Below are 72,089 nucleotides of genomic sequence, written 5' to 3'. Positions count from 1 at the left end.
AAGAAATACGCTTGTAAGTTCCAAGCCGCAGCTGCGATTGGACCTGGATAGCCTCCGGGAAGAAGTAGTGGACTACCAAGTGCTTGGCAGTGAAGATATTCCTCAAGAAGCAAAGATTGACCGGTTTTGGGCCATGTTAGGGAGAGATGGAAGATTCCAGACTCTAGTGCATTTCATGAAAGCACTTTTGTGCGTGCCACACAGCAATGCATCATCAGAGAGGGTGTTCAGCAAGGTTAGAAAAATAGTGACAGAGAATAGAACAAGGATGGACAATTCAACCCTTAACTCAACAATGAGTAGATGAGTGTTATGTGTGTGTATATGTGTAAATAAATGAACACTGAAAGTCTAGTATTTATTTTATATATATATATATATATATATATATATATATATATATATATATATATATATATATATATATATATATAAAATAAAATAAATATATATATATATATATTGTTGCGTTTTGGACCAGTTGTTCCTCCCAGGGAATTCAAGTCACAAATCGCTCCCAAGCTCTTTACGACACTTAAAGCTGAGTTGAAAAACCACCAGAGACAGAATAGGTATTTTGTAATATATTGGCAAAGCTTTGCAAATATACTTTCACAGAAACAGCATAGAACATTCGGATCGCCCCGCTAAAATGGTCTGTCTTCCCAACGCCAAAAACCCCTCTTTTCTTCCCCCTCCCTAGCCATAATACATTCCAAAGAACTCAAGGTTAACACACACAGTTTACTTGCTAGAGTAAAGAAAGACATTGTAATGGAAAACACGAGCTGTTTTCAAATATGACTATGAAAGAAAAGAAGTAACACTAAAATTCGGATATATGTAAATATCTGCCTCCGACAATTCCCCCTTCAGATCTTCTAAAAAGATCTTTATCACTAGTACAACACTTTTCAGAGGAAAATACGCCCCTCTCTGAGCAAGTTAGTAAAAAATTAAAAGCATAGTTACATGGGAGATAAACGGATGGAATCTATGTCAATGTCGTCACCCTCAGGGAAGGAAACTAGCATTTCTCGAAAGTCACCACTTTGCGTGACCCCCTTCAGTGACATAGCAAACCCAGAAATAGGGTGAGGTTGTCCTTCTACAGCTCTAACAATGATGCGGGTGCACAAAGACCTAGCACAAGGGGCGATAAAGCAACCGCATGAGGCTATGATGGCCAAGAAAACTCCAACGGAGATCAGGGCAGACTTAATTAGGTCAGACCACCTTCCAAAGGTGCTCTGGAGCCAATCTTTGAAGGGGTCAGAGACACCGGAAACTTCAGTAAGTTCCTTAGACAGGGCATGGAGGCCCTCCAGGGCCCTCTGGACCGGTGTTGTTAGGAATGAAGGTACAGCATTGGTCACCAAACATTGCACACACACCTTCTTCCTTGGCTAGGATACGGTCAAGGGCTATGCGGTTCTGGACGGCCATGAGGGAAGTTGGGGCAAGTTGTTCAGCAAGTCCTTCAACAGCGTAACGAGTCAGGTTAGTCAGTCTCAACAGATTATAAAAAACATAGTTAATGCGTTCTACATTTTTAGTAGCAGTCACAGGGAAAATAGCACCAATTATAGGAAGGTTCTCGAAACCTGCACAGGATTCACACCACAATTTATGTTGTGGTGGGCCCCCCTTGGTTGTCCAATTGCATCAAAGTAAACACCATCAGGGTTTCTCATCAAATCAAAGGAGCCCGTTACACTCCTCCTAGATAAAACATGGCGTCTTCTGCGGGAAGTTAGAGAGGCCGCTGAAACAGGAGTTCCAAGGGGTGTTAATTTGGTACCCACTAGGGTGACTGGGGTCACCAGTCTAACCATAGCACAAAGTCCAATGGCTGACGTCGGGATTCTAATGTACAATCTGTGCTCCCCACAATACCAGAATAAGTCAGCTCGTGCCCAAGGGCCTATCCTTGAGCCATCTATCAGGGTGGTGCACCAGGAGGGGGTAATGTCACCCAATTTGTAGGGGGATGAAGGGGGTCCTGTAAATTGAAAACACGTGTATTTCAGCTTTTAGGCCACAAAGGGAAAAAGTCGGGTGAAATTGTCAACAGGAGGGTACACACTAACCAACAAATCACAACCTGGCGGTGTGGGTTCAGAAAACAAGGAGATAAGACAGTTTGAGCCATTAGTGTCAGTCTACTTAAAAGGGGCGGGGTAAGTGTGGGGAAAGGGACGTCCAGCGGAACAAGCAACACAGTCACCCAGGTCTTGGCTCTTAGCCATGCTAGTCATCCACCTAAGCCACAGGTTGCCTGCACCTGCTCCTAAGGTCAAAGCTACCAGGTCTTCAATGGTGATGTCATTAGTATACACAGATGTGAGTGTCAATGTAACGTCACCCAGGTGGAGTGGCACTTTAGGCGCTACAGAGGGGGCAGAGGTAGTTAACGCCCTCTCAAGGACATTAATTTTAATAATTCCTTTAGGGTCTGTACCTGTCTGGTCAACCCCCAAAACAACATAAAAGGGACTAGGTATAACACCTGTTCTGGCAATTGTGAGGGAAAGGGGGTTCTGGGACCGATCAAAGTTCCTCTGAAAGGTCATCCCTCTCAGAATAACTTTAAATTGTGGAGGTATGTTGGCATATGAAGGGCCCTGTGTAGTGGGTTACCTGCTTCCAAAAAGGCCTCCACTTACCAGAGTATGTTGTCCGCATCCGACACCAATAGTTCAGATTTGAGTCGTAACAAAGATAGAGGTTACTAGCACGGTAAGAACTATTTTTTTCCTCGCACTTAATCACACTGCATAGGTCAAAAAAGTAAGTCTTGCTGTCCCCCTTGACCCAGTCTATTTCAAGTCCGCCGTACGTTCTAAGACACTTGTCAGTCACTGTCGTCGGGAAGGAAGAATTGAGACACAAGGTCAGTAGAGCAAGCCCAAACACCAGAAATTTCAGAAATCAAAATCAGAGTAATTCAGGTAACGAGACGGGGATAAACATCAAACTTTTCACTTAATGTAACGACACAAATCCTTATGCTGAAAACAAGCAAGAAAAACTAAGAAACATCGAGCACATGGACTGGTCTCAATCAATGGTATACAATATAGAAGTTGATCAGAGTAGTGTAGGTAGAAAATCTGGAAGATCTACACGACGGTAGACGGCAGCTCAACGGAGAGAGGTGTCTCTCAGCGTCGTCTTCTGGGCCCCTTCCGTGGCAGGCTCCTCCGCGGGAGTGCGGAGGTAGAGGTGGTACCAGGTGTCCCCTGTACCAGCTAGTCGAAGGGCGTGGGACGTCCGTACCACGACCTTGAAGGGACCATTCCACCTGGGCTCCGTACACTTGCGTTTGATGACCTTGATCTTGACCCTCTCAGTGGACGGAAGGGAATCTGGAGTGGCGGGCTGTCATCCCCGAATCTGTACAGAAGAACTGGCACACAAATTCTGCATTTTGTGTAAAATACCATTTTGGTTTTACGCTGATTCCTTCTTCCAGGGGGGTGTTGATCCTGGGAAGGGGCTGACCTGTATGCAGTTCATAGGGTGAAAAACTCAAAGGGCGGTAAAACTGTTTTATTCACGGACATTCGAATGTTCATTAACGCTAATTGCAACATGTCAATCCAATTCAATTTGGTCTGTGCACAGATTTTAGCCAATTTGTTTTTGATATTCTGGTTCATCCTTTCAACCTTACCTTGGGACTGAAGATGGTACCCCCAAACCGAACCTGTGTTCTAGTCCAAGAGCATTTTCGACCAAGGCTAAGTGAGTAATTTTAAAATGGGTGTTTTGTCTGACCTAATCTTTTTGGGGAAACCATGTCGGGGAATTAGGTCATTCACAAGCCATTTAATTACTGATTTTGCATCCTCTTTTGAGGTTGGGGTTGCTTCCGGCCAACCACTGTGATTGTCAACACAAGTCAGCAAGTATCTTTTCCCTTTCACCGGATTGATCATATCAATGAAGTCAAAAACTATACACGGTTCACCCTCACCTCCTCCATATTCCAAATTGATTTACTAAACTACTATCGATGTGCAAAATGGCTATTTTCAAGTTAAATTTACAAACTTACAACAATTTAGTTATAACTTCTTACCCACAGGAATATTGTTAAAGCTAGTTTGTTGTACGGAGTCTGAATCCAAGAGTCTGAATCCACCCTCACCTCCTCCCCCTTCTGTTTCTGAAAAAGGGACTGTGTCAGTAATACTATCACTTTCAGAAACATCTAAGAAAAAGGTCAGCTAATAGTCAAGTACAGCAAGAGCAGGGGCGGAGGACAGGTCATGTTTGAGGTCAATGAAAGTCATTTCAGTCTCTGTGGACCACTGGAGGATGGTATTAGGGTAGGGGACCCCTTAGCGAAATCAGAAATAACTCAAACTCAACTAAATCCTAAATTTTATGTACCTTATCCAATATGGTGAAAGCTTCAAAATATGCCTATATTTATATCGACACAAATACTAGAAAAATACTAACCTTATGGCGGATGCTTTCGCAATAGTAATTTGAAATTTCACCACGCCTGGTGGCCACAATAACAAATTAAGTCAAGCTCATGTTGTAGAAAGTCGAATGATGCGGACACGTTTGTTACTGAATACTTTCTGTCAGACTTCTGTCATGGTGACTGTGTGTATGTAATAAGCAACTATAATTTTTTGATATGCTTAAATGTAATGTGTCGTTTTAGCTCAGCTGTTGTGTAGCTGCTAGCTCCTCGTAGCCTACAGCCGGGGTGTCCAAAGTGCAGCCCATAGCTATGTGTTTAACAGAAAACTTAAACAAGAGGAAAATGTGGTTTTGGGTGTCGGTGCAATGAGTGGCAGCTACGACGTGTTTTATCATTGGACCTAAGTCTTTGGTTTTGTAGGCGGGGCAAAGAGCAAGGGAACAATGTGGGACAGCAATTGTGTCCATCTTATACTATGCGAGTTGTAGCAAAGATATGTCAACATGAGCAGCCACACCTTGAGTTCCAACATATATAAATATAAAGGAGTCAAAGGCCTCCTGGCATGAACATGAGGCGAGTCGGGTGGCGGTACACACGGAAGCATCTCAGTCAGCCAGGGTTTTCACTGATAGAGCAGTTGGAGATGTCAGCCATTTCTGGTGTTTCAGGCTGTGGTATGAGCTCATGGAGGAGCTTTGGTAGTGGTGTCGCAGCTTGGTGGTTGAGCCGTCAGGTAACACCAGGAAGGTTCCTTCTGTGCGATATTGAATGTCAGGGTACAGTCTGTAAAGGAGGTCATTACCAATTAGGCAAGGTGTGTGCAGGTCAACCACGAAGGGGTGCTTCAGTGTGTGTCCAGCAATCTGAACCGGAAGAGGTTTGGTGACCGGTAACATTCTTGTGACCTCAGCAAAGCCTTCGACCTTCAAAAAGGAAGCACACAGTTTCTTTGGTACCTCTGCATTCAGAAATGAGTGGGTGGCACCAGTGTCAATCACAAACTGATAACATTGTCCGTTGACACTTATGTCCAGCAGGGGGCCTGTCTGTATTTCCTGCTGGGGCTTCTGCCTTGGGCGTCCTTTGCCATGCCTGTATGATGTTTTGGCTGCAATTGGGAGCCTGTCTCGTTCAGAGGAGTTAGGACATTCACGTTGCCAGTGACCCGGCTGGTCACAGATGAAACAGTTTTCACCCTGTCTTGGCCTTAAAGCACCGTGTCCACCACCCGAGTCCAACCGTCTGGTCGCACGTCTGTTGAGGATTCTTTCCTCCACCTGCTGGGACTCAAAAGCAAGGTCACCCACTGCTGAATATACGCTAGCTGATCTTTGACCTTTTGGTTCTTTTAACTTTTCATCTTCAGCGATCTGTAATTTAAGTAGTTGTTTCCTTGTTACTCTACCACCATCCTGCTTTGTCCAATTTTGCATGTGATGAATAAGATGTCCCTGCCATGTGTTGTTTTTGGCACCGTGCATATCAGGGTTATCATCCATCCTGCGTCTCACCACAGTTGGCATTGCGTCAAGTACTGATCGTCTAAAAAACTGTCGGTGTTCCCCTTCTTTACTGGGATGCACACCTGTAGCACGTGACCACTGCTCTTTAGCTTGGTCTATAAATACATAAGGTGACTCACCATCTTTCCACCGATATGTAGGAGTGGCATTTTGACACGGAAGAGGAAACAGACTGCGCATAGCAGTAGCTATGCCTCTTATGTACGGTGTTACCGGTGAAGTCGAAGATTCAGCCAATAATCCTGCTTGTTGTTCCATATTTTGGCCATCTTGTGTGGAAACACAACGATACAAAATGCCTCTAAAGTCTGCTACGGAGAGAGTGTATCCCGCTGTTAGTTTGTCTAACGTGTTAAGCCAAAGACTCCCTCCTTCAGACACAGGTGGGAGTTTGTCAACAATGGATTGCATGTCTGCAACAGCAAAAGTCTTATATTTTGAAATTGGCCACTAATTTCAGGAAAAAGTGGATATGCATGTCCTTCTACCTTTTTGGAGCGTGTGTTGTATGCATGTGGGTCATGTGGTTGTTTGTCAATGTAGCCTTCCAGCGAGCCTTTAGCGGTTACAGAGACCACAAAGTCTGCCTCTGTTGTGTAATAATTTCGCCACACCTAGTGTGTGTGTGACAATCATTGGTACTTTAACTTTTACTTTAACTTTATTATTCAAGAATGTCTGTTGTGCACGTGAGAGGTTGTTATCTACTGGGGGAAAATGGTCAGACGTGCAAAGGAAGGGGTTAAGAATTTGAGCCGATGGCTTAGAGAGGGCGTGTGAGTACCTCCCTCTCTTGGCACTTGAGTAGGGGGCGTTGGCTTAGTCAAAGTCTGGGCGGGTCGTTTGAATAGTGTCGTGCATACGCTACAGCCCGTCCATTTTATCTTATTTTTCTCTAACTTTCTTTTCTCTTCGGTCAAACTCTTAAATTCTCGAGCACATATCTATAAGCCTTCTTTTAAACCGTTAGGTTCCTCACCCTGTGCTCGAGCCATATCCTTATCTAATTTATCTTGTTCCCCCCCTCCGTCTCTCCCCGCGGACTCCACCGTCACCAATAGCAACACACACACACACAAGCACGCGCACACTCACACACAAGCACGCTTATGCTCTCAGTAGACACACACAAGCACACGTACACACACACACACACACACACACACACACACACACACTCCCACGCAACCAGCAACACACACACACACAAGGAAAAAGCTGCACGAAAGCTCTTTCTCTGTGTTTCACTTTACCATAAAACTTCCAGTTACTTTTCTTTATTTACCAAACGTTTGAGTTCACGACTTTACGAGTGTTGTAAACTCCCTCTTAACCCTTTCATGAAACGTTCTCCTTTTTGTCTCTTCCCGCTGATTCCATTGTCACCAAAAGCACATTCAATTGATCATTAAACGGTAGCCATTCATCACATTTCCCCCATCCGCCATCACATTCCTGTCTGTCACACTCCGTAGCCATTGTGTCTTTTATCTCAGAATTTATCGTGCCAGACGAAGGGTCTCGAACCCCTTACTTCAGAATTTTTCGTCCCAGACGAAAGGCCTCGAACCTGTTACTCGTTTAGGCGACGACCAATGACCCAGGGTGAGCTACACCCAACTATTAGTTTATTCGTCAATGAAACTGCCCGTCACAATAGTCGAGACACAATGACGCGAGTTGACCACTTATTTACAGCTTTTTATGTAATGGCGGACAAAGGAAAAATGCAATCAATCCATCAAAATGTCCACTCTGTGTCTGGGGTACAAACAGTGTTTGACTTACATACTTCAAGACAGACTCCTAAAGCAGATTTTAGAAAAAGGCTCTGCTTACCTTGTTTTATGTTTGGCCACTCGTGAGTCTGTCCAGAAGAGTGTAAGAGGTGTCCAATTCTCAGCGTGTCGCCCGGACAAGGCCCCCAAATTGTTGCGTTTGGGACCAGTTGTTCCTCCCAGGGAATTCAAGTCACAAATCGCTCCCAAGCTCTTTACGACACTTAAAGCTGAGTTGAAAAACCACCAGAGACAGAATAGGTATTTTGTAATATATTGGCAAAGCTTTGCAAATATACTTTCACAGAAACAGCATAGAACATTCGGATCGCCCCGCTAAAATGGTCTGTCTTCCCAACGCCAAAAACCCCTCTTTTCTTCCCCCTCCCTAGCCATAATACATGCACAACGTCTCCCTAGTCATAATACATTCCAAAGAACTCAAGGTTAACACACACAGTTTACTTGCTAGAGTAAAGAAAGACATTGTAATGGAAAACACGAGCTGTTTTCAAATATGACTATGAAAGAAAAGAAGTAACACTAAAATTCGGATATATGTAAATATCTGCCTCCGACAATATATATATATATATATATATATATATATATATATGGGGATAAGTTGATTGGCAACACTAAATTGGCCCTAGTGTGTGGATGTGAGTGTGAATGTTGTCTGTCTATCTGTGTTGGCCCTGCGATGAGGAGGCGACTTGTCCAGGGTGTACGCCGCCTTCTGCCCGATTGTAGCTGAGATAGGCTCCAGCGCCCCCCGCGACCCCAAAGGGAATAAGCGGTAGAAAATGGATGGATGGATATATATATATATATATATATATATATATATATATATATATATATATATATATATATATATAGCTAGAATTCACTGAAAGTCAAGTATTTCACATATATATATATATATATATATATATATATGAAATACCTGACTTGGTGAATTCTAGCTGTAAATATACTCCTCCCCTCTTAACCACGCCCCAACCACGCCCCCCCACCCCACCCACGAACTCCCCCCCCCCCCCACCCCCCACGCCCCACCTCCCGAAATCGGAGGTCTCAAGGTTGGCAAGTATGGCCTATGGCTTTGTACTTTGTTTATTATATATATATATATATTTTTTTTTTTTTTTTGTATTCTATTTTAGTTGCTTTGAATTTACAACCACCTGGCGCTGTTTTGTACTGTTTTCTACTGTTTTTGTACTTATTTTGATTATTGTTTCTCGTCTGTTTGTAATTGTTGAAATTTATAAATAAAGTAAAAAAAAAAAAAAAGACTCCAACACTTGAAGCCGTAATACAACGTAAACCTTTTGGTTGGCCAAGCGGACGTGACGACAGGCTGTCCTCACTCAGGTCCGCACGGACCTGGAGGGGGCGTGCCTTAAGTCCGGCTTGAAATCAGGAGAAATTTGAGAGAATGGTTGTCCCGGGAGATTTTCGGGAGAGGCACTGAAATTCGTGAGTCTCCCGGAAAATTTCGGGAGGGTTGGCAAGTATGGGTGGGAAACAAACGGCCCGCCACTGCATAATTCCCAGCTCCGACTTCCAACATCCAAGGTAAATGGAACGCAGCCTATACGTCGTGGTACTAACTACTCTAAGTGTTTCCTTTACGTCATTTATGGCCACAAGGTTGCATAGGACATGTTTTACTGCATTTAAAGTGTTGCTGACGGTGTCATCATGGCTTCTCACGGGTTAAAACCTTCATTTAAAGCCTGAGTGTGTTTTTAAGTTGCTTCATTATTTAGAAGAGGCGGGAAGAAACAACAGAGGATATGTGAGTGTTATTTCATTATTAGTAGTGGAGGCTGTAGGAACGAAGTACAGGAATTGTCCAAAGACTTTTAATTGGATTTCTAAAGCACTTTCTTAATTGACTTTTGTATTCCTGGCAATATAAAATGCGCAGACGGAAATTGAACCCAGGGGGTCAGGGTTAGCAAGAGAAGATGGGAGTTGATGAGTTGCACACCGGACGCTTCAGCGAAAAATTCAATTTAGACAACCTTAGATTGACTGGTTAATTTCTAACAACTTACCTGTAATAGCTTTCCTTACTGTCGCCTTAATTAAGTTCTCACATTAATGCATTAGCTGGGGAGCGGCACTAAAAAAAACCTGCCGTGTTTCCCCGGTGGTCAGAACACACACCAATAAGAGGTAAATGGAGACATGGAGAAGACAATGACCACGCTCAAAATGAATCCACACGCACTATAATTAGATTTTCTTTTCAATAGATAGTTGATTTAACTTACTATTCAAATCACCTACATAGTGGCGCTTTGCATTATTAGAAGTGTTGAGATGTTTTTATTTCAACCTACTGCAAGTTAATACATTTAGCAAATTCATATACTATTATTATTAGTGTGTGTGTGTCTATATACAGTATATATATATATATATATATATATATATATATATATATATATATATATATATATATATATATATATATATATATATATATATATATATATATATATTAGGGTTGTACGGTATACCGGTATTAGTATAGTACCGCAATACTAATGAATCATATTCGGTACTATACCGCCTCTGAAAAGTACCGAGTAAAGTATCAAACAGCAGAAGAATAAGTGATTATTACATTTTAACAGAAGTGTAGATAGAACATGTTAAAAGAGAAAGTAAGCAGATATTAACAGTAAATGAACAAGTAGATTATTAATTCATTTTCTACCACTTGACAAAATAATAGAATGATAAATGACACAATATGTTACTGCATATGTCAGCAGACTAAATTAGTGGCCTTTGTTTGCTTACTTACTAATAAAAGACAAGTTGTCTTGTATGTTTACTATTTTATTTAACGACCAAATTGTTCTTCGATTGCAATGTTCCCTAACATTTTTTGTTAAAATAAAGCCAATAATGCAATTTTTTGTGGTCCCCTTTACTTAGAAAAGTACCGAAAAGTATATATATATATATATATATATATATATATATATATATATATATATATATATATATATATATATACATACATATATAGATAGTAGTATTACTGCTGTCAAGTGTATTTTAAAAATGACCATTTAATTGGTATCTGTAATTATTTTCATTTTTTATTTTTAGCAGACTTAAACGTCTGTTTTATTTGAGAAAATAAAACGCAAGCTCCATATAAAGTGTTGAAGTCAACACACCAATAATGCAATTTTTTGCGGTCCCCTTTACTTAGAAAAGTACCAAAAAGTATATATATATATATATATATATATATATATATATATATATATATATATACATATACATATATATATATATATATATATATATATATATATATATATATATATATATATATATATATATATATATATATATATATATATATACATACATATATAGATAGTAGTATTACTGCTGTCAAGTGTATTTTAAAAATGACCATTTATTGGTATCTGTAATTATTTTCATTTTTTATTTTTAGCAGACTTAAACGTCTGTTTTATTTGAGAAAATAAAACGCAAGGTCCATATAAAGTGTTGAAGTCAACACACCAATAATGCAATTTTTTGTGGTCCCCTTTACTTAGAAAAGTACCGAAAAGTATATATATATATATATATATATATATATATATATATATATATATATATATATATATATATATATATATATATATATACATACATATATAGATAGTAGTATTACTGCTGTCAAGTGTATTTTAAAAATGACCATTTAATTGGTGTCTGTAATTATTTTCATTCAACTATAATGATTAAATTATTAAATAATATATATATATATATATATACACATATATATTATTGCTTTTCCTCTGCTTCGGTTAATATAAGATAAATAAAACAGACATCAATCACAATGCTAGCATAGGTTACTAATATTCTTTTAAGAAAACAGATCCAACCAATAAATGTCTATATTTGTCAAAAACACATGCTACATTTTGTAAAACAGATGAGAGAAAATGTTGGCTTGTTTCCTGGCTGTCAATCACATATGTCTCACATATGTTTCCTACAAGGGAAATTGTTCCACACAGTAGCTCAGTTACAAAGGCTGGAAAGGATAAGGATGGAAAGGATAATGCAGGTCTAAAGTAGACTAAAAATGTATGTAAGACTAGTAAGTGTGAAATATTGTATTACGGATTATTAGTAGTGAAATAAAAAACAACTGTATTAATGATATGTTATTTGATTTACAGCTGGAAATATTGTATTACACATAATATTACAATATTACTATACAGTACGTCATAAAAAAGAGTATTTATTCAACATCCATAATGATGAATAATTATTTGTGCATGGAGGACCACTTCGTTGTCTGTAAATTAAAACCTTGTGGCCTATGGACACAGTTTTGCAAGTCACAAGGCTGTGATAAGCTACTTAAGAAGCCATTTATATTTAATTTCAATCAAAGCAAATCCACCTCCAATTAAAAAAAAATCATTGTAAATTACTCAACCTTCACGGACAACTTTCCACTCCAAATAATCAGGTGAAGTCATTAATGAGCGGCAGTGCTTCATTTTCCTTCCCTTTGTTTTTTTTTTCTTCTTCTTCTTTGATAAGAGCAACGTAATAAAGCAATAAGTAAAGTGGCATGAGACAAAACCTTTAACACTTGGAGTAATTACTTCAATTTGTGTTTTATTTAAATTAATTTTAATTAGAAGCATCGAGCATCGCCAGTAATTGTCCACTGTCTGCTAATTTAAAATAATGTGACTGCTAATGAAAAGGGAGTTCAATGTGCAGATACACAACCTTCTGACAGTTACACATAAAATGCACACACAAAAAGTGCACACACATGCGGACGCATCAGAAAGTTTCCGAGACATACAATCGGGGGGGAAAAACCCAGAGGCATGCTATAGATTTGTAGTCATCTACTGTAGAGATGTTTCCTATGCAGTTTAATTTGGATTTGTCATAACGATTCTGTGCGTTTGTTTGTGTCCAGCTTTGGCTTTCTCCTCGTGCCCATGTTTGAAATTCTGGGTGTGGAGCCACCTTAGCACAAGTCCTGCGGCAAAAAGAAAAGTTTTGTCATTTTTGCTACTCCTTTTCTTTAGTGCTTCTCTTATTCCAGTTTTAGTTTATTGTGATCATTATGTATGCTTTTTGCTCCTAAGGCCATATTTGTAATCTTCTTATTAGTCTTTTTACAACATCTTTCTCCCTTGCTACTCTTTTCTAGTTTTCTCTTTTTCTTCTATTTTTTTACCGATGCGTGACACTATTGAAACATTGTTTGTAGCAGTGCTTGAGATTTCAATATGATGTGCTTCAACATAGGAGTATTATTATGGTGTGTGTATAAGGTAAGACATATTATCTGGTGTTTTGTTTCGCAATATTATGCAAAAATAACTTTTCTTACCTTCTGGTACCTGCTGATCTGTATTTGGGATCTGCATAAGTCCTGTAAATGTGCGCGGTCCGCCTTTGTAGTCCATGGCGACGCCGTAGTCCAGTGTTTTTCAACCTTTTTTTGAGCCAAGTCACATGTTTTTCATTGAAAAAATCAAGAGGCACACCACCAGCAGAAAACATAAACAAAATTAAACTCAGCAGCATTGACAGTAAAAAGTCGTTCTTGCAATTGTTGGATATAAATTCAAACCATAACCAAGCATGCATCACTATAGCTCTTGTCTCAAAGTAGATGTACTGTCACGACCTGTCACGTCCCGCTGTGACTTATTTGGAGTTTGTTGGTGTTTTCTTGTGTGTAGTGTTTTAGTTTTTGTCTTGCGCTCCTATTTTAATGGCTTTTCCTGTAGCAGTTCCATGTCTTCCTTTAAGTGCCTGCTTTTTTTTTTTTTTTTAGCAATCAAGACTATTTAAGTTGTTGCTATCCTTCTTTGTTGATTGTCATGTCATGTACAGATGTACTTTGTGGATGCCGTCTGCTGGACTCGCTGTAAGTTTTTGCTGTCGTCCAGCATTCGTTTTTTATTTACTTTGCAGCCAGTTCAGTTTGAGTTTCGTTTTGCATAGCCATCCCTAAGCTTCAATGCCTTTTCTTAGTGGCATTCCCCTTTTGTTTATTTTTGGTTTAAGCATTATATACCTTTTTACCTGCACGCTGCCTCCCACTGTCGTCTGCATATTGTGGTCACGACAAACCATGTTTCCGACATCTACACAGCAATTAGCTACCTGCTGCCACCTACTGATATGGAAGAGTATTACACGGTTACTCTGCTGAGCTCTAGACAGCACCGACACTCAACAACGGCACATTATTTGCGGATTATGGTTACTGGTTTGTGGTACTGGCTGCAAAGCATTGCACTTTCAAATACAACAATGAGTAGAGGAATGTTATGTGTGTGTATATGTGTAAATAAATGAACACTGAAATTCAAGTATTTATTTTATTTATATGTATATATATATATATGTATATGTATATATATATATATATATATATATATATATATATATATATATATATATAGATGTAAGCACAAGTTAACACTTGCAGGGCATTACTGCCTGACGCACCTCCGACAGTGCCATGTGGTGCTGGCTGCAGGGTCATCAGCCGGGAGCCACCTTTCACGGATGTTTCGCTCCTTTAATCCCGGAACATCTCTGGGTGGTGGAGCAGCGACAGGGACGTCTCCCTTCCTCCCCCTGCAGCCAGCTGAAGGATCCATACTGTACCCACATTCTAACCCCGGTATTATTGCTGTTGTGTATATGGAATGAGTCCCAAGGGACTATGCATGGCAGGGACGTCCATCTCCCTGAGTCAAGTGTGGGCCTGACCGCATACCATAACATGGCAGCAGGGAAGTCTCCCTACTGCCCCCTGTCTACGCGCCTTGCTTTCCCCACGCCTTATCGTTTCTTCTGAGCCACAACCAGAAGCTCCCTTGTTCTGCCTCCTCTGCCAGGGCTTTGAGGGCCTTCTTTAGATTGGAGCCTTTAATCCCGAGGGACTTTAGGAGCCGCTGGGTGGACGCTCCAGTGTAGCCTCTACAGCCAACTTCTACTGGATAGGTGAAGGGCCTCCATCCTGCTTGTGCACACTCACTTGCCAGCTCTAAGTATTTGTCCCTCTTTCTTTCAAAGGCAGCCTCCATTCCCTCTTCCCATGGTACCGTTAATTCTACCATGATGACAGTTTTAGTAGAGGTGGACCACAGGACAATGTCTGGGCGTAACAAGGTTGTTGTGATTTCTTGAGGGAACTTCAACCGACGATCTAGATCAGCCTTCATGTTCCATTCTCCGCCAGCTGACAGGAGGGACTGGATGCTCTTGCTGCTGCTCTGAGGCTGGCCACCTTGCTTGACAAACTTAATCAACCGCTGAGCTGTTCCTGGACTGGCCCCATTTGCTTCCACTCTGCGTGCCTCCAGGATTTCAGCTAGCTTCCGCAGGACGCGGTCGTGCCGCCATCCATACCGGCCCTGCGACAAAGCTACCTTGCAGCCAGAAAGAATGTGATGCAAGCTTGGGTTCTGGGAGTCACAGAGCTGGCAGGTCACCTCTGCCCCATACCACACATGCAAGTTCCCGGGACTGGGGAGGGTATCGTACGTGGCCCTGATGAGAAAACTTAGCCTCGCCTGGGGCATCTTCCACATGTCTGCCCACGTAACAACTCTGTTGACAACGGCCTCCCAATTGGTCCATCTCCCTTGCTGCTGTTGGCCCACAGCCTTGATCATGTAGCTCTCCTCTTCCATCTTGACCACTTCTGAGATCACCAGATCTTTTCTTTCCTTCCTTGAGGCTTTGGACCACATCTTGGATGCTGTTACCCATCCGAAGCCGGCTCTGCCAGACTGTATCTGTCCTACCATCTCCTGGTGTTTCAGTCGGACGATGGCCTGGTCTACTGTCTGCGTCGCATTCCACTTACGCCCTGTACAGACTTGGGTCTTGGTGTTACGGACAGACGGATCAGGTGAGTCTCTGAGCTCAAACACGAGCCTCACCTTCTCCTGTTTGTAGCCCAAACTGATGGATTTCAGTGGCAGCTTCAGGATGGTTCTTCCAAACAGCGCCGTGTTGGAAAGACATCTGGGAAGGCCCAGCCACTTGCGAATGTAGTTGTTGGCTTTTGAGTCCATCTTGAGGACTGTTGTGGAGGTGATGTCGCACAACTTCAAGGGCCACATCAGGCGATGGTATAAGGTAAACTGGTAACACCAGACCTTGAATTTCCCTGGAAGATAGCTTTGGTCAATTTTGTTCAGGCCATCCTTCAGCTGAGAAGTGACAGAGGCAGCCATGTTCTTATCAGACATGTCAGCAGTGTAACGCCTTCCGAGGCTCCGCACAGGTTGGTCGACCACACGTGGGATTAATTCACCATCCACTGAGAATGAGATTTTGTCATTCCTGGCTCCTTTCCGGATAGAGAGGCTGCGGGACTTGGCAGGTTTTATTTTCATCCGTGCCCATGCTAGGAGCTCCCCGAGCCTTTTCAGGAGTCTGGTGGTACATGCAGCCGTCTGGAGGAGGGTGGTAACATCATCTATATAGCCCCGCAGCGCCGGGAGTCGCTGGCCTGACTCAGATCTCACTCCTCGGACCATATGTCTTCCACCGATAAGGATGATCTCGAAGGCTGTTATGAACAGTATTGGGGAGATAGAGCAACCCATTGCTATTCCCTTCTCTAACTGGTGCCAACCAGTTGAGATCTCCTGGGTCGTTCTCCTTTGAAGTTGTTAAAGTAGTTTACTACCAGGCTTTGGATGCATGATGGAATGTGGAAGAAGTTGAGTGCAAAGCTGATGAGTTAATGTGGAACCGATCCATAGGCATTTGCCAGATCCAACCAAACCACATGCAGGTCCGCTTTGTTGCGCTTTGCTGACTGGATTTGCTCCCAGATCGTGGCCGAGTGCTCCACGCAGCCAGGGAAGCCTGGAACGCCTGCCTTCTGACAACTGGTGTCGATGTAATTGTTTGCCAGAAGGTAGCTGGTCATCCGTTTCGCCACCACGGTGAAGAAAAGCTTCCCTTCCACATTCAGTAGGGCAATGCCTCTGAACTGGTCGATGTTACAGGAGTTACTCTCTTTTGGGATAAAAGTTGTTATTGCTCTGCTCCACGATGATGGTATTGACTGGGTTTTCCAGGCAACGCCCATCAGCTTCCACAACAGCTTCAGGAGTCCAGGACAGTTTTTGAAAACCTTGTAAGGTACCCCGTTCGGTCCAGGTGCTGAAGCAGTTCTTGCACGCTCAACCACTTGCTTAACCTCAGCCCATCTCGGGGGTGTGGTGTCAAACTGCGAGGAAGGCTCAGGTGGGCGAGGTACGTGCCCCGGTGATCCGAGGGGGAGGTCCTTTTGGCTATCACTGAGCTGGACTGTGATGTGTTCTCCAACTCCAGCTCACTGGTCTGGAGTGTCCCGTTCTTCTTTTCCTCTAGCAGGCTTCGAGCATACTTGAAGGGGTCCCGGAAGAAGCTTGCCCTTGCTTTCTCCTTGCGGCTTCTGCGTTTCCTGATCCTTTCAGCTCACCTCAGTTGTGTGAGTCTTAGCTTGATCTGGTCCCACAAGTTCTTCAGGCCGACTTTCTCCTGGTCATTGGCTTTCCTCCACTGCTTGCGTAAGAGGCGGCGTTCCTTTACGAGCTGGAGGATTTCCCTCTCCCGTCTCCCGCTCTGTTTGGGAACGATCTTCCTCTGTGGCATCAATCCAAAACGCTCTTTCCCTTCTTCGTAGATGATGTCTCCCATAATGTTTAGTTTGGAAGTTACACTGCCTCTTAGCGCACTTTGGAGAGTGGTGCATAAGTTAAAATCGAAGCTGCTCCAGGAGTCTTTGTCGTTGGCTTTTGGCCACTTCACTTTGGCTTTCCGGATAAGCTTCACTGATGTTCCTCTTGTGGGTTCTCTACTTGGTGTTTCACTGTGCTGCGGGCTGTGCTGTTGTTGCTGCACGTCCTGCTGGGAAGGCTGGTCCTCCTCTCCCTCACCAGTTGCAATGGTGGGATCAATAGCACTGTGGTGCTCAACCTGGCTAAGATTCCTCCTTGTCTGATCTGCTTCTGCAGTGCAAGCTTGCATCTGGTTGCGGCCACCGCCGCATTTTGCCTTTCCCTGGTGTATTCGCAGGCCCCGGTAGGTTGTTTCCTTGGCCCACCCACAGCCACATTCTCTGAGGATCCTCTGCTCGTTCGTCATTGTCGTGCCAGTCGTTTCCGTGTTATCCGTCCTGATTGGTCCATCTTTCATCCCGCCTCTCGGTGGACCGCCGGGCTGTTTCTTCCTTATATTGCTTGTAGTTAGGTTAGGGAGTCCATGGAGCTTGCTTCACAGACATGTGGAAAATGGTAACTAGCCCCTCCACCCCTGGTGCAGTCTTTCCTGCTGCCAGCCAGTCTTCCCTGGCAGCCCACCAGTCTTTTCCTGGATGCCAACTGCTCTGTTCACAGTAGTCACTGGAAGGCCAGTTAAGATAGATGTAAGCACAAGTTAACACTTGCAGGGCATTACTGCCTGACGCACCTCCGACAGTGCCATGTGGTGCTAGCTGCAGGGTCATCAGCCGGGAGCCACCTTTCACGGATGTTTCGCTCCTTTAATCCCGGAACATCTCTGGGTGGTGGAGCAGCGACAGGGACGTCTCCCTTCCGCCCCCTGCAGCCAGCTGAAGGATCCATACTGTACCCACATTCTAACCCCGGTATTATTGCTGTTGTGTATATGGAATGAGTCCCAAGGGACTATGCATGGCAGGGACGTCCATCTCCCTGAGTCAAGTGTGGGCCTGACCGCATACCATAACATATATAATAAAGTACATATATATGTAACTAGAATTCACTGAAATTCAAGTATTTCTTATATATATATATATATATATATATATATATATATATATATATATATATATATATATATATATAAGAAATACTTGAATTTCAAGTATTTCTTATATAAATATATATATATATATATATATATATATATATATATAAGAAATACTTGAATTTCAGTGAATTCTAGCTATAAATATACTCATCCCCTTAACCCCGCCCCCGGCCCCGCCCACCCTGACCCCGCCCATCTCAAACATCCCCCCACCCCCCCCATTCTCCCGAATTCGGAGGTCTCAAGGTTGGCAAGTATGATTCTAAATAATAAATAAATGCAATCAAAAGTCTATGGGAGTCGCTGTATTCTGCCTGTAAAAACCCTTAAAAACGTCCAAACGCCTTCTTTAAAGGGTAACTGCACTTTTTTTTGGAATATTGTTCACAATCCCCGAAAGGGAGAAGCGGTAGAAAATGGATGGATGGATGGAATCATTATAATAGACATTTAACATCAAGATTTAGTTTAATACCTTTAAAGTATTATATAAACATAAATAAAATTAGCGGAGTCAATGGGAGGTCCTTTATTCCGCCCATAAAACCCAATAAATAACCATTCAAAAAGCTCAGACAATACTCCATGCGGGTGTTGTGGATCCCCAAAAAATGCAGCGGCAGAGAATGTGCAAGCAATAACTCTTCCTCTTTATTTGCAAGGGCACTCAAAATAAGACAACAAAAGGCGATGGTGGTGAAAACAAGCACACCATGAAAATAGAAAAACGTAAACAAGGGCGCTAGGCGAAGCTCTCGTAAAAATGACAACCTCCTTGTTGCTTCGGACAAAGTTCTTGTTTCTTTACTGGTACTGCTAGATTTTGGTGTGGCGTTTGTCGGAGGATTAATTGTATCGCCTGTGAAGATAATATGTTTTCCGACTTTGTAAGCATGTTCGACATACACTACTGCTGCCATTATTTTAATACAGAAATTAAAACATCTATTGGCATTTTAGAAACTGCCTTAAACTGGTTTAAATCATTTCTGTTTGACTGCTTACAGTTTTTAAATATTGATATTAGGGTTGTACGGTATACCGGTACTAGTATAGTACCGCGATACTAATGAATCATATTCGGTACTATACCGCCTCTAAAAAGTACCAGTTTTTTAACGGGCATAACGGTGCGTCATCGTCACGTCGTGTCGTTGCTAGTTTTACGAGCAGAGGAGCATGTTCGGCAACGCACAATCACGGAGTACTTACAAGCAGACACAGTGTGTAGACAGAAAAGGGAGAACGGACACATTTTGGTTTAAAAACTAACGATAAAGGTGAATATATAACACTGAAACGCCCTCAGTATGAGGTGCTTTAAGACATGGCTGTTACAGCTCTGATTCCTGCCGCCTTTCATTCATCTGTGCGCGCCTCTGGACACGCCCACGGGCGTTCCCCTCCTGCCGCTTCTACACCTCCGCGCTGCTGCAGGCAATCTGAAATCAACACACCTGACGCTGATGAAGACTCTACTCCAGTGGTTCTTAACCTGGGTTTGATCGAACCCTAGAGGTTCGGTGAGTCAGCCTCAGGGGTTCGGCGGAGGTCAAGACGCACCCGACTCATTGTATAAATAAAAACTTCTCCCTATCGGCGTTTTATGGATACAACAACAGCAGAAGTCAGACTGATTTGCAGGTGTGTAATTTGTTGTGAGTTTATGCACTGTGTTGGTTTTGTTCTTTGAACAAGGTGATGTTCATGCACGGTTCATTTTGTGCACCAGTAAAAAAACATGGTAACACTTTAGTATGGGGAACATATTCACCATTAATTAGTTGCTTATTAACATGCAAATTTGTAACATTTTGGCTCTTAACTAGTCATTATTAAGTACTTATTAATGCCTTATTCGGCATGGCCTTTTTATAACCCTAACCCTCTAACCCTGACTCTAACCCTCTAACCCTAACCTTAACCAAATGACTCTAAATTAAGTCTTTGTTACTTAGAATATGTTCCCTATACTAAAGTGTTACCAAAAACATATAACTTTGTCTTGAATTTGAAAAAAAATATTTTTTTTATTTTTCACTAAAGAAGGGTTCGGTGAATGTGCATATGAAACTGATGGGGTTCGGTACCTCCAACAAGGTTAAGAACCACTGCTCTACTCCCTTCATAAGCCAACGCGTCCTGCGTTATAGTGCCAGAACGTAGCTACCTGTCTCAGTACTGTAAGCCTATACGTCTGTAGCTCTCTCTATGTGCATTCACTCTCTGTGTTTCCCCTCCTCTGTGTTCATCGTCTTGTGTCCTGTGTCGTCATCCCGCAGCGTTCCCCCATTTCCTGGTTCCGAGTTGTGTGTCCCGGCTCCCTGGATCCCCTCTGGGCTCCCTGCGACCTTCCTGGATTTCGACCTCACGCCTGGACATGGACCTTGACGCCCTGTTCCTGCCTTTGACCTCTCGCTTGCCGACGGACCTCCGAGCTTGCCTTGCCCTCCCTGGACTTCCGCCTCTTGCTCAAAACGCACCTTCAACAACTCCTGGTAACACTCAGTGTTACTGGGGACGGCGTGGCGCAGTTGGGAGAGTGGCTGTGCCAGCAACCTTAGGATTCCTAATTTGATCCCCACCTTCTACCAACCTCGTCATGTCCGTTGTGTCCTTGAGCAAGACACTTCACTCTTGCTCCTGATGGGTTGTGGTTAGGGCATGGCAGCTCCCGCCATCAGTGTGTGAATGGCTGAATATGGAAATAGTGTCAAAGCGCTTTGAGTACCTTGAAGGTAGAAAAGCGCTATACAAGTATAACCCATTTACCATTTACTGTCACAGTACGTTCTGGCCATGCCAGAGCCAGACGGCAGTGGCAGAGCGAGATCCATGCCCCCACGATCCCCGACATCGCAGCAATGCGCACGGTACTCCAGCACCACCAAGAGCATTTTTCTTCACTGGAGAACAAACTGGAGGTCGCCTTCGACTTCCCCCGCACCACAACCGGCAGTTTCTGCTGCAGCTACTCCTTGGAACCCCCTTTATACCCGGGAACTGAAGATTGCTATCCCCAGACCCTTTGAAGGCGATTTCGATTTGTGCCGGGGATTTTTGGTCCAATGCGAGATGACCTTCCAACATCAACCGTCTTGCTACGCATCTGACGGGGCCAAGATTGCGTTTATTTTTTCCCTCCTGGCTGGAAGAGTGCTCAAGTGGACCAGAACACTGGGCTGAGCACCAGCTATTCCGCCTTCCGCTCGGAATTCCGGGCCGTATTCGATCACCCGGTGGACGGGGGAGACGCCGCCTCCCGCCTCCATTCCATTCAGCAGGGATCCCGCTCCGTGGCTGACTACATGCTCGAATTCCGCACTCTCATGAACGACAGTGGATGGGGCGACAAGGCACTCCTGAGTGCGTACCGGCGAGGACTAAGTGAGGACTTCAAGGACGGCTTATTATAGGACCGTCCAGCCTCTTATCAGGACCTCATCGTGGTCCCCTTCCAGGGTCCTCAAGAGCAGTGACCCGTTCTGGACCGTCAAGGAAATCCTTAGGGTTCGTCGACAGGGGAGGGGTTTAGTTTATTTGGTGGACTGGGAGAGGACCATAACCCTTATGGTCCTGAGGACCGATCCTGGGTTACTCCTACTTTGCTGACCCATCGCTTTTGGAGGACATCTACAGGACTCACTCAGTGAAGGAATGACTTGCTGTATAATTACTATTCAGGACAATTGCTATGTATTACAGGTGGAACGCATCTCAAGCTCCACGGTTTGTATCTTACCACGGTTTTGGGACACGGTTGGGTGTACATTGGTGTTCTTTTTAACATCCCAGCATACCTTTTGTACAAATTAGACATGGGATCGGGATCAGGGCCGATGTTTGCCTTTGGAAGCTCCTCGGCCAATCTTTACCACAGCTGTGTCACGGTGTTTTACGTACTCGCACGTAAGATTCCTTCAAAAGGAATGCACACTCAGCGAGACACAATTGCGTCTCCATATTCCTTTGTCGTTCATTTGAGTGTAAGTTGTAATGAGCGTGTCGTCTAGAAGCCGCTTCTAAGGTACTTATCCTCACCGTGGCGGAAATTGAGTTTTTTCCAAGTACATTATCACTGGAAGACGAGGGAAAAGCTAGCATACATATATGTGACATGTTAGCATTCATGTAATACGTATATAAGACATGCTAGCATACATGTAATACATATAGAAGACATGCTAGCATACATGTAATACATATAGAAGACATGCTAGCATACATGCAATACATATATAAGACATGTTAGCATACATGTAACTTAAAAGTTTTTTAAAGTATTTCTGATTCTGATTCTGATTAATCTTTAGACAAATGATCAACAATGTTTTTTCTACCAAGCTTGACCAAATTCGACACACACTTGTTTGTCAGTCCTCTAAAGATGTTTACTAGATTTGGTGGTCGAAAATAACCTAAAGTCACAGCAGGTGTTTTCGTAGAATGCGATGGGAAGTGTGAGAAATTTCAAGTCAACCTGACTTATACATATAACAGTGCCACAATGTGGTGCAATTGTCACTTTTTGTGTGTGCAGCGCTGTCATAGTGGAAGAGGTTCCTTCCCCACACGTTGGTGTTTTGGTTTCTTCTTTACTCCTCCGGTTGTGTCCAAACATTTTAATGCTGGTGGAAACCTTGTAGTGTGTTTTATCATACGAGGTAGGCATTTTTCCGAGGTCTCAAGAAGGTAACAAATACAAGAATGTGTGTGTGCTCTTGTATTTCTACCCTTCTGGGGACATCAACAAGGAAAAGGACCTACCATATGAGGACCGGTGAACAAGCTAGGACCGAAATCACGGTCCCAATACAAAACCATTGTCTCTAATAGAGAGCCAAATACTAGAGTCCGTAAACATTGCTCCAAAGTCAGGATTTTTTTTTAAATTTAATGTGCTTACAAAAGTAAACATTGACAGGTGTAAAGGCAGCAATATATGATTAAATAAGACGGCGGCTAAGCTCGTCGGGAGCCTCACATAAGGAGGGAGGTACTGTTACGGCTCAGATTCTTGCCGCCTCTCACTCATTTGTGCGCGCCTCTGGACATGCCCATGAAATCAACACACCTGACGCTGATGAAGACTCCACTCTCTTCATAAGCCAGCACGTCCTGCATTCCAGTGCCAGAACGTAGCTACCTGTCTCAGTACTATAAGCCTACACGTCTCTAGCTCTCTCTATGTGCATTCGCTCTCTGTTTCCCCTCCTCTGTGCTCATCGTCTTGTGTCCTGTGTTGTCGTCCCGCAGCGTTCCCCCATTTCCTGGTTTCGAGTTGTGTGTCTCGTCTCCCTGGATCCCCTCTGGGCTCCCTGCTACCTTTCTGGATCTCGACCTCACGCGTCGCTCCTGCATTTGACCTCTTGCTTGCCCACGGACCTCCGACCTTGCCCTGCCCTCCCTGGATTTCCGCCTTTCGCTCAACACGCACCTTCAACAACTCCTGGTAACACTGAGTTAAACACAACACAGTCACACCATACTTATTTGGATTAAATACACACTTCACTTCCTTGTGTTTAATAAACACGTCTCAAACTATCGACGCCCCTGTCTCAGTGCCGTCTCCTTCTCCATAGTACTGTCACAATGGCTAGCGAGCAAGCGGCTAAAGTCCATCCGCAGTCTGCAGTGTTTTAGCTACTTCTAAATCACTAATCCTCGCCTCCATGGCGACAAATAAAGTAAGTTTCTTACAAGTATCATCCCTGCAGGACGAGGAATAGCTAAACATGCTTCACTACACACCGTAGCTCACTGGCGTCACAATGTAAACAAACGTCATGGGTGGATCTACACCTGACATCCACTGTAATGATACCAGATACAAAAGTGTATCTAGTCGATACTACTATGATTACATAGATATTTTTTAGCATCACAAAAAATGTTTTCATTGTTTAAAAATGTATATTATGTTTATAACGTCAGGAAATATGTCCCTGGACACATGAGGACTTTGAATATGACCAATGTATGATCCTGTAACTACTTGGTATCGGATCGATACCTAAATTTGTGGTATCATCCAAAACTAATATAAAGTATCCAAACAACAGAAGAATAAGTGATTATTACATTTTAACAGAAGTGTAGATAGAACATGTTAAAAGAGAAAATAAGCAGATATCACAGTGATTGAACAAGTAGATTAATTATTCATTTTCTACCACTTGTCCTTAATAATGTTGACAAAATAATAGAATGATAAATGACACAATATGTTACTGCATATGTCAACAGCTAAATTAGGAGTCTTTGTTTGCTTACTTACTACTAAAAGACAATTTGACTTGTATGTATTGAAAAGTATCGAAATACATTTTGGTACCGCTACTGGTACCAAAATATTGGTATTGGAACAACCCTAATTGGTATTCAAGAATGAGTTATAAAAAGTTATCCATGGCGTTCTACACATGACCATGTTTGAACCAGTACTGTTTAGTCTTCTAATGCTTCCCTGAAAAAGCTTTTTTTTTTAGAAAGCACTCCCTTAACTACAATGTTATTTATTAATGAAACCCAATGAAACTTATCAGCTACACATTTGAACTCCAGGCATCAAGAACTGGGTGACTTGTAACTTCTTACAACTAATCTCAGATAAGACTGAAACTATAATCCCTGTGCTCCCAGCAAGGTGGTTGAGGCATTGCATTTGCCCAGCAGTACATTTAGGAACCTTGGGGTTAGATTTGATCAGGATCCTTTAATTCCCCCATAAAAAAAATTTCAGCACAACATTTTTATACTTGTGAAATAGAAAGTAAAATAAACTGCCATCACACTTTCTACAATGTTTAGTAGTGGTAGTGATACCGGTAATGGTAATGTTAAAACGGACCTTTAACATCCTTGTGTATATCAGCTATTTTTACTCACATTGTTTTCTAATCCCTTACTTAAAACTGGTTTTTGAGAGTGTCAGCATACACTATCCCCAGCGTTTAGGTCCCTTGTGGGATATAGAAGTACCACCATCAGCTACAAAGCTGCCAAATGTGTGTGCCTGCAGCTTGTAGGCCAGCTACCTTTGTTCATAATGACCACATGCATGCATTTTAAACTCTGTACACTAAAGGCTGATGTTTGGGATTCAATAATGTAATGTACAAAAACCCCAAAACCAGTGAAGTTGGCACGTTGTGTAAATCGTAAATAAAAACAGAATACATCCATCCATCCATCCATCCACCGTGCGTGACTGCTCGCAGACTGCTCGCTGTTTCGAAAAAGCTAAGTATCGTTCTATTTGTGTGCTTTTAATTGTTCCGCAGCTTTCTTTATTACTTTCTCAACATATTTAGTAGTACTATTTAACTTGCAAATCACCCGATCTCTGTCTCTCCACCCCTCCCGCAGCTAGCTAGCAGCTAGCTGCTAAGCTAACGAAGCTAGCGCGGAGAAAAGCGGCGCCGGTCGCCGTTCAGAAGGAATCTACTCCTGCACACCGTGACCAGGACTTCTCGGAAGACAGCAGGAATTTCACTCGGTGACAGAAAACACCGTGAGTATGGCTTCCTGCGCGTCTTGCACCTTACTCACGGAGAGGCTGGCTCTGCTAGAGGGCCGTGTCCGCCAGTTAGAGCAGAGTAATCTCGTAACTTTAGATGTTGCGGACACATCTGCTAGCGTTAGCTGTAGCGAGCTAACTAGCCCAGCCTGTAGTAGTCCTAAGCAGCCTACAAGCTACGGTGTACCGGTTGAGACGCATAATAGATTTAGCTCTTTAGCTAGTCCTACACTCCAGTCTACCGGGCACCACACCTTAGTCATAGGGGACTCCATCACCCGAAACATAAAGCTTAGCAAACCAGCCACAATTAAGTGCATCCCTGGGGCCAGAGCACCTGACATTGAGGCTAATCTTAGGGAGCTAACTCGCAACAGGCCTAGTAAACACGTACGACAGGCTAATCGCACCACTAGTTATGCGAATATAGTTGTACACGTTGGCTCCAATGACACTAGAATGAGACAGTCAGAGATTACAAAGAGAAACATAGCCAGGACTTGTGATCTCGCTAGAAAGATGTCCAGGCATCGAGTAATTGTCTCTGGCCCCCTGCCTGCGAGAGGCAATGATGAGAGATATAGCAGATTAGTCTCGCTTAACAAGTGGCTGGCTAGCTTCTGTAGACAACAGGGACTAACGTTTATTGATAATTGGCCCTCTTTCTGGGGCAAACCAGGCTTGCTGATGAGAGACGGCCTTCACCCTAACCAGGAAGGCGCCATCATCCTGTCTAAAAACATAGACTACTGTTTAAGTCACATTTGACTAACTACACTAGAGCAAGCCCGGTCACAGGCAATTACAGAGCCTGCTAGTCCGGGTGAGGAGTCAGTTAAGCTAGAACTAGCCAGCACCAGGCTGGATAATTCCTGTACGCATAGCAATTTTCTTAGAATAACACACAACTCACATAATGTGTTTTCTGTTGTGAATGTGTCCAGGGTAGATATGCATTCTACTGAGGTGGCAAATCATGATGCGTTCAGTCGATCGCAGCATCAAGCAAACAATCTGAAAATTCCCGTCGTATCAATTCCTAGATATGGTCGAAACTATTTAAAGTGCACTACGTATAATAAACGCAACATTATTAATATTGCTACTACGGATAATTTAAACAAAAACTCGTCAAAACAGCCCAATACTTATAATATGGGCTTTTTAAACATAAGATCATTGTCTCCCAAAACGTTATTACTTAATGAGGTCATTAGAGACAACAATCTTAACGTCATTGGTCTTAGCGAAACCTGGCTCAAACCGGACGATTTTTTTGCGCTAAATGAGGCATCTCCTCCTAACTATACGAATGCGCATATTGCCCGTCCCCTTAAAAGGGGTGGGGGTGTCGCACTAATATACAATGAAAACTTTAAGCTTACCCCTAACCTAAATAATAAATACAAATCGTTTGAGGTGCTTACTATGAGGTCTGTCGCACCGCTGCCTCTCGATATGGCTGTTATCTACCGCCCCCCAGGGCCCTACTCGAACTTTATCAATGAATTCTCAGAGTTCGTTGCTGATCTAGTGACGCACGCAGACAATATAATCATAATGGGGGACTTTAATATCCATATGAATACCCCATCGGACCATCAGTGCGTGGCGCTCCAGACTATAATTGATAGCTGTGGTCTTACACAAATAATAAATGAACCTACGCATCGCAACGGTAATACGATAGATGTAGTGCTGGTCAGGGGTGTCACCACCTCCAAAGTTATGGTACTCCCGTATACTAAAGTAATGTCCGATCATTACCTTATAAAATTCGAAGTTCTGACTCATTGTCAACAAACTAATAATAATAATAACTGCTATAGCAGCCGCAACATTAATGCTGCCACAACGATGACTCTTGCTGACCTACTGCCTTCGGTAATGGCACCATTCCCAAATTATGTCGGCTCTATTGATAACCTAACTAACAACTTTGACAATGCCCTGCGCAAAACCATTGATAGTATAGCACCGCTAAAACAAAAAAGGGCCCCTAAAAGGCGCACCCCATGGTTTACAGAAGAAACCAGAGCTCATAAATTATCATGTAGAAAGTTGGAATACAAATGGCGCACGACCAAGCTTGAGGTTTTCCATCAAGCATGGAGTGATAGTTTAATATCGTATAACCGCATGCTTACCTTAGCTAAAGCTAAATATTACTCAAATCTCATCCGCCTCAACAAAAACGACCCTAAATTTTTGTTTAGTACAGTAGCATCGCTAACCCAACAAGGGACTCCTCCCAATAGCTCCACCCACTCGGCAGATGACTTTATGAATTTCTTTAATAAGAAAATTGAACTCATTAGAAAGGAGATTAAAGACAACGCATCCCAGCTACAACTGGGTTCTAGTAACACAGATACAACTGTATCTACGACGGATACTGCAATACAAAATAGTCTCTCTCTTTTTGATGAAATAACATTAGAGGAACTATTACGGTGTGTAAGTGGGATAAAACAAACAACATGTTTACTTGACCCACTTCCTGGGAAACTTATCAAGGAGCTTTTTGTATTATTTTGGTCCATCAGTGCTAAATATTATAAACTTATCACTTTCCTCTGGCACTGTTCCCCTAGCATTCAAGAAAGCGGTTATTCATCCTCTGCTCAAAAGACCTAACCTTGATCCTGACCTCATTGTAAACTACCGACCGGTGTCCCACCTTCCCTTTATTTCGAAAATCCTCGAAAAAATTGTCGCACAGCAGCTAAATGAACACTTAGTGTCTAACAATCTCTGTGAACCTTTTCAATCCGGTTTCAGGGCAAATCACTCTACGGAGACAGCCCTCGCAAAAATGACTAATGATCTACTGCTAACGATGGATTCTGATGCGTCATCTATGTTGCTGCTTCTTGATCTTAGCGCTGCTTTCGATACCGTCGATCATAATATTTTATTAGAGCGTATCAAAACACGTATTGTAATGTCAGACTTAGCTTTGTCGTGGTTTAACTCTTATCTTACTGACAGGATGCAATGCGTCTCCCATAATAATGTGGACTATGTTAAGGTAACGTGCGGAGTTCCTCAGGGCTCGGTTCTTGGCCCTGCACTCTTTAGTATTTACATGCTGCCGCTAGGCGACATCATACGCAAATACGGTGTTAGCTTTCATTGTTATGCTGATGACACCCAACTCTACATGCCCCTAAAGCTGACCAACACGCCGGATTGTAGTCAGCTGGAGGCGTGTCTTAATGAAATTAAACAATGGATGTCCGCTAACTTCTTGCAACTCAACGCCAAGAAAACGGAAATGCTGATTATCGGTCCTGCTAAACACCGACATTTATTTAAAAATACCACCTTAACATTTGACAACCAAACAATTACACAAGGCGAATCAGTAAAGAATCTGGGTATTATTTTCGACCCAACTCTCTCTTTTGAGTCACACATTAAGAGTGTTACTAAAACGGCCTTCTTTCATCTCCGTAATATCGCTAAAATTCGTTCTATTTTATCCACTAGCGACGCTGAGATCATTATTCATGCGTTCGTTACGTCTCGTCTCGACTACTGTAACGTATTATTTTCGGGTCTCCCTATGTCTAGCATTAAAAGATTACAGTTGGTACAAAATGCGGCTGCTAGACTTTTGACAAGAACAAGAAAGTTTGATCATATTACACCTATACTGGCTCACTTGCACTGGCTTCCTGTGCACTTAAGATGTGACTTTAAGGTTTTACTACTTACGTATAAAATACTACACGGTCTAGCTCCGTCCTATCTTGTCGATTGCATTGTACCATATGTCCCGGCAAGAAATCTGCGTTCAAAGAACTCCGGCTTATTAGTGATTCCCAGAGCCCAAAAAAAGTCTGCGGGCTATAGAGCGTTTTCTATTCGGGCTCCAGTACTTTGGAATGCCTTCCCGGTAACAATTAGAGATGCTACCTCAGTAGAAGCATTTAAGTCCCATCTTAAAACTCATTTGTATACTCTAGCCTTTAAATAGCCCCCCTGTTAGACCAGTTGATCTGCTGTTTCTTTTCTTTTCTCCTCTGCTCCCCTTTTCCTTGTGGAGGGGGGGGGGGGGGGGGGGGGGCACAGGTCCGGTGGCCATGGATGAAGTGCTGGCTGTCCAGAGTCGGGACCCGGGGTGGACCGCTCGCCTGTGCATTGGCTGGGAACATCTCTGCGCTGCTGACCCGTCTCCGCTCGGGATGGTGTCCTGCTGGCCCCACTATGGACTGGACTCTTACTATTATGTTGGATCCACTATGGACTGGACTCTCACAATATTATGTCAGACCCACTTGACATCCATTGCTTTCGGTCTCCCCTAGAGGGGGGGGTTACCCACATATGCGGTCCTCTCCAAGGTTTCTCATAGTCATTCACATCGACGTCCCACTGGGGTGAGTTTTTCCTTGCCCTTATGTGGGCTTTGTACCGAGGATGTCGTTGTGGCTTGTGCAGCCCTTTGAGACACTTGTGATTTAGGGCTATATAAATAAACATTGATTGATTGATTGATCTTCTTCCACTTCTTCCGGGTCGCGGGGGCAGCAGCCTAAGCAGGGAAGCCCAGACTTCCCTCTCCCCAGCCACTACGTCCAGCTCCTCCCGGGGGATCCCGAGGCGTTCCCAGGCTAGCCGGGAGAGATAGTCTTCCCAACGTGTCCTGGGTCTTCCCTGTGGCCTCCTACCGGTCAGATGTGCCCAAAACACCTCCCTAGGGAGGCGTTCAGGTGGCATCCTGACCAGATGCCTGAATCACATCTGGCTCCTCTCTATGTGGAGGAGCAGCGACTTTAGTTTGAGCTCCTCCCGGATGGCAGAGCTTCTCACCCTATCTCTAAGGGAGAGCCCCGCCACCCGGCAGAGGAAACTCATTTCGGCCGCTTGTACCTGTGATCTTGTCCTTTTGGTCATAACCCAAAGTTCATGACCATAGGTGAAGATGGGAACGTAGATAGACCGGTAAATTGAGAGCTTTGCCTTCCGGCTCAGCTCCTTCTTCACCACAACGGATCGATACAGCGTCCGCATTACTGAAAACACCGCACCGATCCGCCTGTCGATCTCACGATCCACTCTTCCCTCACTCGTGAACAAGACTCCGAGGTACTGGAACTCCTCCACTTGGGGCAAGATCTCCTCCCCAACCCGGAGATGGCACTCCACCCTTTTCCGGGCGAGAACCATGGACTCGGACTTGGGAGGTGCTGATTCCCATCCCATTCGCTGCACACTCGGCTGCTATAATCCGGTGCACCTTTTGTATGAAAATAGACCTGACTAGACCCGCTCATCGGCAGTGCCCCTTATAATCCGGTACGCCTTATGGTCCGGAAAATACGGTAATCGTTCCTTAACAAAAAAAAGTTACTAACTGAATTGCTCTTTAATAAATGTAGTTATTTATTAGGGATAGTAATTTATATGTTACTTTAAAAAAAAAACTTTAAATATCTGGCATATGCATTTGAGATATGTTTAATATAAGAGCACAGTGTGCAGAGTCTTTGCTTTTATAAGGCGTAGCCTGTTGCCTCGTGACCTGTGACGTAATTTAGGGTTTCAACGGAGCTGCGGTTTTTAACTTTAGCAGTTAGCAGCTCACTTTGTCTGCTTTGACGCCTGCTCTTTTGACTTTTGTCACCAGATTGTGTTACCTCTGTTACGGTTGGGTCGTATTGTGATGCGTGGGTTGTTCTTCCAAGATGCAGACTGAACTCCGGATGCAGTGTGCAGGTAAGAAAATGATGTATTGTCCATAAATCGTTCGAAATACAAAAATACAGCGTGCCGATAGCACAGGGAGATAATGGAATAGCTAACAAGAAAACAAATTGTTAAGCGTAGTTCAGGAATCCAGAAGTAATCAACGTAACGTGTTGCATGGAAGCAAATAAGACAGCCAGACAGTGTGTGGCGAAAAAGTAATATGTAATAATAATAATAATTATAATAGATTTGATTTGTAAAAAGCACTTTACATTGAGCAAACAACCTCAAAGTGCTACAGTGTTTTGAAAAAATAGCTAGAACTAGTATGCATATATCTATAAAAAGGTTGTTTTTTTAAAAAAAAAAAAAAAAAAGGGGTTTTAAGTCTTTTTAAAAAACATCCACAGTCTGTGGTGCCCTCAGGTGGTCAGGGAGAGTATTACACAGACTGGGAGCGGCAAAGCAGAAAGCACTGGTCTCACATAGTTCGTAGCTTTGTCCTCGGAGGTTGGAGGAGGTTAGCCTGTCCGGAGCGAAGGTGTCGTGTGGAGGATTTGGGGGTGAGTAGTTCTTTGAGGTAGAGGGGGGCATTTCCATGGAGGCACTGGTGGGTTAGTAGGGAGACTTTGTATTCAATCCTGAGTGGAACAGGAAGCCAGTGAAGGGATTTGAGAATTGGTGTGATATGGTCGTATTTCCGCACTCTCATCAGGATCCTAGCAGCACTATTTTGTATGTATTGCAGCTTCTGGATGTTCTTGCTTGGGATCCCGACAAGAAGTGTGTTGCAGTAGTCTAGCCTGGAGGAGACAAAGGCGTGGACGAGCCTCTTGGCATCAGAGAGAGTGAGTGAGGGGCGGAATTTAGCAATGTTCCTGAGGTGGTAGAAGGAGGTCTTGCACAGTTGTTTTATTTGAGCCTCAAAGGTCAGGTGAGGGTCCATTCTAACACCCAGATTAGTGACTGAGGATGAGAGGTGAATGTCGTGGCCGGAGAAGGTGATGCTGGTGATGGTGTATGACTGAGTCTGATGTGGGGTGCCGACTAGAATGGCTTCGGTTTTGGAGCTGTTCAGTTGAAGAAAATTGTGTTTCATCCATGCCTTTATCTTTATGTAGCTCTCTGATTAGTGCCCGCTAGCAAGTGAGCATGCCGAATGCTAATCAGAGGCAGGTGAAACCAGTCTGCACCCATGGCAACCAAAACACAAACCCAGGGGTGCTCAAAACAGGAACTGAGGGAGTCAAAAACTAAACAAAACATGATCTGGGCAACGGATCATGACAGGAACCCCCCTTAAGGACGGATCCAGATGTCCCCAGAATACAAGATGACCAAGTTCGAGAGTCACGGGAGGGCGGAGGGAGGACTTGGTGGTGGGTCGCCAGGCCAAGTGTCCCCGAATCCACCGGGGACGAGTCAAGTGGCGGGCGGCGAGTGGAACGCCGCCGCAGCAGGCGAGGCGGGCGACCAAGGAAGAAGGCGGACGCGAGTGGCGCCAGAAACTCAGCAGCCTCTGAGTCCTATGCCCAAGTCCAGGTGAAACCAGTCTGCACCCATGGCAACCAAAACACAAACCCAGGGGTGCACAAAAATTAAACTAAACATGATCCGGGCGACGGTTCATGACAACCTCTGCTTAATAAATAGATTGAATGTGCGTCCATGGCTGTCATATCTTCCTGTCAACAAACAAATATTTTGGATGGCAAGTTTGTCACGTCAATCATTGATTTGTTGTCAATGTTCCCATTGTGTACGTGTGAGAACAGTGGGTTTCAAAGAGGGTGAGTACGTGTTCACGGCGGTAAAAGGCAAACCTGTGTGTCTTCTGTGTGGAGAAAATGTGACTGTAATGAAAGGACATAATCTAAGAAGGCACTATGAAACGTCTAAGAAACACAGACAAGAATATGGGCACGGAACAAAGGCTACAGAAGGTGGAAGAATTAAAACGAGGTCTTAAGTCCCGGCAGGCTCTGTTCACAAAAGCCACATCACAAAGCTATGGTGTCGTTTTGATAACTGACACCATGTTTAATTATCCATCCATCCATTTTCTACCGCTTGTCCCTTGTCGCGGGGGGGGTGCTGGAGCATATCTCAGCTGCATTCGGGCGGAAGGGGGGGTACACCCTGGACAAGTCGCCACCTCATCACAGGGCCAACACATAGACAGACAACATTCACACTCACATTCACACAATAGGGCCAATTTAGTGTTGCCAATCAACCTATCCCCAGGTGCATGTCTTTGGAGGTGGGAGGAAGCCGGAGTACCCGGAGAGAACCCACGCAGTCACGGGGAGAACATGCAAACTCCACACAGAAAGATCCCGAGCCCGGGATTGAACTCAGGACTACTCAGGACCTTCGTATTGTGAGGCACATGCACTAACCCCTGTTTAATTATAATTGTAATAATTGAATGATGATAAATGAATGTGTTGTGGCAGTATGCGGATTTCACCAATGCGGCAGTGTGTGGTTGCTTTCCCAAACATTTTTAATAAACTGCCAACGTTAGAATGTTAAACAGGAAGTGCTTAAAGTTTAACGGCTTTGTAAAAACACTGAGACAAAGTCTAAGTTCATTGTGTTCTTCATGGTGTTTTTGAAACTGCACCCATTTTTTTCCTCAGAGTTTTCAACTTTCGTCAAGTGTTTTGCCGAGAGGATTATTTGTAGTATGTACATTTTCAGAATGTACTTGTTCTATTTTTGGCCAAATTAAGACAAAGAAAGTTGTCTTCATTTTTAAGTTATTATGCCACGATTTTACAAGTCCGACCCGCGTGGCAATAGATTTTCCTTCATGCGGCCCTTGAGCTGAAATGAGTTCGACACCCCTGATATAGAAAGTTGCCTAGCAACACCAAGTGTGACTGGAGTAACTAAAAAAATGGATTTCAATGTAAAGGTATTTGGATGTCAACTAAGGTGCTATACAAGTCTGATCTATTATGATTATTGTTACTGAAATTACAGAAAATGTGAGATTTTTTTTAGGAATGAGCTGAAAATATAGACTTCTTTGAGAAATGTGGAAGTAGTTGGGCGTAAAAATAAACAGTGCAGAATAAGAAATGGAAAAAATGTCATTAAAAAAATAGAATAGGTAATAATAATAAATTGTACAGCACTTTTCTATTGTGTGAAATCCTCCTAAGCAGCGTCACCTCTCAAAGGGATAAATTGTCATGATTGGAAAAACACAATCCAGATAAAAGAGACATGTGTATTTGTCACGGCTTTATTGTGACGTTCTTTTCTCACTCAACTTCACTAAAATGTCATTTGCTGTCGTACTCGGGGACTTCAGTAGATAAATATTATACAGCCGTGGTTATGGTCAATAGCATTTATTGGTTTTAAACAATGCACAATTCAACATGTCCGATAGAAACAGAGTTCATTTAATCCCTCCTCTTCAATTACTGATAATTTGTTCATTTCCTGTGTTGAAATATTATTATTTGTATTTATGTAACGAGAGAAAGAAAGAGAAGGGTTAACAATGGAAGGGAAAAAAAAGAACGAAAAAAAGGACAGTGTGGAAAAAAAAGATAAATGAAAATAAAAGTACATAAAATAAGAACAAACACAAATAGATTTTATAGTATACACAGACATAAACACTGTATATGTATACAGTATGTATTTTATTTTTTAAGTATAGCAGGTGCAGTGATGAAGGCAAATTAAAAATAAAAATAAGATACATTAATAAAGGTAAAAAATAACATACAATTAATACAATAGTCAAATATTAAAGATAGATGATCAATTAAAAAAAGTGACAGAATGGAGGTTGTGCAGCGTTAAATGGAGGAAAAAAAAAAAAAAACAAGAGAAAGTGGTTGCGCAAAACACTATGAAATTCAAATTTTTGCAAAATGATAAATAGATAATACATTATTATAAGTAGGGATGTCCGATAATATCGGCCTGCCGATATTATCGGCCGATAAATGCGTTAAAATGTAATATTTTTTTTGTTTGTTTGTTTATTTAACTGATGTATTTGTAGATATTACTTTGTTGTTTTTTTGTTGTTTCTTTCTTTTTTTGGGAGGGGGTGGGTGGTATGGGTGGGAATAAACAAACATATTTTGACATTTAGGGCAGACAACAGATACATGATTTATGTGAATATGATGTAATGGATAGGAATGTCTGATGCTGGATGTCAATAAAAAAAATGTTTTTAAAAATGTAATATCGGAAATGATCGGTATCGTTTTTTTAATTATCAGTATCGGTTTTTTTTGTTTTTTGGTTGTTGTTTTTTTTTATTAAATCAACATAAAAAACACAAGATACACTTACAATAAGTGCACCAACCCAAAAAACCTCCCTCCCCCATTTACACTCATTCACACTCATTCACACAAAAGGGTTGTTTCTTTCTGTTATTAATATTCTGGTTCCTACATTATATATCAATATATATCAATACAGTCTGCAAGGGATACAGTCCGTAAGCACACATGATTGTGCGTGCTGCTGGTCCACTAATAGTACTAACCTTTAACAGTTAATTTTACTCATTTTCATTAATTACTAGTTTCTATGTAACTGTTTGTATATTGTTTTACTTTCTTTTTTATTCAAGAAAATGTTTTTAATTTATTTATCTTATTTTATTAATTTTGTTTAAATTACCTTATCTTCACCATACCTGGTTGTCCAAATTAGGCACAATAATGTGTCAATTCCACAACTGCATATATCGGTTGATATCGGTATCGGTTGATATCGGTATCGGTAATTAAAGAGTTGGACAATATCGGAATATCGGATATCGGCAGAAAGCCATTGTCGGACATCCCTAATTATAAGTATAGATTAGGAGTAAATAAATCCCAAAATCTTAAAGCTCTGTTAACCAAATGTTGTATAAAGACAAGAAAATGTGCCTATTTAGAAAAGGAGTGTACTGGTACATGTTGCACACCCACAGGAAGTAAACACACGATGAATTATGTACAAATAATTAAACTCTGCTTTTTCCAACTCTTTTTCGGACAAGTTGAATTGTGCATGTATTAAAAATGTGATGTACTTTAATGCAACTTTTGTTAGGCATGTTTCCAAATAAACTAAACCAGTATTATTGCCATAATGAAATGTAATTTTAATTACTTAGGTTATTTGGTGCACATGGGCCTCAATTCCCTACAATCCTTAAATAGGGCGGTATGCACCAGTTATCAATTGTACACACAGTCTTAGATCACAAATAGCACACGCAATTTCAAAGTTTGTTCTATTTGGCGTGTGGTATTTGGATCGTCAGTATATCAGGCCAGAAGGGTGCATTCAATTTTAACGGGAATGTGGAATTAGGGTGGCCGCGTCTCAGGAGGTACAACATGTAGTCCAGAAACCATCCTAGTCCTTAGTCAGAACCAGTCTTTTAAAAAAGTAATTCATTATAGTTAATAGTTTTTTTTACAAAAAAAAAGTGTTTATTTATTTTTGACAATAAAATGTAATTTGCTGTCGTACTCGAGAACTTCAGTAGATAAATATTACACATCCTTGGTTATGGTCAATAGGGTTTATTGGTTTCAAGCGATGCACAATTCAACATGTCCGAAAAGCAGGCGGTAGAAACAGAGTTGAGTTCTACATTTCTCTACAATTACTGATAATTTGTTCATTTCCTGTGTTGAAATATTATTATTTGTATATATGTGAAGAGAGAAAGAAAGAGAAGGGTTGACAATAGAAGGAAAAGAAGAACAGTGTGGGGAAAAAAAGATAAATGAATATAAAAGTAGATAAAATAAGAACACACATAAATAGATTATATAGTATACAGACTTAAACACTGTAAATAAATAGATATATTTATATATAAATAGATAGGTATAGCAAGTGCAGTGATGAAGGTAAAATTAAAATAAAAAAAAAAGACACATGAATGATAAGAGTAAAAAATAACACAAAATTAATAGAATAGTCAAATATTAAAAATAGATGATCAATTAGGAAAAGTGACAGAATGTAGTTTGTGCAGCGTTAAATGGGAAAACAGGAGAAAGTGTTTGAGCAAAAAACTATGGAATTATAATTTTTGCAAAATAATAATTAATAGATATTACATTATTATAAGTATAGATTAGGAGTAAATAAATCAATCTTAAAGCTCTGTCAACCAAATGTTGTATAAAGACAAGAAAATGCGTCTAATTAGAAAAGGAGTGTACTAGTACGTGTTGCACACCCACAGGAAGTAAAAACATGATGAATTATGTACAAATAATTAAACTCTGCTTTTTCCAACTCCTTTTTGGACATGTTGAATTGTGCATGTATTAAAAATGTGATGTACTTTAATGCAATTTTTGTTAAGCATGTTTCCAAATGAAACAAAGCTGGGCCAATATTTTGACTCGGGGGCCACATTGAGAGAGAAAAAAATGTGTCTGGGGGTGCTAAGGTGTATGTGTGTATAAATGATATATACCGTATTTTTCGGAGTATAAGTCGCACCGGAGTATAAGTCGCACCTGCCGAAAATGCATAATAAAGAAGGAAAAAAACATATATAAATTGCACTGGAGCCCGGCCAAACTATGAAAAATAACTGCGACTTATAGTCCGAAAAATACGGTACACATTTAACTGTAAAAATCTGCTGTACAGTATGTGTGTTTGGGTCCCTTTTTTGGGGGGAACACTAATACCAATAGTCACAATGTCCGATAGAGTTCTAAAAACGTTATGACAGACCACTTCAAAAAAAAGATACAGTAAAAAATAAAATGAATATAATAGTCAAATATTAAAGATGGATGATCAATAAAGAAAAGTGACAGAATGGAGGTTGTGCAGCGTTAAATGGAAAAACAAGAAAGTGTTTGAGCAAAAAACTATGAAATTCATTTTTTTGCAAAAATAATAATTAAAAGATAATATATTATTAGAAATATAGATTAGGAGTAAATAAAAAAGATAAACACAGTATTAAGAAGTGCTTGCTTTAGATTAAGCAGTAGTTTCTTATTATTGACCACAAGTAGTTTGATTGTGTTCAAATTGTCGCATATTTCTGCTGTAATAATTTATTGTCGGATTGTGTTGTTCCGCCACGTAGTAAAAACACGTTAATATTTATCATCAGCAATAATTGAATGTCCTGATCTTTTATTTGTGTTGAATGTGGTTCATGCTTCTTGTCTTATTACACGAGAGCATACCAGGGCGTGTGTGTGTCTGTGTGTGTGTGTGTGTGTGTGTGTGTGTGTGTGTGTGTGTGTGTGTGTGTGTGTGTGTGTGTGTGTGTGTGTGTGTGTGTGTGTGTGTGTGTGTGTGTGTCTGTGTGTGTGTGTGTGTGTCTGTGTGTGTGTGTGTGTGTGTGTGTGTGTGTGTGTGTGTGTGTGTGTGTGTGTGTGTGTGTGTGTGTGTGTGTGTGTGTGTGTGTGTGTGTGCGTGTGCTTTGAGCTTCCAAAGTAGCTCTTTACTGCCATCTACTGACACACTTCTCAGGAAAAGCTGCTAGAGCAATGTTGTGCAAAATATAAAACTGATAAAAGTTTAGTTCCTAAAGCATTTGAGTGTGTTGTTCCATGTGAATAATGTTATTCTAACTACATTAATCATTATTAAAATTCATTGTAATTGATAACTTTAGAGCGGTAAAACCCAAATCCACTTTTTACTGCATGCAGTAAATCATGTCTTGTCTGTTTTAGGTCTTAAAAGGGATCCATCCATCCCTCCATTTTCTACCGCTTGTCCCTTTTATTGAACTTAAATAATGTATGCTTTGTAATGCATTCATTTAGCAATATTTTACATTTTTGTATAGCTTTTCATTGAAAATAAAATAATATTTTAGTTACTTTGTACAGTGTTTTAGCATTAAACTACTCCCTTTAAACCTGCAATTTACTTTAAACATATTATCATGCCTCATAAAAATATATAGGCTTTAGAGTAGTGGTTCTTAACCTGGGTTTGATTAGAACCCTAGGGGTTCGGTGAGTCGGCCTCAGGGGTTCGGCGGAGCCTCCGCCGCGGAGGTCAAGACACACCCGACTCATCGTGTAAATAAAAACTTCTCCCTATCGACGTATTATGGATACCCCCAAAAAATGTTCCCTCTAATTTTCCATATGCGTGAGCAAACGTAAAAACTCCTTGAGCATTCAGTGGAGCACATGTGAGCGACGTCAGACGTGCACATGCACTGTGGCTGCACCTGCAGCACACCTGTCCCAAACCTGACTAAATAACAAGTTAAATGTTTTATTATTATAATCAAATAACAACAGTCATTTCCATGAGATTATTTTCTAATATAAGTGTTTTGGCCCACTTACAATGACAATAACAAAAAATATTGTTTTTCATGAGCTGTGCACTAGTATTGTATGTCTGGGTGGGTTTCTGGCTTTGGAAATAATTTGTACCCCTTTCAGATATCGCATTTAGTTCCCACTAAAACATTCACATGTTGCACAATGAGATGTAAACATGGGATCATGTGTACATTCCTGTAACTTTCTGTTTGTAAAATATATCTTTATTAGTTTTTCTTTAATATAATAACATCATTTCATGATTAATATTTATAAATCAAGATTAAGTTAAGAAAAAAACATTTAATTTTTCACTAAAGAAGGGTTCGGTGAATGCGCATATGAAACTGGGGGGGTTCGGTACCTCCAACAAGGTTAAGAACCACTGTTTTAGAGGTATCTGTCATAAACCCCAATATTATATATCTAATATATTTGCATGGAATTAATTCCCGCGACCCCGTAAGGGACAAGCGGTAGAAAATGGATGGATGGAAATAATTAAATTTTCACAGATAAAATCACAAAGCGCTGTACCAAACATAGGTGAAGTAAAACAACACTTCAATTAGAACAGGGTCAACATCATAAAAAGGATACAAAGTGAATTAAAAATGATAGTTAAAAATGTGCATTAACTAAAAGCTTTACTAAAAAGAGAAGTTTTTAAATGTTTCTTAAAACGTTTCAACACAGTCAAGATGACGGAGGGACTGGTGCAAGTTGTTCCAGAGTCTGGGAGCTATAGCCAAGAATATCAGGTCTCCACAGGTTTTAAAACAAGTTTTTGGGATCTTTAGAAGACCCTGGCCTGAAGACCTTTAAGAGTAGGGGCGTAGCAAGTCAGTGATGTACGGAGGGGCCCCACCATGCAACGCACGGAATGTCAGGACTAAAATTTTAAACTCAATGCGGAATTTAACTGGAAGTCAATGAAGACTGGATAGAACGAGGGTCATATGGACTGTTCTGGGTGCACCGGTTTAAAAGTCTGGCAGCTGCATTTTGTACAGTCTGAAGTCTCTTTAGCATTGACTTGTTGAAAAAAAGTGACAAGAGAATTGCAATAGTCAATACGAGACGAAAGGAATGCGTAAATAATCATTTTAGGATCCAATTTTGACAAAAACTAATTTTGACAAAAAAAAATAGTGTGGTTGTGTTTCTAGCTCAAGTACATATACTATACTATTTTATATATCGTTGATGGAATTGTATTCAAATTCATTATAAGATCAATATCATTATTCCCCAAGATAGAGTCAGATGAAGAAATGTCATATTTAGTCATTATTATCACTGCATATTTTAAATCATAAGTCTCATACTGCTTAATCCTGGAGTCAGCAACCCGGGACTCTTTAGCACCGCCCTAGTGGCTCACTGGAGCACTTTTTTTTAAAGATTGAAAATGGAAAAAGATGGGGGAAAAAATAATTGTTTTGTTTTAGTATGTTTTTTGTTTGAGGACAAACATGACACAAACCTTCCCAATTGTTAGAACTACCGCTGTTTAATATGTGTGTGTGTATGCTTCACTGATGAGAGTATTTGGTGAACATCGTTTTGTCCGACTAATTTCAGCGGTTCTTGAACTCACCATAGTGTGGACTGTGACGCAACAGTATGTTTACATATAAAATCCTTCCACTCCTTCTTAGTCTCATTTTGTCCACCAAAAGTTTTATGCTGTGCGTGAATGCAAAAGTTGCTCTTTGTTGATGTTATTGACTTGTTGGAGTGCTAATTAGGTTATTTAGGCTAGCTGTATGCATACTTGCCAACCCTCCCGGATTTTCCGGGAGACTCCCGAAATTCAGCGCCTCTCCCGAAAAACCTCCCGGGACACATTTTCTCCCGAAAATCTCCCGAAATTCAGGCGGACTCAGGTCCATGCGGACCTGAGTCCGCTTTCTCACAATATAAACATCGTACCTGCCCAATCACATTATAACTGTAGAATGATCGAGGGCGAGTTCTTGGTTTCTTATGTGGGTTTGTTGTTAGGCAATTTCATTAACGCCCTCCCAGCGCGGCAACAACACACAACAACAGCAGTTACGTTTTCGTCTACCGTAAAGCAGTTTGTCTGCCGTAAACAGCAATGTTGTGACACTCTTAAACAGGACAATACTGCCATCTAGTGCATTTGATGAAAACACTTTTGTGCGTGCCACACAGGGTGTTCAGCATGGTTAGAAAAATAGTGACAGAGAATAGAACAAGGATGGACAATTCAACCCTTAACCCAACAATGAGTAGATGAGTGTTATGTGTAAATAAATTAACACTGAAATTCAAGTATTTATTTTATATATATATATATATATATATATATATATATATATATATATATATATATATATATATATATATATGTCTTAATAAGGTAATCCAAAAAATAGTGCTCGATACCGTAGTAGAGCGCAATATATGTAATCCTCTCCTGATGATTGAGGGAACCCCCCCTCATGAAACAGGCCTGTAGAGATGAAATAGTCTTGTGATTTTTTTTCCCACACATACATATATATATATATATATTATATATATATATATATATAAATCTAAAGTCAAGTATTTCTTGTGTGTATATATATATATATATATATATATATATATATATATATATATATATGAAATACTTGACTTGGTGAATTGTAGCTGTAAATATAATCCTCCCCTCTTAACCACGCCCCCAACCACGCCCCCCGCCCCGCCCCCTCTCGAAATCGGAGGTCTCAAGGTTGGCAAGTAACATATTGCATCATTATGCCACATTTGTAAGTATATTTGAGCTAATTTAATTTCCTTTACTTTTATCCTCTTTGTATATCATTTAGTTTTGCATGTCTCATGACACATTATCTGTATGTAATATTGGCTGCATTTCAAAATTAGTTGTTTGTGTGCCATGTTGTTCCAGACCACATCTATACCTTTGGCCATTAAAATATATTAATTTCCAGGAGTTATCTCACCTTCTGAGTAGCCTCTGATTTACTAATGGTTTCTAATGTTGTAAAAATGTGTAGAATAAATATTACATTTCAACATTTCTGTCAACAAAGATTTGCTTCAGCCTGCGACACATAGTCATTTTGATAGTAGGCTACTATAGCCAATAGACACTTACCGTATTTTCCGCACTATAAGGCGCACCTAAAAACCACAAATTTTCTCAAAAGCTGACAGTGCGCCTTATAATCCGGTGCGCCTTATATATGGGTTAATATTAATATTAATTTTCATAAAGTTTAGGTAAACAGCCGCCATCTTTTTTCCCCGTAGAAGAAGCGCGCGGTGCATGCTGGGATATGTGACGTTTCATTTCCATTTGTGTGTTTATGTAAAGACCCCAAAATGGCTCCTATTAAGTGTGTTGTCTGTCTAATTATAAATAATGCAGACGAGGCGTGTTAACTGAGTTCTCAACGTTTACTCACAGCGTGCTCATAACCACATTCTAACTGCCAGCACATACAACAACGCTTCTCAGGGCTACCGCGCATGCTCGTCACTATCGTTGCATGCTGGGTAGTGTAGTTGTTATATTTGCTAGCTCATAACATCACATTAAGAGACACGCTTACGCGCTTAATTCAATACTCGCCGTCATTCCGGGTGGATTGACAAAAGACCTCCAGCCGCTACATATTGGTGTCAACAGGGAATTCGAAGCTAGACTGCTAACTGCGTGGGAACAGTGGATGACAGAAGGCGAACACACGTGACGTTCACCAAGACAGGGAGACGGGAGACAGCGCCAGACGACATACGCCAACATCTGCCAGTGGATCGTAAATGCCTGGGCAGATATTTCGGTCACAACTGTGGTCCGAGCTTTCCGGAAGGCAGGATTCACAGAACTGCTGGACAACAGCGACACTGACTCCGATTACTTTGACGAGACGGAGCCGGCCATTTTGGATCCCACATTCGCCCAACTTTTCAATTCGGACACCGAAGGAGAATAATTCGAGGGATTTATGAATGAAGAATAACTTCAGAAAGTGAGCGTTATGTTTATTTTGTGTGTTGTGACATTAACGTTCGAGCAACATTATGTTGCTATTGCTCTGCACTATTTTGAATTTTACTATGTTTGTGATTGCACATTTGCGTACATTTTGGGAGTGAACAGAGTTGTTAGAACGCTGGTTTTTAATATATTATTAAAGTTTGACTGACCTATCTGACTGTTTTTTTGACATTCCTTTAGCGCAGTTAGATGCGGCTTACAACACGGGGCGGCTTATAGGTGGACAAAGTTTTGAAATATGCCGTTCATTGAAGGCGCGGCTTATAACCCAGGGCGCCTTATGGTGCGGAAAATACGGTACATCATGTGTTGCCTTCATTATAAGACTTATAAACAGCTTTTCATTTTTTGCGTCTCCAGACAATTTTTGTTTTGTATTTTTGGTCCAATATGGCTCTTTTAACATTTTGGGTTGCCGACCCCTGTCTTAATTTTAAAAAATTTACAAAAATGTACAAATAAAAAATTATGAACACTGATATGTAAAATCAGAATTACATATTTTGTGGAAAACCAAAAATGTGGTTTTTAAATGTGTATTTTGTAAGAAACAATACTAATCCCCGTGTCAATGTGTTTTATTGTTCAGAAGAACTCGACTTGACACTTGAGTATCACAAAGTACTTGAACTTGAAGCAAAAATATATATTTATTGAAAATATATCGAATGATTTACTAGCATTTGCGGAAAAAATATAGTTGCAGTTTTTTAAAATTCCAAATAGAGCCAGAAATCATGTTTTTTTTTCTTCTCTTTAAGCCTTCCAGACTCTTACTAAAAACATTTTTTTCCTTCTTTGACATCTTTGTGGATGGGCTCTTTGGAAAGCCACACGGGGGGATTGGAGTTGGCTCGGTGCAAAAGGACCATCATGTGGTGCGAGACCCTTTCACTCCCACGGCTAAACAAGCAACATAAGCCCAGTGATGGGGCGGTAGGACGACAGAACAGCTTCCAGTTTCACATGACTGAACCAATGTTGGCGTTGCGGGAAAATAGAAAACCTAAAAAAAAAACGCTGCATGTGGCGCTCATTGACTGCGGCGCTTTCTTGGAGGTCATGTTCGCTGTTATTGTACAGGAGTTTAAAAAGAGGACTCACGTTGGGATATTACATGAGATTCTACAGGTGGAAAGCTGCCAGTCAACTTTCGCTTTCACTTTGAGAGTTCACAGAGTCACCTGTACTTTTTAGAGTATCGAATATGATTCGTTAGTATCGCGGTACTATACTAATACCGTTATACCGTACAACCCTAGTGTAGACAAGAATAAACTTTTTTTAAATCAAATGATTTCAAAAGTATCCCATAATTTATGACAAACATGATTTAACAGAAACCAAAATAGCGAATGCATGGCCTACAATTTTGAATCAGTACAACTTAAAGGGCAGAGTGGATAAGATGTTGGCTGCCTTTCTCAATTTGCTTTGCAGACTTTGTGCTGTTTGTGCATTTTCACACATCTCTGAAAGAGGTCCAGGGAGCCACTAGGGCGGTGCTAAAGAGCCGCAGGTTGCTGACCCCCGGTCTACACCATTCATTGCCACCTTCAATGTTCTTGTTTTTTTAGTGTTCTTGACGGTGCCTGGTGTATTTCACCCAAATTGTTTCCTTTTTTTACGATTAACCATTTCACAAGTCGGTGTCACGATTGGTATAACCGGTGGACCCAAATGCAGAAATGACAGGCAGAACCAAAGTCCAAGGGTTTGGATTGAAAAAGCTTGTAGATCTTGACTTTTGTGGTTTAACAGAGCAGACTGAGGCAGGTAGTGATGGTAGTGAGGCAGGCAACACCGATGCATCGGCGCATGCGTTGAGCTCATAGAGTCGGTGCGCGTACCGCTTTTAGAAAGTCACGTGACCGATCATGAGCTGTTTTGGTCACGTGACCGACACGCGAACTGTGTCGCACTGACGCCTCCTCTGTGCCCTGTGAGCGGGTCTTTTCTACAGCCGGAGAAATAACTAAGAAGAGAAAGCGTCTAAAATTGAATACGTTGGAAAAACTGTTTTTTTTTTCAAAAATAAAAATGTGTAAAAATAAATAAATAATTTCCAGGTCCACAAGCATCCTCATTCACGACACGTTCTCTTAGATTTCCATGTTATGATACATGTTCACATTATATATTGACTGTATCTAAAAAAGACAAAAAATATATTTTTATTTAAATGAAGTTATGAAATAATCCTAAATGAAATACAATGACTTGGTTTATATTATTGTATATACTAGGTCAGTGGTTCTCAACCTTTTTTCAGCAATGTACCCCCTGTGAATTTTTTTTTAATTCAAGTACCCCCTAATCAGAGCAAAGCATTTTTGGTTGAAAAAAAAAAGATAAAGAAGTAAAATACAGCACTATGTCATCAGTTTCTGATTTATTAAATTGTATACAGTGCAAAATATTGCTCATTTGTAGTGGTCTTTCTTGAACTATTTGGAAAAAAAGATATAAAAATAACTAAAAACTTGTTGAAAAATAAACAAGTGATTCAATTATAAATAAAGATTTCTACACATAGAAGTAATCATCAACTTAAAGTGCCCTCTTTGGGGATTGTATTAGAGATCCATCTGGATTCATGAACTTAATTCTAAACATTTCTTCACAAAAAAAAAAAATCTTTAACATCAATATTTATAGAACATGTCCACAAAAAATCTAGCTGTCAACACTGAATATTGCATTGTTGCATTTCTTTTCACACTTCTTTTTGACAGACATTTTAGTGCCAAACCTGAGCTTGTGCTTCACTGAGTTTATGAACTTACATTCATATTTTGTTGAAGTATTATTCAATAAATATATTTATAAAGGATTTTTGAATTGTTGCTATTTTTAGAATATTTTTTTTAAATCTCACGTACCCCTTGGCATACCTTCAAGTACCCCCAGGGGTACGCGTACCCCCATTTGAGAACCACTGTACTAGGTCATAAAATCAGTGTCAGTTGAGTCGGTTCATAGGTTACCTGTAGGGATTTTTAATGTCCAGCAGATGTCAGTATTTAGTGACACAGTATCGACACAATATCAATACAGTTTTGCAATGTGTCGAAACGCTTCATGACGCCTCATCAACCCATCACTAGAGGCAGGCAAACCTGGTGGCAGAGGAAAACAGGGGTAAGTCGAAGAGCAAAAACACAAAAACAGCAGATCCGCAAGATCATCAAAAATGCTACAATTCTAGGAAAACTGGCTAGAAGCTACCATGTGCAGAACTGTGAACAATCTGCCGATCGCGCCAGGTGAAGTCCAAACATATATAGGCTGCAGGTGATGAGTTGATGGCAGGCAGGTGAGTTGATTAGGGAACTGGTATCAGCTGTGCCGGGCTGAGAGCTGGAGCCAAGCGTACGCCCAAAAATCTTACAAAGACACACATAGAGACAAACACAAAGACACATATAGAGACAAACACAGACTCAGACAGAGACTGTGACAGTCAGGGTATTATTATGTAAACTAGAAGAGGCAATTCCTGAAGGAATTGTGTGTGAATGCTCCAATGCTGAAGTTGAAGTGAAATGCTGACAGAATGTATTTTTTTTTTTTTTTTTTTTTAGCCTTTATTTAACCAGGTAAAAAATCCCATTGAGTTCAAAGATCTCTTTTCCAAGGGAGACCTGGCCAAGAGGGCAGCAGCAAGGTTACATTAAAAACAGTAAACAACACATAAAACATCAAATTTACAACACTAAAACTTGTATGAAAAAAATTTATGAATGTAAGAATAGTTTGAATGTTGGAATGGTTTGAATGTTGAAGAGTTTGAATTTTCGGTAAAACCGGAATTTGGTTTGAAACTTGGGAAAGTGTTAGTTTGAATGTCCAGGATGAGTGGAATGGGTTAATGTTTGAATGGTTTGAAAAGGTTCAAAAATGTGGGAATTGTGCAACTTGGAAAAATGTCCAATTCATTTCAATGGGAACTTCCTGGAAATTTGGGAATATAGGGAAAAGCGGGATTTTTTTTGAAAATGATTGGGAGCATGAATGTCCTGAATGAGCTGTATTGGTTGGTGTTGGAATTGTTTAAATCGGTCAAGAAATGTTGAATTAGTAACAGTTTTTAATTGAGAAATTCCTGGAATTTCGGGAAAACCGGGAATTGTTCTATTTCCTTAACCAACTTTGTTTTTGTCCTGAATATGAGTGTTGTGACAGTGGAATGGTTGAAATGCGTTGAAAAATGTGAAAAGGCTAGTCGAACCTAAGAAGGGTGGAAATAGGTTACCAAAAAACGGGAATTCCTGGAAATGTGTTGTTAGTGGAAAAATGGTAGTTTGAATGTCCAGGATGAATTGAATATGTTGAAGGTGCAGTGGTTTGAATGGGTTGAAGAATGTGGGAATTGTGGAAGTTGGAAAAATGGCCAAATGTAACAAAACAAAAAAAAGAATTATGAGAAATCCGGGATTTTTTTTTAGAATTGTTGAAGTAGAGCACACAATTCCTGAACAGGCTGAATATTTTTAAGTTGGAACAGTTTGAATCAGATGAAAAATGTGGGAATTGTGGAACTTTGAAGAATGTCCCATTCATTTTAATGGAAAAATTTCAGAAAAATTGGTAATTTCGGGGAAAAGTGGGAATTTTTTTGAAAATGGTAAAAAAAAAAATTGAATGGTCTAAATGAGTTGAAATGGTTGGTGTTGAACTTTTTCAAAGTAGTAACATGTTGAATTGAGAAATTATATTACGGAATTCCTGGAATGGGACGGCGTGGCGCAGTTGGGAGAGTGGCCGTGCCAGCAACCTGAGGGTTCCTGGTTCAATACCCAGCTTCTACCGACCTCGTCACATCCGTTGTGTCCTTGAGCAAGACACTTCACCCTTGCTCCTGATGGGTCGTGGTTAGTGCCTTGCATGGTAGCTCCCGCCATCAGTGTGTGAATGTGTGTGTGAATGGGTGAATGTGGAAATAGTATCAAAGCGCTTTGAGTACCTTGAAGGTAGAAAAGCGCTATACAAGTTTAACCCATTTACCATTTTCGGGAAAACCGGGAATTTTTCCAGTTCAAAAAACAACTTTGTTTTTTGTCCTGATTAAGAGGAATGTTTTGACAGTGGAACGGTTGAAATGGGTTGAAACATGTAGGAGGAGTAGTAGACGCCAGAAAAAAGAGTGGAAATAGGGCTTTGGAAAAGCAGGAATTCTGAAAAATCCTGGAATTTTTTTTAACTTGGAAAAAAAATGTTTTGAATTTCCAGAATGGTGGAATTAGTTGTAGGTGGAATGGTTTGAATAGGTTAAAAAATGTGGAAATGGTGAAAGTTTGAAAAATGGCCAATTCATTTTGAATGGGAAAAATGTCCCGGAAAACCTGGAATTCTAGGAAATCTGGGAATTTTTGGAATTTGTCAAAGGAAAGCCAGCAATTCCCGAATAGGCTGAACAGTTTGAAGTTGGAACGGTTTGAATCGGGTGAAAAATGTGGAAGGTAGAGCGCGCCAAAGTATGGAGAAGAAGAAGAAGAAGTTTAAGTTAACGGGGAACATTATCACAATTTCAGAAGAGTTAAAACCATTAAAAATCAGTTCCCAGTGGCTTATTTTATTTTTCAAAGTTTTTTTCAAAATTTTACCCATCACGCAATATCCCTAAAAAAAGCTTCAAAGTGCCTGATTTTAACCACCCGTCCATTTTCCTGTGACGTCACACAGTGATGCCAACACAAACAAACATGGCGCATAGAACAGCAAGCTATAGCGACATTAGCTCGGATTCAGACTCGGATTTCAGCGGCTTAAGCGATTCAACAGATTACGCATGTATTGAAACGGATGGTTGTAGTGTGGAGGCAGGTAGCGAAAACGAAATTGAAGAAGAAACTGAAGCTTTTGAGCCATATCGGTTTGAACCGTATGCAAGCGAAACAGACGAAAACGACACGACAGCCAGCGACACGGGAGAAAGCGAGGACGAATTTGGCGATCGCCTTCCAACCAACGATTGGTATGTGTTTGTTTGGCACTAAAGGAAACTAACAACTATGAACTAGGTTTACAGCATATGAAATACATTTGGCAACAACATGCACTTTGAGAGTGCAGACAGCCCATTTCAGGCGCGCTAAGAACATATATTTTTCCACGATTTCAGCACTCAGGTTAACCATACCTAAATAGACACAAAATACTGCATTACACACGACTACCCGAATGTACTCAAATGATTGAAAAAAATAAATGTTTTTAAGCTAAATTATTGGTAAACACAGTTTATGTATAATAATTTACGTAAAACCGCAAGTAATGAATAAAGTTTTCATCAATTAATATGTTCTGTAGACATACCCTCATCCGCTCTCTTTTCCTGAAAGCTGATCTGTCCAGTTTTGGAGTTGATGTCAGCATCTGCTTTGAGTGTCGCAGGATATCCACACATTCTTGCCATCTCGTAGCATAGCTTTCATCGGTAAAGTGTGCGGAACAAACGACTGACCATTTCGTCGGCTTTCCCCACACCCTCGTATTTTGAACAAATTTCGTCCAATTTCTTGCCACTTTCGCATCTTTTGGCCACTGGTGCAACTTGAATCCGTCCCTGTTCGTGTTGTTACACCCTCCGACAACACACCGACGAAAGTGAGAAAATGGCGGATTGCTTCCCGATGTGACGTCACAACGTGACGTCATCGCTCCGAGAGCGAATAATAGAAAGGCGTTTAATTCGCCAAAATTCACCCATTTAGAGTTCGGAAATCGGTTAAAAAAATATATGGTCTTTTTTCTGCAACATCAAGGTATATATTGACGCTTACATAGGTCTGGTGATAATGTTCCCCTTTAAAGAATAAATAGATGAATTTTGGTGTAGAAAACCAAATGTGTGAATGCTCCAAAATGATGTTTTTATGAGTTGTCCTTTAACTTTTTTGTATTTGTATTCTGTATTTTAATTTTGCACGAATAACACATTTTACAAGACCACATTGAACACATCATGATGACGTAAGTAAACAACGTCAGATGCATTAATTGCATGTGAATGCTCCAATGCTGAAGTTGAAGTGAAATGCTTACAGAATGTAGTATGAATGTAAGAATAGCTTGAATGTTGGAGACCTGACGCTGAACTGAAATGCTAATAGAATGTAAGATGAATGTAGAAATCGTTTAAATGCTGAAATGGTCTGAATGTTGAAATGGTTTAAATGTTGAAAAGCTGACGCTAAACTGAAATCTTAGTGGAATGTAGAAATAGTTTGAAAGTTGGAATACATTAAAGGTTAAATGGTTTGAGAGATGAAGAGCAAAAGCTGTACTGAAATGTAGAATTCATCTTGAAATGCTAAATGTTTGTAGGGTTAGGAGAGTTAGCATACTTCAAGAGGTTACATAGTAACATAATCTATATATTTTAGCTGTAAATGTATCACATTAGCCATAATGCTGGCATAAAAACTCAGCATGCTAACAGGGGAACGGCTAACATACTTGCAACATGGCAACAAGTAACGAAATCCATGATTATTAGGATTAGAATGTACAATATTCGCTAAAATGTGACAAAAAACTTAGCTTGCTAACATTAAAATGCTAACAGGTGAAAAGCTAACATGCTTCTAAGATGGAGACAAGTAACTAAATACATGTTTATTAGGTCAACAAATACGAAGCTAGGTAAAAATCCTCGCATAAAACTTTAGCATGCTAACATTAGTGAAACAGCTAGCATACTTTTAAGATTGTACCAAGTAACGGAGTCCATGGTTATTAGGTTAAAAAGTACAAAATTAGCCAAAATGCTGGCATCAAATGTTTTAGCATGCTAACATTAGCATGGTAACAGGGAACAGCTCACATACTTACAAGTAGGGATGTCCGATAATGGCTTTTTCCCGATATCCGATATTCCGATTTTGTCCAACTCTTTAATTACCGATACCGATATCAACCGTAATATATACAGTCGTGGAATTAACACATTATTATGCCTAATTTGGACAACCATGTATGGTGAAGATAAGGTACTTTAAAAAAAAATTAATAACATAAAATAAGATAAATAAATTAGAAACATTTTCTTGAATAAAAAAGAAAGTAAAACAATATAAAAACAGTTACATTGAAACTAGTAATTAATGAAAATGTGTAAAATTAACTGTTAAAGGTTAGTACTATTAGTGGACCAGCAGCACGCACAATCATGTGTGCTTACGGACTGTATCCCTTGCAGACTGTATTGATATATATTGATATATAATGTAGGAACCAGAATATTAATAACAGAAAGAAACAACCCTTTTGTGTGAATGAGTGTAAATGGGGGAGGAAGGTTTTTTGGGTTGGTGCACTAATTGTAAGTGTATCTTGTGTTTTTTATGTTGATTTAATAAAAAAAAATAAAATAAAAAAAACCATACCGATAATAGAAAGAACCAATACCGATAATTTCCGATATTACATTTTAACGCATTTATCGGCCAATAATATCAGCAGGCCGATATTATCAGACATCTGTACTTACAAGATAACACCAAGTAACGGAATCCATGATTATTAGGTTTAAAATGTACAACATTTGCTAAAATGTTAGTATAAAACGTTGGTGTGCTAATATTAACATGCTAAAATTAGCATGCTAACAGATGAAAGGCTAGCATCTTTTTATGTCGGAATCCATGATTTTTGGGTTAAAAAGTACAAAATTAGATCAAATGCTAGCATAAACTGTTGGCATGCTAACAGTAGCATGATAACAGGGGAATAGCGAGTATACTTCTAAGATCCATCCATCCATCCATCCATTTTCTACCGCTTGTCCCTTTTGAGGTCGCGGGGTGTGCTGGAGTCTATCTCAGCTGCATTCGGGCGGTCACAGGGCTACTTCTAAGATGGCACCCTGTAACTAAATCCATGATTATTAGGTAGAAGACGTCAAAAATTCCCCCAAATGCTACCATAAAATGTTAGCGTTAAGCTAACAGGTGAAAGGCTAGCATACTTTTAAGTTTTGTTAGTTGTTGCTAATGTTGTTTTGGTGTGGTTACGGCCGACAGTAATCAGTTTTGCTCAATAAAATGATTATTGATGCAGACCTCCTTCTTCCCCTTAAAATGTCTCGGCTGACATCCTCATTCTTTTATTTGTTGTGACTACTTGTTGAAAATGGCAAAGAGTAAATAGGTATGTGTTTATTTTGTTCAGAGTTTAGGTTGGATTTGGATTTTTGTGGCCTACATAGATTTTCCGTGCGCGGAGGACATACACTATATTGCCAAAAGTATTTGGGCACCCATCCAAATGATGAGAATCAGGTGTACTAATCATTTGGCCCGGCCACAGGTGTATACAATCAAGCACTTAGGCATGGAGACTGTTTCTACAAACATTTGTGAAAGAATGGGCCGCTCTCAGTGATTTCCAGCGTGGAACTGTCATCGGATGCCACCTGTGCAACAAATCCAGTCGTGAAATTTCCTCGCTCCTAAATATTCCAAAGTCAACTTTATTATAAGAAAATGGAAGATTTTGGGAACAACAGCAAGTCAGCCACAAAGTGGTAGGCCACGTAAACTGACAGAGAGGGGTCAGCGGATGCTGAAGTGCATAGTGCAAAGACTTTCTGCACAGTCAGTTGCTACAGAGCTCCAAACTTCATGTGACCTTCCAATTAGCCCACGTACAGTACGCAGAGAGCTTCATGGAATGGGTTTCAATGGCAGTGCAGCTGCATCTAAGTCATACATCACCAAGTCCAATGCAAAGCGTGGGATGCAGTGGTGTAAAGCACAATACCACAACGGAGACCCCATACTGTTGAACAACTTAAGCTGTACATCAAGCAAGAATGGGAAATAATTCAACCGGGAAAGCTTCAAAAATTGGTCTCCACATTTCCCAAATATTTACTGAGTGTTGTTAAAAGGAAAGGCCATGTAACACAGTCGTAAAAATGCCCCTGTGCCAATTTTTTTGCAATGTGTTGCTGCCATTAATTTCTAAGTTAATGATTATTTGCACAAAAAAAAATGTAAGTTTCTCAGTTCGAACATTAAATATTTTGTCTTTGCAGTCCATTCAATTGAATATAAGTTGAAAAGGATTTGCAAATCATTGTATTCTGTTTTTATTTACGAATCACACAACGTGCCAACTTCACTGGTTTTGAGTTGTGTACAATGCAAATACATTTGGGCCAGTATGTATACACCCTGTGTAAATGAGAGAAATGAATACATTCAAACATGTTCAGCCAATTCTTGCTTTTAAAAATACTTGAATATGTACTTAATTATTGCACCCTGCAAAATAATGCCTCATTTAAATCATGATGGTGTGACAATAAAGTTCCTTGAAAACTTGAACCAACAATCATGTCCATGATGAGTGTGCGTGAACAAGGTGTGTGTTGTGTGTGTGTTTGATGCATTTCTGCACAACTAATCATTAGTTGGCACTATAGAGTTTCTACAAAGGTAACAGCAGAACCTTGAAGCATTCTTTATGACTCCTGAATGAACCCAGTGTAGCCTACCATGGGACATTGACCTAATGTTTGAAGGTTTTTTTCGTGTGTGTGTGTGTGTGTGTGTGTTTGGGTGTGTTTGTGTGTGTGTGTGTCTGTCTGTGTGTGTGTGTGTGTGTGTGTTCACATGCAAGTTGTGAGACAAAGACCGCATGCAGGCTTCCTAATTCAGGATTTATTTTGCCATTAGCAGAGGCTGAAAGTCATTAAAGTTCATTTTGCTCCTGGCTTGACATTTTATCAGGACAAATACAGGCTTTTGGTGTATGTGTATGTGTGTGTATTAAGGGGAACGTGTGTGAGGGAGTCTTGCCATGCTTTTGTATTTATCACCAAGTTTGCATGTGAATGCATTTGAGTGACATTTTATCAGGACGGATTTCTCCGCAGAGATTGATGCCATTATTTCTGAAGGCAGGAAATGGCTGGAAAAAGATGGATTGGCAGATACCATTGCCTTTTTGTGCAATAGGTGGGTGTCAAAAAAAGAACAAATACAACAATTGACGAATATAAAAAAGAACTGGCAATAATATCAGAAATATTTAACACATTCTTGGCCCGAGCAGAAGCCAAGAAACACGTTTGAATCTACAGTTCAAGTATTTACTTTATAGTGTATATTTTCTGCTGGATCTACTCTCTATTTTATGCTGCCCTTTTTTTTTTTTTTTTGCTGAAGCTGTTACATATACTGTAATATTGTACATGTCATGTCTGGGATCATGTTTTGTTTAAGTTATGTTCTTTTTGGTTTTTGGACTCTTTCTAGTTCCTGCTTTTTCACTCCCTTGTCTTGTTTCCATGGTTACCCATTAGTTTCACCTGTTCCATGTTTGGACTCACACACCTGTCACCAATCATGTCACTCTTTTTTAAAGCCTGTCTTTTTCTGTTGGTCGGCCTGGCGACATTAACTCTGTTTACCTCTGTCATTTTCATGCCCTGCTTATTCCATCGTTTATGCTTCTTGCCATGCCACGTAAGTTTTTGTTCTGCTCATGTCACAGTAAGTGTTTATTTGTTTCACGTCCATAGTTTTTGACCAAGTGCTAGTTTTGTTTTCTTAGCCAAGTTTGTACTTTCGCCTTGTGCGCGACTTTTGTTTCTTTTGTTAGTGTAAAAATAAAAGATGTATTTGCCTTCAAGCCAAGTCCAGTCTAGTTGTTTTGCATCCTGGGAAAGCAATCTGCGCAGTAATTTGCGCCGCCATAGTCCACGTACTGACAGTACATGGTAATTGGGATTTGTTATATATTGTATATATTATATAAAAATATAATATAATATACCAGTATATATTATATACTGTATATATAATATGTGAATATTATATATATTTGATATTTTGTATTGCTACTATGGTACATTTTTAGTCTACTTAATACCTGCATTATCCTTTCCATCCGTACCCTTTCTATCCTTTGTAACTGAGCTACTGTGTGGAACAATTTCCCTTGTGGATCAATAAAGTTTGTCTAAGTCTAAGTCTAAGTCAGCTTACATACAATGACCATGGCCTTGAATGTCTCTCTCGCTCTCAAGTCAAATTCATTTTGTGTTACAACCTATTCATTTCTCCTCCCACCCCCACCGAGGACTGTTTTCACTGTTGGACTCTAGAAAGAGGTTCCGCAGCCTCCGAAGCAGAACCTCCAGGTTCTGTAACAGCTTCTTCCCTCAAACCGTAAGACTCTTGAACGCATCATAATTAAATTATCCGCTCAACTCCCCCCAAAATGGATTAACTCGCTGGAATAAAAAAGACAATATAACATACATCTATAAACGTGGACGCATGTGAAAAAGTGCAATGTATTTATCTGTACAGTAATCTATTTATTTATATATATATTTATATATATTAATTTATTTTATATATATATTTATATATTATTTATATATATTTATTTATTTATACATGCACCTTATTGCTTTTTTTATCCTGCACTACCATGAGCTTATGTAACGAAATTTCGTTTTATCTGTGCTGTAAAGTTCAAATTTGAATGCCAATAAAAAGGAAGTCTAAAAAAAAGTCTAAAATGTGTGTCCTCTAATAATGTGACGTTTGCATACAAAGTCTTTTAAACATATTTTTTTAAGTGAACGAGTGATTTGCAGTCATAAGCCGTTCATTTGGGAGCAGTTTTGTGCACATGCATTACAGCGTCACCCAACTGGACTAGAAAATGAGTCAATGTAAACAGCAGAAATTGGATTAGTTTTTGTTTTTTTTTCATTTGGATTCACTTTTATGGTTTAAATTTTTAAAGAAGTTTAAGCATACACACAATAGGCAGGGTAGTATGATTTTGTCTACACATTTTATTTATACTTCTTATATACATAAACATTTGTATTCTTTATTATGTGTGTTGCTCTTGTGCTACAACGTTGTTTGGTGAGGGAACATTTTAAAAATTCCACTTTATTTACAAAACCCAGAACCAGTGCAGTTGGCACGTTGTGTAAATGGTAAATAAAAACAGAATACAATGATTTGCAAATCCTTTTCAATTTATATTCAATTGAATAGACTGCAAAGACAAGATATTTAACGTTCGGACTGGATAACGTTATTTTTTGCAAATATTAGCTCATTTGCACAAAAAAATAAAAAATTAAATTAAATGTAAAAAAAATAACGTTTTTTTTGCAAAGTGTAACAGGGGTTTGTGTGTCTGCCTCACAATACGAAGGTCCTGGGTTCGATCCTGCGCTCGGGATCTTTCTGTATGGAGTTTGCATGTTCTCCCCGTGACTGCGTGGGTTCCCTCTGGGTACTCCGGCTTCCTCCCACCTCCAAAGACATGCACCTGGGGATAGGTTGATTGGCAACACTAAATTGGTCCTAGTGTGTGAATGTGAGTGTGAATGTTGTCTGTCTATCTGTGTTGGCCCTGTGATGAGGTGGCGACTTGTCCAGGGTGTACACCGCCTTCCGCCCGATTGTAGCTGATATAGGCTCCAGCACCCCCCGCCACCCCGAAAAAGATAAACGGTAAAAAAATGGATGGATGGATATTAGCTCATTTGGAATTTGATGCCTGCAACATGTTTAAAAAAAGCTGGCACAAGTGGCAAAAAACACTCAGAAAGTTGATGAATGCTCGTCGAACACTTATTTGGAACATCCCACAGGTGAACAGGCTAATTGGGAACAGGTGGGTGCCATGATTGGGTATAAAAGCAGCCTCCATGAAATGCTCATTCATTCACAAACAAGGATGGGGCGAGGGTCACCACTTTGTGAACAAATGCGTGAGTAAATTGTCGAACAGTTTAAGACCAACATTTCTCAACGAGCTATTGCAAGGAATTTAGGGATTTCACCATCTACGGTCCGTAATATCATTAAAAGGTTCAGAGAATCTGGAGAAATCACTGCAAGGCCGGAAACCACCATTGAATGCCCGTGAACTTCGGACGAGGTTCAAAGGAAAACAATTATACAGCCCCGTCTTACTGACGAGGCTGACTTAAGAGGCTTCCGGATTGGCAACCAGGGACTGATGTGTCCGGATTGTCAATCAAAGACAGGTGAGTGTGCCAACTCTAACACCAGAGGAGAAATGGAAGTGGAAACTGAAAGTAGGAGCGCCGGACAGGATATAAAACAAAGTACAAAAACCTAATAACTGTCATGGGCAATCATAATCAATGTATACATAAAATGTGTCTTCTTCATGTACTTAATAATAGAATGTATAATATTTTTGCCTCAAGATTTTTTATAAAAATAACTTTCCATTGCTCAATTTTTATCGGATACGTGTCAAAAGTGGTACACACACAAACTTGCCACAATTATAACCCCATCTCTGCTGTCCCCTTGGGGAATGGATCGGTCGCTTGACACTGGCTGTCAGCCCTCACTAATGGCTCCCTTCACCTTACAAACACAGATCACTTCAGTAATACCTCACTGAGCTGTCAGCCAACATTCAGTGTATACACACATATGCAGTACAGGCCAAAAGTTTGGACACACCTTCTCATTCAATGCGTTTTCTTTATTGTCATGACTATTTACATTGTAGATTGTTAGTGGAGGCATCAAAACTATGAGGAGTTATGTACGTAACAAAAAAAAGGTGAAATAACTGAAAACATGTTTTATAGTCTAGTTTCTTCAAAATAGCCACTCTTTGCTCTGATTACTTTTTCGCACACTCTTGGCATTCTCTCGATGAGCTTCAAGAGGTAGTCACCTGAAATGGTTTTCACTTCACAGGTGTCATAGTTTTGATGCCTTCAGTGACAATCTACAATGAAAATAAAGAAAACGCATTGAATGAGAAGGCTGTGTCCAAAGTTATGCATATTATTATTATCGGCGGTCACTCGAACGAGTATGACGATCCTCCTGGTAGGGGTGTATCCCTTTATGGAGGATGCCTGTGCGTGTCTTAGTTTTACGTGGGGAGACTGGTGCACAGACAGTCACCACACGATCCTTGACAGAATCGGGTCAGGGTCCAGTGGCATGGAGTCCAAGACGACTGGGGACCCTTTTCTGCTGCAGCCTTCCTCCGCCATCGCAGCCGTTCTGGTAGTTCTTAAATCTACCGTCTTACGCCTGCTCCGCCGTTGAGGTCTTCACCGTATCCCTGGCTAGGTAGCAGTCAGGTACTAGACCTTTGCCAAGGGCCACCTGGGGTAACAGTAGTAAAGGGGTTAACCTCCTAGTGCCCCAAGACCCCAATAGAGCAGGGTTCACCAACCTTTTTGAAACCAAGAGCTACTTCTTGGGTACTGATTTATGCGAAGGGCTACCAGTTTCCATCCATCCATTTCTACCGCTTATTCCCTTTGGGGTCGGGGGGGGGGACGCTGGAGCCTATCTCAGCTACAATCGGGCGGAAGGCGGTGTACACCCTGGACAAGTCGCCACCTCATCGCAGGGGAAACCAGTTTGATACACACTTAAATACATTGCCAGAAATAGCCAATTTGCTCAATTTACCTTTAACTCTGTTATTATTAATAATTAATGATATTTATCTTTGTGGAAACACTGATCATCTTAATGATTTCTCACAATAAATATATATAGAAACATCCATCCATCCATCCATCTTCTTCCGCTTATCCGAGGTCGGGTCGCGGGGAAAGCAGCCTAAGCAGGGAAGCCCAGACTTCCCTCTCCCCAGCCACTTCGTCCAGCTCTTCTCGGGGGATACCGAGGCGTTCCCAGGCCAGCCGGGAGACATAGTCTTCCCAACGTGTCCTGGGTCTTCCCCGTGGCCTCCTACCGGTTGGACGTGCCCTAAACACCTCCCTAGGGAGGCGCTCGGGTGGCATCCTGACCAGATGCCCGAACCACCTCATCTGGCTCCTCTCGATGTGGAGGAGCAGCGACTTTACTTTGAGCTCCCCCCGGATGACAGAGCTTCTCACCCTATCTCTAAGGTAGAGCCCCGCCACCCGGCGGAGGAAACTCATTTCGGCTGCTTGTACACGTGATCTTGTCCTTTCGGTCATGACCCAAAGCTCATGACCATAGGTGAGGATGGGAACGTAGATCGACCGGTAAATTGAGAGCTTTGCCTTCCGGCTCAGCTCCTTCTTCACCACAACGGACCGATACAGCGTCCGCATTACTGAATACGCCGCACCAATCCGCCTGTTGATCTCACGATCTACTCTTCCCTCACTCGTGAACAAGACTCCGAGGTACTTGAACTCCTCCACTTGAGGCAAGATCTCCTCCCCAACCCGGAGATGGCACTCCACCCTTTTCCGGGCGAGTACCATGGACTCGGACTTGGAGGTGCTGATTCTCATCCCAGTCGCTTCACACTCAGCTGCGAACCGATCCAGTGAGAGCTGAAGATCCTGGCCAGATGAAGCCATCAGGACCACATCATCTGCAAAAAGCAGAGACCTAATCCTGCAGCCACCAAACCGGATCCCCTCAACGCCTTGACTGCGTCTAGAAATTCTGTCCATAAAAGTTATGAACAGAATCGGTGACGAAGGGCAGCCTTGGCGGAGTCCAATCCTCACCGGAAATGTGTCTGACTTACTGCCGGCAATGCGAACCAAGCTCTGACACTGATCATACAAGGAGCGGACCGCCACAATCAGACAGTCCGAAACCCCATACTCTCTGAGCACTCCCCACAGGACTTCCCAAGGGACACGGTCGAATGCCTTCTCCAAGTCCACAAAGCACATGTAGACTGGTTGGCCAAACTCCCATGCACCCTCAAGGACCCTGCCGAGAGTATAGAGTTGGTCCACAGTTCCACGACCAGGACGAAAACCACACTGTTCCTCCTGAATCCGACGTTCGACTATCCGGCGTAGCCTCCTCTCCAGTACACCCGAATAGACCTTACCGGGAAGGCTGAGGAGTGTGATCCCACGATAGTTAGAACACACCCTCCGGTTCCCCTTTTGCTTTATAAATAAAGTTGATTTGATTTGATTTGATTTTAAAGAGGGGAACCACCACCCCGGTCTGCCAATCCAGAGGTACCGCCCCCGATGTCCACGCGATGCTGCAGAGTCTTGGCAACCAAGACAGCCCCACAGCATCCAGAGCCTTAAGGAACTCCGGGCGGATCTCATCCACCCCCGGGGCCTTGCCACCGAGGAGCTTTTCAACTACCTCAGCAACCTCAGCCCCAGAAATAGGAGAGCCCACCACAGATTCCTCAGGCACTGCTTCCTCATAGGAAGACGTGTTGGTGGGATTGAGGAGGTCTTCGAAGTATTCCCTCCACCGATCCACAACTTCCGCAGTCGAGGTCAGCAGAACACCATCCTCACCATACACGGTGTTGGTAGTGCACTGCTTCCCCTTCCTGAGGCGGCGGATGGTGGTCCAGAATCGCTTCGAAGCCGTCCGGAAGTCGTTTTCCATGGCTCCCCCGAACTCCTCCCATGTCCGAGTTTTTGCCTCCGCGACCGCTGAAGCCGCACACCGCTTGGCCTGTCGGTACCCGTACGCTGCGTCAGGAGTCCCATGAGCCAAAAGAACCCGATAGGACTCCTTCTTCAGCTTGACGGCATGCCTCACCGCCGGTGTCCACCAACGGGTTCTAGGATTACCGCCACGACAGGCACCAACCACCCTGCGGCCACAGCTTCAATCAGCCCCCTCGACAATAGAGGCGCGGAACATGGTCCACTCGGACTCAATGTCCAGCACCTCCCTCGTGACATGTTCAAAGTTCTTCCGGAGGTGGGAATTGAAACTCTCTCTGATAGAAGACTCTGCCAGACGTTCCCAGCAAACCCTCACAATGCGTTTGGGCCTGCCAGGTCTGTCCGGCATCCTCCCCCACCATCGCAGCCAACTCACCACCAGGTGGTGATCGGTAGAAAGCTCCGCCCCTCTCTTCACCCGAGTGAACAAAACATGAGGCCGCAAATCCAATGACACAACAACAAAGTCGATCATGGAACTGCGGCCTAGGGTGTCCTGGTGCCAAGTGCACATATGGACACCCTTATGCTTGAACATGGTGTTCGTTATGGACAATCTGTGACGGGCACAAAAGTCCAATAACAAAACACCACTCGAGTTCAGATCCGGGCGGCCATTCTTCCCAATCACGCCTCTCCAGGTTTCACTGTCGTTGCCAATATGAGCGTTGAAGTCTCCCAGTAGAACGAGGGAATCACCCGGGGGAGCACCCTCAAGTACTCCCTCGAGTGAATCCAAAAAGGGTGGGTACTCTGAGCTGCTGTGGTTCCAGAGCCCTTGCTGTGCGTCGAGGTGAGTCCGACTATATCCAACCGGAACTTCTCTACCTCACGCACTAGCTCAGGCTCCTTCCCCCCCAGCGAGGTGACGTTCCACGTCCCAAGAGCTAGCTTCTGTAGCCGAGGATCGGACCGCCAAGTGCCCTGCCTTTGGCTGCCGCCCAGCTCACATTGCACCCGACCTCTATGGCCCCTGCTATGGGTGGTGAGCCCATTGGAGGGGGAACCCACGTTGCCTCTTCGGGCTGTGCCCGGCCGGGCCCCATGGGGACAGGCCCGGCCACCAGGCGCTCGCCATCGTGCCCCAACTCCGGTCCTGGCTATAGAAACAGATAAATATCAATATGCAACACTTTATTTTTATATTTTCTCTAAGTGCACATTTTTCAAATTGAACATTTTCAAATGATCACTTCTAAGACAGTCTTGTGAAATCACAATGTCCCATTTTAACTAGCTAGCCACTAACATTTTTTAACAAATCATGAATTACTTTGCACCAGGTTTGTACAAATAATAACTCATGTAAAATACAAAAGTCAACTCTCAAATTTTTAAATAAATCATGTCACACTTTGAACTGGACACCAAATCTGCTATCTGTTTCTTTGTCAGTTAGTGAAGACCAAGTCTTTAAAATATTTTCTTGGATTTTCAAATTCTATTTGAGTTTTGTCTCACTTAGAATTAAAAATGTCGAGCAAAGCGAGGCCAGCTTGCTAGTAAATCAATCAAATTTAAAAAATAGAGGCAGCTCACTGGTAAGTGCTGCTATTTGAGCTATTTTTAGAACAGGCCAGCGGGCTACTCATCTGGTCCTTATGGGCCACCTGGTGCCCGCGGGCACCGCGTTGGTGACCCCTGCCATAGAGGAGCCTCCACTGCCGGATGCACTTTAACGTCATGCCCAGGACATATGTATGTATATATATATGTATATATATATATATATATATATATATATATATATATATATATACCGTATTTTTTGGAGTATAAATCGCACCTGCCGAAAATGCATAATAAAGAAGGGAAAAAACATATAGTCGCACTGGAGTATAAGTTGCATTTTTTGGGGAAATTTATTTGATAAAACCCAACACCAAGAATAGACATTTGAAAGGCAATTTAAAATAAATAAAGAATAGTGAACAACAGGCTGAATAAGTGTACATTATATGAGGCATAAATAACCAACTGAGAACGTGCCTGGTATGTTAACGTAACATATTATGGTAAGAGTCATTCAAATAACTTCTATAACATATAGAACATGCTATACGTTTACCAAACAATCTGTCACTCCTAATCGCTAAATCCCATGAAATCTCATACGTCTAGTCTCTTACGTGAATGAGCTAAATAATATTATTTGATATTTTACGGTAATGTGTTAATAATTTCACACATAAGTCGCTTCTGAGTATAAGTCGCACCCCCGGCCAAACTATGAAAAAAAAACTGCGACTTATAGTCCGAAAAATATGGTACATGTATGTAATTTATTTGGTTTATCACTTATTTTTAGGGAGTAACAACGATTTATATTCCTAAATATCAAGTATATCAATCTGTGCTCGACAAGTTTGCCTTCCAAGTGATAGGTATCGATCCACGATCATTTTAAAAGGGAATCGATCGATTTTATCGATACTAAAATAAGGAAAACATTGGATTAAGAATAGCAGACTTTATATGAAGTTTAGCACTTTTAATAATAAAGATGTTAAATATTTAGTGTATTTTACCCCCCTAACAAATTGTGTCCCAGGCAGTCTGCAAAAGTGCCCCTGCTGGTACGTGACATGAGTGGACATTTGATCAAAAGGTAATGTATTGGAACCATTCATTTTCTACCATTGGTTCCTAAAATAAATTCACCTATTGACCTAAGTCTCTTGATGTGTTTTATACAAGGCAAATGGTGAAAGAACTATGGACAAATGGCTAAATCTACAACGTTTCACTCAACAAAAGGCCCTACTTTCTTTTGTTTCTTTGTTTATAAATGGTTTTTTTGCAGTTGGAGTACAGACCGAAAACGTCACTTGGCTCTATTTCAGTCCATGCAACTGAGATAGAATCCACGATGGGAGATGACCAGAGGATATTTGGACACGTATTGTCAGACAATTGTAGGGCTGCCTGTCACAGAGAGAAGCAACATGCCATAATATCACCCGTCCTGCCTCCAGGCATTTTAAAAAGTTACTCTACACAAACAATTTCTATTTCTTATTCATAAGTAAAATACATTTCAGCCTGTTTCCCACATTCCAAAACATTCCTGATTTTGCTGAATTTTTTTTTTCTGTACAGCGTTTCAGTTCAGCTTTGGCTCTCCAGCATTCACACAATTACAAAGCACTTTCAGATTTCTATTTGGACAGCCAATCTTACAGAATAAATAATGAAGTTTGTCTTTGTTCATGTCATGACTCTGGATTGTGTCTTATGTGGGCTAATAATTTTGCCCATGTCCTAAAAACTCACCTCCACACACACACACACACACACACACACACACACACACACACACACACACACATGTAAAGCGACTTTGGGTATTTAGAAAAGCGCTATATAAATCCCAGGTATTATTATTATTTTTTTTTTTTTTTGTTTGTGGCATTTACCCTATTTTTTGGACTACAAGGCGCACTTAAAATCCTTTCATTTTCTCAAAAATCGACAGTGCGCCTTATAACCCGGAGCGCCTTTCCTGTACGGCATAATTCTGGTTGTGCTTACCGACCTCGAAGCAATTTTATTTGGTAAATGATGTAATGATACAGGTGACCAGTAGATGGCAGTCATACATAAGAGACTGCAAAATGACTCAAGTAAACAACACCAAAACTTTCAAATATTCCATTGAGAATATAGAACATTACACACGGCGCTGAAAAATCTGTCAGAATGTTTTTAGTACGACTTTGGTAAGCTATGAAGCCGCACCGCTTGATGGATTGTCGGCATACGAGTATTACTATGGTGTGTGTATAAGGACTGCGAAATGGCACCTATTAGCAGACATATTATCTGGCGTTTTGTTTCGCAACATTATCGAAAACCAACTTTTCTTAGCTTTTGGTACCTGCTGATGTGTATTTGGGTTCTGCATAAGTCCTGAAAATGTGCGTGCGTCTGCGATTGCAGTCCGTGCTGAAGCTGTAGTCATAAGCTTCTTATTTTTCTCTATCTTCCAATCGGACGTTTTTTCACGGGACACATTTCCGGCGTTGTTGTTGCATTAGTGAGCCACGGATGAGGAGATGCTGCTCCGTTATTGATTGAAGTAAAGTCTGAATGTCATTAAAACAGTTAGTTCCATCTTTTGACACTTCTTCCACTCCCGTCCTTGCACGCTACACCGCTACAACAAAGATGACGGGGAGAAGACGCTATCGAAGGTGAGCCACGTAAATAAGACCGCCCACAAAAGGAAGTGTTTTCAATTTAGAAACAAATCATAATATGATCCCTTTAATGCACCTTATAATCCGGTGCGCCTTTTGTACAAAAAAAGGCCTGAATAGACCCGCTCATCGGCAGTGCGCCTTTTAATACGGTGCGCCCTATGGTCGGGAAAAACCGTCCAACCGGAACTCTCTAATAACTAAAGTTCCTTGGGTGAATAATGTAAACTCATTACACCGGTATGTTTTAGCGCTTTCATGGGGAGTTTACTGACAGATATAAGTAAGAACGTTACACTACTTTATATTAGAAATGGCAACAGCGGAAGATTAATGTCCCATAACAAGAAGATAGAGAGAAAGAAGAAGCTTATCGATTTTCAGGACTTATGCAGATCATAAATACACATCAGCAGGTACCAAAAGGTAGGAAAAGTTGGTTTTGCATAATATTGTGAAACAAAACACCAAGTAATATGTCTGCTAGTAGGTGCCATTTTGCAGTCCTTATACACGCACCATAATAATACTTGTATGTTTAATGCGCCGACAATCCATCAAGCGGTGCGGCTTCATAGCTTATGCAGATCCCAAATACAGATCAGGAGGTACCAGAAGGTAAGAAAAGTTGCTTTTGCATAATATTGCAAAACAAAACGCCAGATAATATGTCCTACCTTATACACACACCATAATAATACTCGTATGTTGAAGCACAGTACAAGCTATCAAGCGGTGCGGCTTCATAGCTTACCAAAGTCGTACTAAAACATTTTGATGGATTTTTGAGCGCCGTGTGTAATGTTCTATATTTTCAATGGAACATATAAAATGTTGGTGTTGTTTACTTGAGTCATATTGCAGTCTACACGTATCTCTTAAGTGTGACTGCCATCATATTGCAGTCTACACGTATCTCTTATGTTTGACTGCCATCTACTGGTCCCACTTATCATTTCACCATGTACCAAATTAAATAGCTTCGAGGTCGGTAAGCACAACCAAAATTATACCGTACATTAGGCGCACCGGGTTATAAGGCGCACTGTCGAGTTTTGAGAGAATGAAAGGATTTTAAGTGGGCCTTATAGTCCAAAAAGTACGGTACTAATTCATGACAAGTGTATGATGTTACATGAATGTTACCTTGTTCATTGTAAATATATTCTTTAAAAAAATTATGCAAGACCAACTTTTCTTACCTGATGGTCCCCATTTTTGTGTGTTTGAGATCCCCTTAAGTCACAAAGATGTGAATTCAAACCATGAAGGGATGGCGCTGATGTTTATAAAACAGTGTTGCCTAGGGATGTCCGATAATGGCTTTTTGCCGATATCCGTTATTGTCCAACTCTTTAATTACCGATACCGATATCAACCGATACCGATATCAACCAATACTGATATATACAGTCGTGGAATTAACACATTATTATGTCTAATTTGGACAACCAGGTATGGTGAAGATAAGGTCCTTTTTTTAAAAATTAATAAAATAAGATAAATAAATTAAAAACATTTTCTTGAATAAAAAAGAAAGTAAAACAATATAACAACAGTTACATAGAAACTAGTAATGAATGAAAATGAGTAAAATGAACTGTTAAAGGTTAGTACTATTAGTGGACCAGCAGCACGCACAATCATGTGTGCTTACGGACTGTATCCCTTGCAGACTGTATTGATATATATTGATATATAATGTAGGAACCAGAATATTAATAACAGAAAGAAACAACCCTTTTGTGTGAATGAGTGTGAATGAGGGAGGGAGTTTTTTTGGGTTGGTGCACTAATTGTAAGTGTAACTTGTGTTTTTTATGTTGATTTAAAAAAAAAACGATACCGATAGTGAAAAAAACGATACCGATAATTTCCGATATTACATTTTAAAGCATTTATCGGCCGATAATATCGGCAGGCCGATATTATCGGACATCTCTAGTCTTGCCTTTTTCCCAACATACTCCAAGCGAGCAGTTTGGAATTTGAGACTTTGCTGCACGGAGAAGTTGGAATTTTCGAGTTCCTAGCCGGAGGTTTTGACTGAGTGACTGGACTGGACAGATTAAAAGATTTAATTAAAATTAAAAATAGACTAGACTAGACTAGGTAGTGCAGGATAAAAAAGCAATAAGGTGCATATATAAATAAATAAATAAATATATATAAATAATATATATAATATATATATAAAATAAATAAATATATATAAATAAATAAATAGATTACTGTACAGATAAATATATTGCACTTTTTCACATGCGTCCACATTTATGGATGTATGTTATATTGTCTTTTTTATTCCAGCGAGTTAATCCTTTTTGGGGGGAGTTGGGGGGATAATTGAATTTAATTATGATGCGTTCAAGAGTCTTACGGCCTGAGGGAAGAAGCTGTTACAGAACCTGGAGGTTCTGCTTCGGAGGCTGCGGAACTTCTTTCTAGAGTCCAGCAGTGAAAACAGTCCTTGGTGGGGGTGGGAGGAGTCTTTGCAGATTTTCTGAGCCCTGGTCAGGCAGCGGCTTTTTGCGATCTCCTGGATAGGAGGAAGAGGAGTCTTGATGATCTTTTCCGCCGTTCTCACCACTTCCAGTCTGAGGCATTTCAGGAGAAATAACAATCAAAAACAGATTTTTTATTGAAAATCGTTTTTGACACCCCTATTAATAACTGTCATTCTATTCTATTAAAGTGTGTTGTCTACTTGTTTAGGTCTGCAATGACTTCTGCGCATGACATCACTACTGCACCAAGTATTCTGTAGATCTCGTAGATGCCTCCACTTTCACTTCATCCTTCCAAAGGCTTGGAGGCTTCACCCTCCCACGGCTGATCCCAAAGTTCGTCAGCTCGTCAGCCCCAGATAGCGCTCCATTGTCATGCTTAGGAGTGATGACAAAAGGGAATGCATGTCCAATGTAGGCACTGTCTTCAAGCAAGCTGCCGTCACCCATCTTCTCCTGCCATGTGTAGAAGTCAGAGGCCCTGAACATGTATTTATTTATTTGACAGAGACAGTACAATGAAACATTGCCACCCCGTAGGTAACCGATGTCAAAGTACATAAGACTTCTGGCCACAGGCTAATTTGCAATCCTCGTCCCTGGTTAGGCTTTTTTAAAGAAAAGTTGAGAAAAGTGAAAAACACACACAAAAAGATTAAGACAAGTACAAAATAAAAATACATTAAAAATAATTGGCCCCATTTGTCCATATTACACCCAGTTCTAGTGCTCACACTTCTGATTTTCCTTAAGCCACTTTTTCAGTTTTGTGGCGAAACGTGACTTTAACGCCAGTGGCCAAGAGTTCCACGGATGTGAGGCCCCGTTTAGCTAAGCCGGACAAGGTTATCCAGGGTAAATCCGACCTAACCTTATCCGTGTCCACACACACAACAACGCCACCGTTTAAGACTCCCTCCCTCCCTCCGTCCACCAGCACAACACAACCTAATACGCATGCGCGGAAAATGTGCACGTCATAGTCTCAACCAGTGTTGCTTTGTGGGCAAGTTCTTAAATTTAACCTTATCTGAACAATATCCAGTGTTGTGATATTTCAATTAACTGGAATCCAGTGTACTGTGGACCCCTATTGTAGTGAATCACACCATCATAAATTAATCAAATCTTTAATAAACATGTAAAAGTAAACAATGTGACAAAGAAAATTTTACAACAATCAATCTAGGGATCTAGATATCTGGTCAGGACACTCCTCACTCTTTTGCCTTCACCTTCATTGTCCATTCGTTTTTCAATCAATCAATCAATCAATCAATGTTTATTTGTATAGCCCTAAATCACAAGTGTCTCAAACGGCTGCACAAACCACAACGACATCCTCGGTACAGAGCCCACATAAGGGCAAGGAAAAACTCACCCCAGTGGGACGTCGATGTGAATGACGATGAGAAACCTTGGAGAGGACCGCATATGTGGGTAACACAAATATTTCACACATATTCTTCGTCGAAAAAACAGAAGCTAAAATGAAGAATTAAATTAAAATGTATTTATTATTCTTTACAATAAAAAAAATAAATTTACTTGAACATTGATTGAAATTGTCAGGAAAGAAGAGGAAGGAATTTAAGAGGGGAAAAGGTATATGTGTTTAAAAATCCTAAAATCATTTTTAAGGTTGTATTTTTTCTCTTTCTGAAAGTTATAAGAAGCAAAGTAAAAAAATAAATGAATTTATTTAAACAAGTGAAGACCAAGTCTTTAAAATATGTTCTTGGATTTTCAAATTCTATTTGAGTTTTATGTCTTAGAATTAAAAATGTCGAGCAAAGCGAGACCAACTTGCTAGTAAATAAATACAATTTAAAAAATAGAGGCAGCTCACTGGTAAGTGCTGCTACTTGAGCTATTTTTAGAACAGGCCAGCGGGCGACTCATCTGATCCTTACGGGCGACCTGGTGCCCGCGGGCACTGCGTTGGTGACCCCTGCTCTGGACCTAGAAGTTGAGCCCGCGACATACATGGCGGACAATAACTGATACAGTCTGCTTTGCCAGTCCAAAAGCATTCAATGTTTTCTGTAGTCTTCCCTCGTCGGCCAGGTAATACAAAGCACACACTACTGTTATGATTTACTAAGGGGAGGTGACGGCAACAGACACCATACTTTCCTGACTCGCTTGCAGTCCAGACCTGTCTCCCATCGAAAATGTGTGGCGCATTATGAAGCGTAAAATACGACAGCGGAGACCCCGGACTGTTGAACGACTGAAGCTTTACATAAAACAAGAATGGGAAAGAATTCCACTTTCAAAGCTTCAACAATTAGTTTCCTCAGTTCCCAATCGTTTATTGAGTGTTGTTAAAAGAAAAGGTGATGTAACACAGTGGTGAACATGCCCTTTCCCAACTACTTTGGCACGTGTTGCAGCCATGAAATTCTAAGTTAATTATTATTTGCAAAAAAATAAATAAAGTTTATGAGTTTGAACATCAAATATCTTGTCTTTGTAGTGCATTCAATTGAATATGGGTTGAAAAGGATTTGCAAATCATTGTATTCCGTTTATATTTACATCTAACACAATTTCCCAACTCATATGGAAACGGGGTTTGTATGATTGTTGACTAGCATGCATTTGTATTTGGTCACAGAATCTTTTAGGGGATTATTATATTATGGAAATATGACCTTAGATTACTTTGGGTGTAGAAGTCCATCACAGCTCGTCCAGAGAGTGGGGGTGTTTGCCCCCAGGACATTGGAGAACTTAAAGGATAGCAGCAGTTGGATTTTAGGAAGAAGTGTAAACACAATAACGACATCTGGTAAGAGCCCCCACAGGTAGGAGTAGAGATCAGGGGTTTGAAGTCACCCGACTCCATGTGACAAAACCCAGGTGTTGTCTGCATTTGTACAAACAAACTGAGTATTGTCCAAATTGACCGGCCCCAAGGCTAGAACAACAAAGAGTAACTGTCTTTGTGTAAAAGGTATTTAAGGACAGTTGTCCGAGAAGACAGCAGAAGAGTAATCCGTAATCCATACTCTTTCTCCTGGAAGCTGCAGTTCCGGTCTGAGGCTCGCTGAAACAAATAAAGCTTTTTGTTCGACGATTCCTCGTTGACGTCTTCTTGGCTCATCACCCATCACAGGACCAACAAATATACAACAATACTAAAGAACAAAATCTGGAAAAGAAATATGCTACATTTTACATATTTGTGCATCCTCTTCCTCTTCAGCCACTGTGTTAAAATACTGCAGAAGAATCAAATATTTGTACAGTAGTTGTAGTAGTTCGAACAGAGCAAGCGCGAGTATAGTTTTCATGGAGGTGACCAACTTGTTTTCCGACTTGTAACTGGAACGCTGGAATGAAGGATGTGACGTCATTCCCAGCTCTGACTTCCAATCTAAATGGAATGCACCAGGGCCGGCCCGTGGCATAGGCCGTATAGGCAAATGCTAAGGGCGCCGTCCATCAGGGGGCGCCACGCCAGTGCCACAAATGTTGGAGAAAAAAAAAAAAAAAAAAAGTTGGTACTATTATTTCTAAATACAAAAAATAATCCCACGTTAATTAAAATGCAAAGTAAAGCCTATTTAATAGAAATATTATTTGTTACAAAATTACAAATCCCCCTCCCCCCCCCTCCCTACCCCCCGCCGCACAGTGCGCCCCCTCCCTTCCCGTATCATGACTCTTTTTGGACGTCACCACATCAAAAAATCAACACAAGATGTCAAAACGGCCAAAACT

Source organism: Nerophis lumbriciformis, linkage group LG27 (genome assembly GCF_033978685.3).
Source record: "Nerophis lumbriciformis linkage group LG27, RoL_Nlum_v2.1, whole genome shotgun sequence".
NCBI classification, from domain to species: domain Eukaryota; kingdom Metazoa; phylum Chordata; class Actinopteri; order Syngnathiformes; family Syngnathidae; genus Nerophis; species Nerophis lumbriciformis.
This window is presented reverse-complemented; position numbering follows the sequence as displayed.